This window comes from Lactuca serriola, chromosome 5 (genome assembly GCF_051521515.1).
Source record: "Lactuca serriola cultivar US96UC23 chromosome 5, Lser_US96UC23_V15, whole genome shotgun sequence".
Classification (NCBI taxonomy): Eukaryota; Viridiplantae; Streptophyta; class Magnoliopsida; order Asterales; family Asteraceae; genus Lactuca; species Lactuca serriola.
This window is the reverse complement of record NC_136412.1, coordinates 172,788,099-172,858,206: the sequence shown is the minus strand read 5'-3', so window position 1 is coordinate 172,858,206 and position 70,108 is coordinate 172,788,099. Positions and strand designations below refer to the sequence as shown.

Below are 70,108 nucleotides of genomic sequence, written 5' to 3'. Positions count from 1 at the left end.
GGTGTGTCTTATGGAACCTAGTTTGGTTAATGTCAGGTGGTACGTTTCGGGAGAAGTTCTGGAGTAGAGTTGCCGCAGGCTTCGAGGGAAAGCCTAATTTAAGTGGGGGAGAATTGTAACGCCCCGTTCCTAAGAGTACTTAATTGTGAGTCCCCGAGATTTAAGAGGAAGGGTATTTTGGTCATCTTGTGGGAAAAGTGGAAAAAGAGGGCCAAATATGAAATTTGGGGACACGCCGAGTACGCCCAGCATAAGCTGGGATTATGCCCAGCGTAAGGGCGTAAGTGGACGCAGGTGCAAGGTTGAGTACGCCCAGCGTACTCTCAGAGTTCTAAAACCCTAAAATTAGGGTCAACCACTATATAAGGAACATGTTGGTTCATACCCTAGCCTCCATAAGCTCTCTCTTAACCTCAGAAACCCTAGATAGTCGTTCCACCTCCATTGTTGGGTGTGTTTGGCCTTGAAAAGCTTATTTTGGCAAAGGGGAGGCTAGAAGAAGAAAGTGGAAGTTGTCAAACAAGGAGTGGAGTGGCTGGAGCTTGTAGATCTTGAAAGATATCATCATTTGGAGCCTATCTGAGGTATAAAGCTTCTTGCTTGTCATTTATATTGCATAGATCTAAGTGTTGTGAAGTTTTGACATCATTCTTGTCCCAAAAGTCCTCATCTTGATGCATGCTTTGAGTTGGCCGAGATTATCTGTCCTTTCAGACCTTTGGAGAGGTCTTGAGTGAGAAAAATGAGGTCCCAAGGGCAGTGGTTGTTCCATGTGTGAGATAAGTAGGTATTAATGGATTAAGACCTTGGATTAAGAGCTTTATGGACGTCCCAAGTGATAAAGTTTGATACTTTATGAATCTTAGGCATATTTGGCCTAAGGATTTGAAGTTTGGGCTTAAGAGCTTAAGCTATTAAGAAGTTATGAGGACTTAATGAGCAGCGAAGTTGCGCCCGGTGTAGCGGGTCAGTGCCCCGATCCCCAGTTGCAAATCAGTGTGTACACCCAGCGTACCAAGGAGGGTACGCCCAGCGTACTCCCTCTGTTGGGTTTTTCATTTTGGGCCTTAGGGATTGGGTTGTTATTGGGCTGATGGATTTTGGGCCTTGACTGGACATTATGGATGGAGTATCGTGGACCCATTAATTATTATGGACCATGGGTCTAGGCCCATTTGGTGTGGTGGGCCCAATTTAGTAAATTGGGCCAATAGTGGGCTTTGCTTCGGACTTTTGGACTTTGGGCCATTAGTGGGCTTGAGAGCTTATCCAGTGTTGGGCCGAAATGAGTTAAGGGTAAATTGGTCAATTTACCCTTGGAAAGGTATTGTGCTTAGCCTAATGATTATTTGTGCCATGATGGCTAGTTCGGGATTTTCGGTGAGGCGGTGATTCGGGAATTTGCTTCTTCAGTTCAGAGTTTCGGCAGTGCGAGGTGAGTTATCCTCACTATATCAACAGGATCTAAGGCACCAAGGCCGACCCTTTGTCGGATTGAGATCCGAGTATTGGTTGTTATGTTATTGCTTTGATATGTTTGCATCCTGGTAGCTAGGATGGTATATGTTAGAGACCTGGTTAAGGTCGGAATCCTGTTATGTAGGATGATGCTATGCTAGTGACCGGTTAGGTCGGTATCCTGGTTAGGATGATGATATGTTATGTGATATGCTAGATCGGCTTGTTGACTGTGAATTGTTATATGATTGTATGTTTATGTGCACATGGTTGTTGGACTGGAGTTGGGTTGAGGCGGGTCCTAATTTGTGCTGTAGGCCAAGCTACCCAGGGCGGACCGGTTGTCCCGAAGGCCCAACGAGCAGTCTGGATAGGCTGTAGGCCCCAAGTGGGCGGACCAGACGTGCTGAGGCTCGGAGAGTGGACCAGGCCGACTGAAGGCCCGGTGCGGGCGGACCAGTCATACTGTAGACTCAGAGAGTGGACCAGGCCAACTGAAGGCCCGGTGCGGGCGGACCAATCACATTGCAGACTCGATGTATATGGCTAGACTCGGAGGGTGGACCAGGTGGACTGTTGGCCGGTGCGGAGGACCAGTCACACAATATACCCGAAGTGCATGATTGTTCTGTGATTGGATATGATATGGCATGTTATGCGTGTATGGTATATGTGGTTGGTATTTTGGGGATATATCACTAAGATTTCGGGCTTACAGTTGTGGTTTAATGTTTTTTAGGTTCTTCAGGAGACCATGGCAAGGCAAAGGCGTGATCGTACCGGTCCTCATGTTTATGTCGTGATGTGATTCTGGGAATACTGTAAATGAATTGTATTGAAATCCTTGTTGTAATAATTTAATGAAATCAGGTTGTTTTTGAAAAGTTTAAATTGGTTGGAATTTTATGGTCGTTACAACAGGCCCAATCCGGTTAATACAAAATAAGCCCATGACGCAACATCTTTATCTTACAATCTCACTCTTTGTGTCCTTGGAACCGAAAGCTCAGTTCAGTTGAGCAACAGAAGACCTCTTAACAGTCTTGAACAGATTCGTTATGATGGCCAGAAGAGTATGACGAAACGTAATATACCACCGAAGCATGTCCGTGAAGTTCTTCTTATCGGTCTCACTGTTCTTCTTGCACCGATATATGATGTTGATGATGTGCTCCAAGCAGTCGGTCGAGAACATATGCTTGTCTGCAAGAACAAACAAAAATTTTCTATGTTCGGCTCTTGTAAACATAAGCGTTAGATGTGTAGGATCAATTTTACCCATAGTCATTTTATTCACATCTCCCGGTTTTGGAGTTGGCTTCATAATCGGTTTCTTGTTCATGACAGTGGCAATCTCCTGATCCATCTTGTCCACTTCATAAATATATGACCCCAACATCCTCTTCAAATGTTTCATGATCGGTTCGTCCTCCGTCACATTTGTAAGCAAAATGATGTACAACAAAATCCAATCATGAGGATTTAAGTTTGGGAGATCTGCAAGGGAAATGATAGAGACCGAGTTGTTTGAACCTCGAGTAACTCTGAATTGAAGATTGACAAACTTCCCTGCAGGTGCCGGCTTCAGCACTTTGACAGATGTGATCTTTTGTGTACTCCACGTCAAGTACTGAGGTTGACCGAACCTCAAATAGAATTCAATAAGCTCCCGATCAGTCTGAGGATGAGGCGAAGGTACCTCAGCGGTAGAATCAAAACAATGAAATATGAATGCCTTCCTCGTCATAGGCATATCAAACTGAGAATCCCTCGTGTTATCAATGTCAAAAGAATCCACTGGTTCCAACCAGAAAACACTCGAGATTTCTATCGCCTCTTTAATCATCTTTTCCTTAGTCAAAACAGGAAAAAGAGCCTTTTTACACTCAAGCGCGTCACTCTCTTCATTTCTCTTCTTCTCATTCTCCTCTTCTTCCCTCACAATCCTTTGAGTTTCATTTAACTCCTTATCTCTATGATTTCTTTTGAGAATATGAGTTATTGTTTACTAGTCTTCATCACCATCATCAACAGACAGACCCTTCTTTTCTTTTCTGCTGGAACCCGAAGCTTCATTACCCTTCGGTTCCGGTTCGACCAAAACAATCGATTGAACAAAGGGCTTTTGTACCTTAACGCTCCCTTCTCCCCCTTGTTGCGAAACGACCACAGGCTTCGAAACACCCTTCATTTCATTGAGAAGAGCAATGGCCAGAAGGAGTTTGGTGGTGAGATGATTCCTGATAGTCAACGTCAAAACTACATCATGAGCTTTAAGTACATTGTTGGGCACACCCAGAACATCAGCAGAACAACTCTGTAAAATAGCACGTTCAACCTTCATCTGTTCAAGCTCCCTTTCTGCCTTTTCAAGTTGGACTTTCTGAGCCTCCACAATGGCATTCTATTGAGCAAGATCAACTCTCAATTGTCTTTCAACAGCGAAGTCAGCCATAAGTTTAGCTAACCGAGAGTCAATAGAAGAAATGTGGGATTTATTGTAGGCTTGAATATCGGTGCGAATGGCTGCAAATTTGGCTTGTTCTCCTTGAAGCGATTGGGTAAGAGTTTCAACCGAAGCACTGACTTTAGTGGCATTGGAAGTAGCATGATTCTGAAGAGACTCTAAGAAGACTTTAGAATCATCAATCAACTCTTTAACACCCTTAGCAGCCAGTTTGCACTGGGAAGTAGAATCATCCACAGCAGCTGAGCATTTGTCAATAGACTGAGTGTATTGCTCCAAGGTCGTATCCATGAAGGCTTTCATGATGACATCCACAGACTGTTGATAACACTCAAGCAGCTTGTCAAGCTTTTCATGAGCACTATGAAGTTGTTCCTTAGTGGCAGAAGCAGAATTATCATCTTCGGTCAGCAGACAATAGGGACTGTAGTAGGTGGAGTCGTACTTAAAATCATCTCCTCCAAGAATTGGTTTGGAGTCATCTGAAGCAGTAGGGGAACACAAGTTTTGTGGTAACTGGGGGTTTAGTACCAGTAAATGCCCCTGTATCATATACATTGACATTCACCAGTGGATCGGTGATGGTTGAGGTAACGATGGGTATTGAAGTGATAATAGGAATAGAGTTGATAGGTGGAGGTAAACTTGGTGTGGAAAGTGGTGGTGTTGTAGAAACAGTAGTGATGGGAGCAACCGATTGTGCAACAGTAGACAATGGTAAAGATGGAGGAATAGGAGCAACCAAAAGTGGAACAGTGACTTTCGGTGGTGAAGCACATCGAGTAGGTACCTTGGCATGTAGCTCTTCAGTTGGAGTTGGAGATCTAGGAGGTGTGTCTCCTCTCTGTGAGTCCTCAACCGGAATTTCTTCATCTTCATCAGTAAACTTAGACCGTCTCGCCATCTTCTTAATTTTCTTCGGATGAGCCGAAGATCCTCCTTTTTCTGATTTTCGTTTCTTAGATCCCACTTTATCACTTTTCTTTGATTTTTCAACTTTGGAAGATACACCCTCCACTGTATCAGTAGGAGTTTCCTCCTTCTTTTTACCATGTTTTGAAGGTTTTTCCAAGGCTTCCAAAGCTGCCTTCATCTCTGGTGTTAATTGGCGTGGACCAATAGGAGCAATCTTGCGATAAGGCTCCATGACTGTGCTGTTGAGTGCAACACATTGATACATCGTCTCAGGGACGGAGCCAACATAAGTGAATTTGGATGCATCAGCAATAAGCACCTTCTTGGTGTGAAAAGTGGCTATAGAAGATAACAAGACATCCTTCGTTACTGGGATGTTAAGAGAAGTGATCGCTCTTTGTGTAACGATCGTCCAAAATCGGCCACATGAAATTTCTGAGTACTTGGTTGAGGAAGTGAGACTTTGCACCAGTTGAGACCAAATTAATGACCCGTAATCTAAGTTGATGCCATTGTAAAGACCATACAGAATGGTCATCAAGCACTTATTTGAACCATATGATCATGCTACTCTTTCACCTAAACCTTTGTGAAGTAGAGTCAATAACCCATTCCATCGGGGTGGAAGACAAGACTTTTTAAACTTTGTAAAAGAAACAAGGACTTCTGAATAACCCATCTCATAGAACATGGCAAAAAGTTGAGTGGTTGTAATAAAATCAGGATAGATCACCGAGGCATCGACTGCAAGCCCTATCAACGAACATAATCGTACTTTAGAAAGCGAAGTCTTGTGATTGAGGATCTGAAAGTAGATCCTATCCTTGTTCTTTTCATAAGAGGCACTGGAGTAAACATCCAATAATAAAGACATCGGAACAGATTCCATCTGAGATAACGCCAAAACCAGTGGAGAATACTTAAGGCACTCAACCACCTAGAGCATGTAGTGGTCATACACAAACGGATTGAGTTCGATGATTAAGTTCTGGTTGGTTTTGATCACCAGTAGGGAAGACGAAGCAGACTGATCATGGTGAGACGAGGAATCTGCCATTGTTGAAGAAAGAAGATAAACAGTGCAGAATCGTCTGTTCTATTCAATCGACTGTGAAGAAGGTGAGAGAGGACAATGGGTGTGAGAAACCCATTATATAACATTGCCAGGTGAGAGAAAAAAATATATTCTGTTATGATTACACGATCTCTGAACCGTCGCCTAAAAAAGCGGGATTTGACAGCTTGGTTTCCCCAGATAGACGTCATCACGCGTGTGGCTATGAGCCGTTTCAAATTCACGCGCCTATTTCCATCCGTATCTCTTAAATCGGTTCAAATTCTTATCCACATAATGTGTCGTCAACTGAATTTTCTTCTTGCTTCAACACATAAGTCAATCAAAGTACACTTGAAAACGATCATTAGAATTTTGGAAAATTAAAACAAATTTTCGTGTAAGAGTGACAAAGATAAAGAAATAAATCAAATGTATATAGGATGTGAGTGATGTCTTAAACCGACAGAAAGTAGTTGATTCTGGGCACGAATCTCTTCCTTCAAAGTCAAGAGAGACTCGAAGTGCTTGCATGGTTCCTCGTGAGATTACGATCGAATGTCTGTTAATAAACATCAAAAGGCTTCTTTTCAACTATCGGCTCTAAAAGATGGTTGATCTCCAACCGAACCTCGATACTTGATATAAGACCGAAAGTAAGGCGAAGTACTTGTGAGATCGATGTGGTCTGTTGAACAAGTAGGAGTGATATGTTGATAAGTGGATGGGAATTGAAATCTCAAAAATAAAACAAAAACTAGACCTTTTGGGAAGAAATGCCTTGGTGTTAGACAAGTTCATAAAGATCTCGCATAAAAATGAAAAAGAGATTTCAACTGTTAACAAGTTAGATCTTGAATACTAAAATTCATCGTTAATTCCTTATTGATATTGGATGGTGGGTTTCACTCAGTATGTGGTAAACACAGCTATATCGTCAACATAGAGTTTGTGTAACCATAAACCTTAGTGGTAAAAACCAAGAGTCTCAAGGGTTACCTTTGTGAACCGAAAGGAGATGAAGAGTATTAATGAGGTGGTTAAAGAACAAAAAGTACCGTTGTTATTAAAGATTGACAAAGTAGTAAACTCTTAACTACTTTGAGAAGAGTAAGATAGCTCGTGGCGTGAGAGAATTTGGCCTGATTGGGTAGAAACGATAGATATAGGTCGAATCATTAAGGCTTCAATCAGAGTCTTTGAGGCTTTGGTCTACATGCAACAACATGCTTCTAGGGACGCCTAACTAGTCGCAAAATGAGAAACTTCAAGCCTTCCCTTGATTAATTTTTTTTTGTAAAATAATAAAAAAAATGAAAAAAAAATATATTTGAACTAATTATACAAACGAAACAAACCTCCAAAGAAATAAAGCAAAATAGACCGATAGATCAACAAATGTCGATTCCATAAAATTATGGAGCCGAAATAGACCGAGCGGTCGGCTTATATCAGTTCCCTAAAATTATGGAGCCGAAATAGACCGAGCGGTGGGTTCATTTCGGTTCCTTAATTTTCATGGAACCAAAATAGACCGAATCACGTTCTATTTTACTTAGCTAATCTTTTATGTGGATGAAAGGTGTTTTGATACCGATTCTGCTTCGATCATGCCTAAGCCATGTAGTATTCTATTGAAGCTCGTTTCAGGCAGAGCCTTAGTGAAAATATCGGCAAGCTGATCTGATGATCGAACAAAGTGAACTTCCACATTTCCATCTTCAACATGGTCTTTGATGAAGTGTTATCTCAGTGCAATGTGTTTGGTCTTGGAGTGCTGCACTGTATTGTGACATATCCTTATAGCACTTTCAGAGTCACAATAAAGTGGAATCTTCTTCATACTTAATCCATAATCCCTGAGCTGACTTTGTATCCATACCACTTGCAATGTACAGGATGCAGCTGCAATGTATTTAGCCTCTGCTGTTGAAAGTGACACACATGTCTGCTTCTTTGACTGCAAGCTGACAAGCTTGCCATCAAGGAATTGGCCACCTACCGTTGTGCTCTTTCGGTCCAGTCCACATCCACAAAGATCGGCGTCAGAAAAAGCTTGAATAAAGAGACCTGAGTTTGCTGGATACCAGAGACCGAGAGATGAGGTTCGCTTTAGATAGTGAAAGATGTTTTTCACGGATATCATATGAGGTTCTCTCTGATTGGCGTGAAATCTAGCACAATAGCAGACCGAGAACATTATATCTGGTATACTAGCCGTTAGATACATGAGTGATCCTATCATTTGACGATAAAGAGTCATGTCCACAGCCTGTTTATCCAGAGATGGCGTCAATTTCGTGCCAAACGCCATAGGAACCCTCACTTTTGAATCTCCCTTCATTCCAAATTTTGATAGCAAGTTCTTGGTGTAAGCCTCCAGATTTATGAATATCACTTCTGGTCCCTGTCTTATGTTCAGTCCAAGAAAAAACTTAATCGGACCCATAACGCTCATTTCAAATTTAGTCTCCATCAACTTCCTAAATTCAGCTGTTAGGCTAGAATTCGTGGAGCCGAAGATGATGTCATCGACATAGATTTGAACAATCATCAAGTGTTTGCCCTCTTTCTTACGAAAGAAGGTTGGGTCAACTGAACCTTGTTTATACTTAGACATCTTAAGGAAACGAGTTAAGGTTTCATACCATGCTCTTGGTGCTTGCTTTAGACCATGCACCGCTTTGTCTAGAACAAAGAAATGATCAGGATACTTTTCATTTACGAGACCAGGTGGTTGTTCTACGTACACAGTCTCTTCCAGTTCTCCATTTAAGAAGGCGCACTTCACATCCATTTGAAAGACTTCAAAGTTTTTGTGAGTTGCATATGCAAGGAATATTCTTACCGACTCCAATCTAGCTACTAGAGCGAACGTCTCTTCATAGTCTATCCCCTCTTCTTGGCAGTATCCTTTCACTCCTAGCCGAGCTTTGTTTCGGATGACATTGCCTTCTTTATCCATCTTGTTCTTGAATACCCATTTTAATCCTACCACAAAAGCATCCTTAGGGGTTGGAATCAATCTCCAAACTCGATTTCTTTTGAACTTATGTAGTTCGTCTTGCATTGCCTATACCCAATCGGCATGATCGAGTGCTTTATTGACCGTTTTCGGTTCGATTTTGGAGACAAACGAATTAAAAATGCAGAATTCAACTTGAGAGAATAATGCAGTTTGCTTCGCTTTCAGTTGAGAACATGTGAGAAACTTTTGACACTGTGCTTTCATGAGACTTTAGAATTCCCATAAGTTTTGCTAGGAATAAGCTTTGAACTATTCATGTGTTGTCACAGTAGCAACAACCGTCATCCACTCGGGTCTTAAACCGTTCAGGAAGGTGACCTTCTGTTCAATACCCTTCCTCTCGATACCATGCTTTGTCATCTTGTTGAGTAGATGATTATAGCGATCAAACATCTGAATCAAAATTTCTTCAGGTTTTTGTGCAAACGCACCGAACTCAGATAGAAGCAGTGTTTGTATAGAATGCTCTAAATCTTCTTCGGTTGAATACAGTTCTTTCAATCTGTCCCATATCTCCGTAGTTGTTGTGCATGAACTCACCGACCGCAATGTGTTAGCTTGTAAAGCGAATCTGATCATTCTCAACACCTTGACATTGCACAATAGTTTATCCTTCTCATCCTGAGGAATTTTATCCTCATCTGCTATCAGTTTCTTATACTCCTTTTGAGTTTTATCCATTGTATTCGTTCCAGAGTGAACAAACAGACCCAACATGATTTCTTCCCAAATCAAATATCCGTTGTCTTCAGATCCAATCACATAATCTTCAAAGTGATTCGCCCATACTTCATAATCCTGCGTGTAAAGAATGGGTACTCTTGTAGTAGATCCAATGCTGTTGGATATGTTAATTGGATTAGATTGTACGTCGTCTTGAGACATGTTGAGCCTTCCTTAAAACTTTTTAGAGTCTGACATGTTAACTTGAGAATAGGGTTTTATCAGAAACACGAGTTTCCGTCGATAAGAAAACGACGGCTCCTATGTAATCGATAAAAGCGGAAACCCTATAGTATTCTTCAAACAGAAGGAATGCGTATTTGTTACACAGTCTCCTCCTCTGATACCAATTGATAGAGTAAAATTTTAGTAGGATCGATATACTCTAAGCAGTAAATAAAATAATAAGAACAGACACAAGAATGGCTTAAACGATGCTTAATGATTAAACTCAAACACCCCATAAGAGATCGATGAAGAACTTCGACTGTAGTGGTGTTTTAGGGCTACAAAAGATATTTAGAATAAATAGAATCGATGACGTATCTAATGCATTCATGCATGCAATCTATATGTAATACATAACCCTAATAAAACACGGATGGACAGGCCTAATCCGGTTAATACAAAATAAGCCCATGACGCAACATCTTTATCTTACAGCCCCTTTTGTAGATGAATAAGGAAGTGTCGCTTTTACTGTAAAGAAACCCAATAGTCAGAAGATATGTAGCAAACCGTTGATACCAAGCCCGAGGTTCTTGCTTAAGTTCGTGCTGAGACTTCTTTAGCTTGCAAACATACTGTTGGTAATTAGAGCCTGAGAACCCTAGACGTTGGTGCATGTATACTGTTTCATTCAAGTGGACATGTAGGAAGGAACTTTTAACATCCAACTGATGGACGTCCCAATTTCAACTCAAAGAAAAGGAGAAAACAGTACGTATGGTGGCAGGTTTGACAAGAGCACTGAATGTTTCATTGCAGTCAATACCGATCTCTTGTGTTTTTCCATTTACAATTAATCATGCTTTATAGCGTTTTAGAGTACCGTCAGCCTTAAATTTATGCCAAAAATCCGGTGGCAACAGATTATGTTTTCATCCCTTGGTCGTAGGACAAGATCCCATGTTTCTTGTTTCAATAAAGCATTATATTATGTGGTCATAGCATCGAGCCAATTTTTATGAAGGAGAGAATCTTTTGGATTTGGTGGAACAAGAGAAATGTTTTGGGTGTGAAGAGAGAAGATGGTCTTTGGTTTGGTGATCTCGCTTTTTAAGCGAGTTTGCATGGGGTGAGATGAAGGAGGGTGAGAGGGTGGTGGAGGTTATGGGAGAGTTTTGGTTTAGAACCTAAGGGGATGGGGTATGGGATGAATCGGAATTGGAGGGAGGAGGGTTGGATGGAATGAGGTGGGGGTGAGTAATGTAGGGAGAATGTTCCACTTTATTGATTCGTAAAGTCCATAAGTACTGTGAAAAATCATGAAGAAGGACTAGGTAGTATTTATTGCCAAGTTTGCTTCGTAAAGGTGATGTCCAAATGTCATTATGAATAAATCAAATGGAGAATAAGTAATGGGAAATGAATCATAAAAAGGTAATTGACAATGTTTTGCTAAAGAACAAGATTCAATGAACTATTATTATTATTGGTAGAAGGTAAAAAAGAACTAGTAACATAATCAAAATGCAAAACGGTAGGGTGACCGAGACGGTTGGTCCAGGTGGTTGAGGAGATAAATGCAGTTGGGTAATGCTTGAAGGGATTTGTGGGAGTGACAGGATAAAGCTCGCCGGAGTTGTCACATCTGGTTATAACCTTCTTCGTGTTGAGATCCTTCACAGTAAAACCGAAGGGGTCAAATTCAAAAGAAGTATTATTGACGTGAGTAAATTTTCTGATAGAAATAGGATTTTTGATGATATTTGGTACATGAAAAACTTTGTTAAGTTGGAGTGGAACATTAGAGAAAGAGGTGACCACATTTCCTTGATCAAGAATGAGAAGTCGAGTACCACTACCGACAAGAATATAATTTGCATTATTAAAACGAGAGAAACCAGAAAGTATACCTTCATCACTAGTCAAGTGGGATGTAGAGCCTGTATTCATATACCATGAATTATCTGGAGGTTGCATCGGCATGGTGTGAAAGGCAACATCAAGCTTTATAGGTGTCATGGGGTTACTGTAAGTTGATTCCTGATTAGTAGTGAGGTGTGCCCGATCTCCTCCAAATTGAGTCGATTGTGAACAAGGTGCCGGGCAAGAGTTGGTTTGAGGACCCATGATACCAGCTTGAGGAGTTTTTATGGGATGTGGGCGCATGTGTCGATGTGAAACAATACCCACGAAGCATATTGATCGTCGGTTTGATTCAGAATGAGAGGGACGCCATTCTTAATGTTAGTGACAATGAATGCAGGGTGGAATGTTGTCTTGCAAGAATCAGAAGATTCGCCTAGTGCTACAATGTTTTAGGAGACGGATGTTGGAGAAGAAGAGGGCAACGACGTCTAGGGCTAGGCAAGGCTCTGATACCATAAAGAATGGTATTCTCAATTGATTCTTCTCATTTTACAAAATCAATTATAAATAGAGAACCGTTCTTGTAAATAAGGAAAGGATATACAGTATAAGGATAAAATCAAATACAAAAATATAGAATGTATATATATCGTCTAAGAACATAGACCGTTGACTTTTTGACCCTGTTGACTTTTCGTCAAATTGCTAGTTCTAAAGTGTAGACTAAGGTGTGACCTTGTGTGATTCGATAGGTGGGTTGTAACACCTGTTTCGTGAGGTTGAACTGAGATTTGTATGACTTTGGGACAGAGGTGGGTCTTCTCACTATACTGTGTAGGGTGCTAGCTGTCTTTGTGACTCTTGAATGTATGTTGGACGGGCTCTTTTGTAGGTTGGGTAGGACCCGTTTGTATGCTACGCGGAGCTCGTTATGATAGGTGGGGCCAAATATGTGGGCAGGACGGATGTTACGTATGGTATATGGTATTTTGATGAACTCACTAGACTTTATGCTTACAGTTGTGTGGTTAAAACATTTCAGGTTCTTCTAGTTCCAAAGGGAAGGGTCCGCGTGATCGCACAACATCCCCTTGAGTTGTATTCCTCATTGTTATTTGGATTTACTCTGATGTTGAGAATATTTATATTGTGGTTGGTTTTGGAACATTTGGTTGTATCTTTTTGGGTGTTTTGAAAATGAAATTTTAGCGGTATTTTTGGCTCCTTACAACCAAATTGAAAATGAAATGAAAGTAAGTTTGTATTTATCTGACTTTGTCCTTTCTAGCTGTGGAATTTACGAGCAGATGCTTAGGAGAGAAGTTTATGATTATGATATGTTATGAATAAGTTATTATATGTTTAATTTTTATTTTGTATTGTGTTTATATCTTTGTTATAATTATTTAATAACTTTAGTCAGCTATTTTATAAAAAATAATACTTAAAAAATAAGGGAATTTTCATTTTTATCATTCTACACAACAATTCAGATGTTTCAACTAAACAACATTTTAAAATTGAGATCTTCAAAATTCAAACTTTTAGAAATTCAGACCTTTTATAAATTCATATCTAAAAAATTTAGAATTCGTCAATGAGCCCTAACTCCGATGTAAGTTATTTTCAAAGATCATTACTAGTTGGTTACTCAAAAACAATGTAACCATTATTAGTTTTAAAAGTCTAATAATCACTATGGAACCAGCTAATTAATTCTTTCGATCAACATTAACCAAGAAATTGTAAAAGTCAATCGGTTAAATGGCATAATTAATGAACAAACATTCACTACTAGAAAACATGGTGTTTTCCTACGAAAAATAGCTACGGAAAATTTCTGTAGCTAATTAGCTACGGAATTGCTACGGATCAGCTACATAATGGGATGCCCTAGTTTGGTAACGGAATAGCTACGGAATAGCTTCGGAATAGCTACGGAAGCGGGTCCGTAGCTATTCCGTACTAATTAGCTACGGAATAGCTACGGATTCACATATGTAGCTATTCCGTAGCTATTCCATAGCTAATTAGCTACGCAATAGCTACGGAATAGCTACAGATGTGAATCCGTAGCTATTCTGTAGGTAATTAGCTACGGAATAGCTACATATGCAAATTTGTAGCTATTCCGTAGCTATTTAGCTACGAAATGGCTACGGAATACCTACGAATACTAATTACCTACAGATTAGCTACGGATTTTTCTTATTTTCATTTTTTTGGGCACCAAACGTTGTTTTTTTCGCTTCGTTTTTTTCACACCTCTACTATACATGATTATCTTTATTTTCACCAACATGTAGCTATTAATATCGTTCACAAAGTTGTGTGCCCTTCGGGATCAAGTACTCGTTTCACAGTTTAACATTGTAATGCATATACTTTTCATCAACTTGTGATGAATTATGTTTTTATATGTATATTTATACACATGAATGAGTTATGGTATATGTGTACGTGTATATGTGTATGTATACGTGTTTGTGAGATGTATGTGAACATATTCATACGCATTATAGTGTTAAACCATTAAACGAACAATGGATCATGTATGTGCACGCGACTTTATCAATGATATTAATAGCTATAAGTTGGTGAAAATATAGATAATCGTATATAATAGAGGTGTGAAAAAAACGGAGCGAAAAAAACGACGTTTGGTGCCCGAAAAATCGAAAATAAGAAAAATTCGTAGCTAATCCGTAACTAATTAGCTACGGATTAGCTACGGAATTCTAATGGAATGCATACTCCGTCGCTAATCCGTAGGTAATTACCTACGGAATAGCTACGGAATATGCTTTCCGTTACAATTCCGTAGCTAATCCGTAGCTAATTAGCTACGGATTAGCTACGGATTTTTCTTATTTTCGATTTTTCGGGCACCAAACGTCATTTTTTTCGTTCCGTTTTTTTCACACCTCTACTATACATGGCTATCTATATTTTCACCAACTTGTAGCTATTAATATCGTTCATAAAGTCGTGTGCCCCTTCGGGATCAAGTACTCGTTTCATTGTTTAACATTGTAATCTTTATACTTTTCACCAACTTGTGATGGATTATGTTTGTATATGTATATTTATATACATGAATGAGTTGTGGTATATGTGTACATGTATATGTGTATGTATACGTGTTTGTGAGATGTATGTGTACGTATTCATAAACATTATAGTGTTAAACCATTAAACGAACAATGGATCATGTATGTGCACGCGACTTTATCAATGATATTAATAGCTATAAGTTGGTGAAAATATAGATAATCGTATATAATAGAGGTGTGAAAAAAATGGAGCGAAAAAAACGACGTTTGGTGCCCGAAAAAATGAAAATAAGAAAAATTCGTAGCTAATCTGTAGCTAATCAGCTACGGACTAGCTACAGAATTCTAACGGAAAGCATATTCCGTAGGTAAATACCTACGGATTAGCTACGGAGTACGCATTCCGTTAGAATTCCGTAGCTAATTAGCTACGGATTTTTCTTATTTTCGATTTTTCGGGCACCAAACGTCGTTTTTTTCGCTCCGTTTTTTTCACACCTCTATTATATATGATTATCTATATTTTCACTAACTTATAGCTATTAATATCATTCATAAAGCCATGTGCACATACGAGATCCATTACTTGTTTTTTGGTTTAACACTATAATCCATTGCTCATTGTTTAACGTTGTAATGCTTACATATACATATACACACATACATATACATAAGCACACACATACATACTTATACAAATATACATATTTCCCATAATTATGATATTTTTTCATTATTTAATTTATACATTAAACGTATATTATTTTAATTGTTTATTTGTGTGTTAACCACATTTTTAATTTTTTTTTTTTGAATATTATTATTATTGAAAAAAAAATAATAATAATAATAGTGAAAAAAAAGTTTTAAGACTTGAATATTGAAAAGAAAATAATAATAATAATAATAATAATAATAATAATAATAATAATAATAAGCAAACACATACATACGATTATAAAAAAAAAGTTTCAAGACTTGATTAATAATAATAATAATAATAATAATAATAATAATAATAATAATAATAATTAGATACGATCATAAAAAAAAATTTTAAGACTTTATTAATAATAATAATAATAATAATAATAATATCGAAAAAAGAAAGTGTATAAAATTAATAGGAGACAAGCTTAGCAAGGATGTGGCATGCCCGACCAGATGGTAACTGTGTTGGTTAGTTATGCAGGAGACTTGAGTTTGATTCTTACCCCACCCGTTTTTTCTTTATTTTCCAGAAACAAAATAAAATCAATTGGAGTCTAAACAGTTAAGGAAGTGGCGTACCCGGCCGGTTGGTAAGACTATTGGCTTAATACTTGTGAGACTGGAGTTCGATTCCTCTGCAACAAATTTTTTTTATTTGCTGGCCGGTCTCTCTAATTTATATTCCCCTTTTCTCCCATTTTCTGTCTTCCCCCTTCTCGCAGCTTACAAGAACAAAAAAAAAAAAAAAACACGCTACAGCATCGCAGCTCTCTCTCTCTCTCTGGTCGACGCACTCTTCCCCCTGGTGGCGGCGCCCCTTCCTCCTCCTGCACTTTTCCGACCGACGGCACTGCCACTGCCGGTGCTTCTTCCTGCTGCATTTTCCCGTCACCGAGCCAAAGGTAAACACTAGTTTTTTTTTTCTTTTTTGTTTCTTTTTAAAAATTACTTTGTTTTAGGTGTAATTTTGTTGAATGTGAGCTAGTAAGGTTGATTTTTTTGTTGAATATGAGGTTTTAGGTAGATTTTTTTTGTTGAATGTGATGTTTTAGGTTGATTTTGGTGTTTAAGATTTGCTAAAATTACTTCCTCCTGCACTTTGTTGAATGTGTGGTTATAGATTTGTTAAATATGAAATATAGGTTGAATTTGAGGTTTTAGATTTGTTAAATATGATATATATGTTATATAAAAAATGTTAAGTTAATTTGTTAAATTTGTTAAAAATGTTAGTTAAATGTTTATATATGGAATTTTAGTTAATTTAAAATGCATATTATGATATTGATTATTTGTTGAAATGTTATGTATCGTTAGTCATACATATTAGATTAAATGGGATGTTACACTATTATATTGAAATGTTATGATTCTAATTAACATTTTTAAATGGAAATGTAGTTTTAGATCAAAATGTTGTCTAATAGAGAATGGATGTACACGAAGAGACTTGATAGTCGTCGTTTGTTTAATCCGCAATGGCCACATTATGTCAATTTGTTTTTGTTATAACACTAACTACATTAATTGTACGTTGACTTTTATGTAGGAAAAATTGATGGGTAAACCACCCACACAATATGATGTTTTCGTGAAGACGCATGGCACTGCCGAGTCAAAGAAAAAAATATTTTGAGGGAAATCATGAAAATATTGAATATTGCTCGCAGACGGCCAAAGAAGCACTAGTAACTTATCTTTATCATTTATGTATATTGATTGTCTCATTTTTGTATATGACAATCAAGTTTTTTGTAATTTGTAGGAGGGGTATCTGCATGGTTTGGTCAACAAATTTGGTGAAGATTCTTCAAATCGTAAGGATGATGTAGATGTATGGGAGGAAAGCCAACTTAGAAGAAAAGGAAAGAAGAAGGGTGCTATCTATGGGATAGGAGCATCGGATATACATTTTTTGGTTTTAGGGACTCCATCTTCCCAATCCACCCAGTCCACCCAGTCGGATAGCACGCAACAAGAGGTATGTTGATAATACTAATTAAATTGATAATAAACAAAAATATGTTGCTATTATGGTTAAAAGTTAGGTAGTTTGGTGAGAATATTGATTAAATTGATAATAAACAAAAGTATGTTGCTATTATGGTTAAAGGTTATGTAGTTTGTTGATAATATTGATTAAATTGATAAAAATAAATATATGTTGCTATTATGGTTTAAAAGTTAAGTGTATTGCTATAATTATAAACTAAAATGCATTGTTACAATAAACTAAAATAAATTGCTATTATTGTTTAAGTATTGAATTGTGTCACCATTTTTTAGGTTGATAGGTTGCGTGCGCAAGTTTCTGTCATGGAACAACAACAACAACAAATGAAATAACAAATGGAGATGGTTATGAGGATGATAAATATGTCTGGAAATCAACCCCGTGGTCCCCCAGATAATCCACCAGAGGACAATTGATAAGTATTTTGGAACAATTGAATTTGTAAACACTTGTATTGTTTGCTTGTTTTGTTATGCCTAATTTGTATGGTACTTGAGACATTTGTATGGTATTTAAGACAATGGAATTGAATGTGTCAAAGTTGGTATTAGGGACATTTTTTGGTGTATTTTGGACAAATAGAATTGATATGGTATTCGACAAAAAATGGAAATTTTTAAATTTTTAAAATTTATTTTTTTTGATAAAATGAAATTAGCTACGGACTAGCTACGGAAATCCGTCGCTAAATAGGTCCGTAGGTATTCCGTAGGAAGAAAGTCAATTTTAGTCAAACTTGAGTTCTGTCGTTAATCCGTAAGAAATCCGTAGCTAAACAGTTCCGTAGCTATTCCGTAGAAAAATAATTGCGTGGGTAATCCGTAGGAAATCCGTAGCCATGCTATTCCGTAGCTATTCAGTAGGAACATACACCCGTTGGCAATCCGTAGGTATTCCGTAGCAATTACCGGCCGTAGCTATTCCGTAGGTATTATACCTACGGAAATATCTGTAGCTATTCAGTAGCTAGTCCGTAGCAATTCCGTAGGTAAAAATTTCCCACGGGCATTTATGCTACATGGCATTTTCCGTAGCAAATCCGTAGGTATCGCCTTATACCTACCGAATAGCTACGGATTGTGCCGTAGCTATTGCCCTAGTTTTCTAGTTGTGAGTTGTCGGATTTTATTATAAATGCATAGTTTTGTCTATTCTCTTGAAGCATAAGTCAGCTTCACACAGAAGTTCTCGGCAGAACTTCCTATCGTGGTTATTTTCCTCTCTGAATCAACAATAGCCATCAACTGCTTCACCACATCAAGTAGCTTCATTTCCGGGGCAAGAAGTTTCCCATTCAAGAAGATACCAACCTGTTCAGATTATTAAAATATAAGTCATTACAGAAAATATTTTTGTGATACAAAAACATGAAAAAGAAGAACAAACATATCTATGAGACTATGACGTCCTTGTTCTATTAGTAAAGTCTATATTTGTTGAATCTCCATGGAAAAAGAACAAATAACGGATAACTGAACTCTAACGAAAACTGAAGTTTTTTAGGCATACAAAAATCAAGTTATTGTATGTAGTTAAGAGTTGCATGGTTCAATGTTTATGCAAAAACACATAAGAAAAGCAAAATATACCCTCTAACAGTTTCATGTTTTTTAGTTATTAGATTTACATGGGGACAATTTCCGTCTGCCTATGAAATATTGTTCATTATAGCAATTTGTGCATGATGCATTGAAATGCACTTTGTCCCCTCAGCACTTCAAAAGGAGTTTACATTTACTAAATTATATATGTTTAAAAACCTATAACTAAAATCCACTCGGTGGAGATCATGAGAAAAGAACGATACTTCTTTGATGAATGGAACCAAAGTTATATGCAATTAATTGAATCAGAAAAATTACAAGATACCTCCTGTTGGCGGACATGCTTAAGTTGCAATGCGATATACTTCATGAGAATAGACACATCTGGATTACAGTTCCCCTCGATGCTAGAATAATTTGTTTTTATTCAGTACATGCAAGTTACAATGACCAATGTCAAAAATTTATCTCCTAATGAACTGGTGAATTATATGAACATTAAACAACATTATACTGAAAAGGCCGATGTACTTACATTATCTGTAAGTATGGTTCCACTAGAAGCTGCAGAGTGTTCTTTCTGTTCCTACAAAATCAAAGATAAGAAAATAAAAAAGATAAGATGGTGAAGATACTATTAGCTATATGATTAAATTTAAAAGGGATCTTTATAGCTCACTGATCAAAGGAAGGAGTTAAACTGAACCAAGCAGAATGCTTCTTTTTTGCTGGATTCAGATGCATTCCAGCGTCAACCACATCTTGTGGACAGATCCTGTTCCAAGAAGAAGGTTCAAGTACAACAATATTTTGCTGCTTATTTCTCCTCTTTCGTTTTTTGATTTCTGTCCTCACATCCGTAGATGATTGATCTTTAGATTTGGAAATCATGGCATTTTCATGGACTTGAGCTGCGGGTCTTGGTGGGGAGGCGATAGTAACCCCCTTACTATGGTATCTCAATGGCAACTCCCACATATCGGTCCCTTTAGCTGGTAAATCAATCATTTTCTACTTCCCCTTGTTGCTGGTTACAGCCTGCTTGGACGGCTGAAACTGCCATATACATATTTAAGCCAACATAAAAAGAATTTTGGATTAGGTCTACAGGTCTAGACTTTACCAATCTGAATGCCAAAAATGACTTATGATTATATAATCAGATATATCAATGACAATTTACCTTCTTTCCTTGATTATCCGGTGAGTTTAATTTGATCTTCCAGAAGAATCTCCAACTTATAATTGCTATTTATTTGTTCCTCTTCTTTGGCGCTTGGGTGTAAACATACGGAGAGCCGGCGATAAAAATAGCAATCATCAACGACAGAAGGTAAAACGTTCTATAATCGACAAGACGATGGAGAGCTGCAGAGATGGAACATAGAAATAAAAATCGGATAGCAGCGTTTCAGCAGACAGTCAGGTGCGTGATCTGACGGCGGCAGAAGATATGTTTGGCACGCCTAGGGTAAATGACCAGAAATCTTATATATATCGCTTGTAGTCTTGACTCTTGAGAGAAGCAGCCTGTTATCTTTTGGGCATTCATTTTCTATTGATATTGTCCAAACCGATACCAATCTTGGGGTCGTGGGCATTGCTTAGGAATAGAACGCAGGAAAGAAACATTAATTTGCAGCCCAATAAACCTACAGCCTTTCACACGTCCAGGGACATGTTTTTTTTTTCACCGGATTGACATGCATAACTCCAGGCCCAACCTTTCCTTTCTCCAATATGCAGACGAAGATATCTTCATGGGGCTATGCAGGTCCAAGGATAATCCAGGAAAGTAGAAACAGCATAAGGATTTTAACTTGTTTCCATCTCGAGTGTCATCTTAAGTTTAAATACCTTCAGAAGAATCTGGATGAACATACACAACGAATGATGTATGGTCGTTTATAAAACCACCTATCATGACCAGGTGTTATAAATTATGGATGATTGGAACTTATGGACTTTAAGTAAGTGGTGGCAGTGAAAGCTACATCAAAAACAATAAAAGAAAGTATTACATGTGATTATGATTTTTATCTTGAAAATGGTGTTCAAGTAAGGCTACCCAGTTATCCATGGGTATCTCGTTTGGGTAGAGGCCCGCTCATGATCTGGTGGTACTGATATAAAGTAGATGGGTTACCAACACTACATAGTGATCCAAAAATGCAAGCTAAAACGTGTGATTATCTAGTGACCCAAGGTAAGTTCACCCAAAAGTATGGTGGGGACAAGCCCAAATGTATAGTTATAAATTGTTATTCTACACATGTTTCTTTAACAATATGATGATCGTATTTTTATTACGTATATGATGACTTTATGATGTAGACAATTTTAGATTGTCGAATAAACTTATTGCAGCTTATGGTTGCTTGTATATTTCACTATTACATATGTGTACTAGTAGCAAAGGCAAGGACTTTCCTTATACACTATATGACATATGTGGATCTAGAAAGTATTTTCTTTTATGGGTGTTCTATGTATTAATATTGTGGTGTTACATTATTGTATCACCCAAGGATTCATGATTGAAAGAAACCGTTGTCTTTCAATTTCTTAAAATTTGACCATAAATGGGGCAACAATAATTTAATGAGTGTATATAAAAAATTATGTCTAGATGAATAGCCGCTACTATAACCATAATAAGTATCAAAATTCTGAAACCTACACTGCATTTATGTCTGTGATAGATACTTGAAATTGTTTTGTCATGATTTCATGAAAAAATTCCATCTTAAAAATACATACGCTATTTTTAAGACCAAACTTTGAATAACGAAGAACATGATGATAAAGCACAAATGGTTAGATCATCTATAAGTCATAATTTAGAGATTTAAATTTCTTCTAGCAAGACTATATAAACTTAGTTAATGTATGGTTTGCAACCTTTGAGCAACGGTGAACTTTTAGTACCAAGCGATCTAACACAATATATTTTCCAAAGCTTATGACAAGAATTTATTTGAAATATAATAAGAATTATAACCATAAAAATGGAGTGGAAATTATACTTTCTAAAAAAGCAACGATACACAAAAGGCGCCATTTGGAAACTAGAATCCTTGGATTGTCATGGACTCATACACAAGAAAATTATTTACCATATTCATTGTAAAGCTAATCAAGGAAGATGTAGGAAACCGATGAGTGGGATGGAATTATAACATTGATCGTGGCACTAATCGATGAATTCAAGTGTGTGTTTATGTAACAGTCTCATAATAGGTTTCAATTCTTCATAATGTTGTATGACATATATTTATTCTTCCTAGGAAAATAGAATTCATGTATTATTAGAGTTGTGAAATGATTCTACAGTAAAAGAAAAGATGTTATATGCCTTGAAAATAATAAATGAATGTTCCAATGAGATAAATCTTTCTAACTTTAATGTATCAAGGTAATCATCAAATGAATAGGTACAATACGTCATTTCTACTACAATGATTGTAACCATATAAGATATTTTAGTTATGAGCAACGTGAATAGTTTTATATTTTTGTGGATCCCTAAATTATGACTCAAATTGAATAAACTTGCCCATTGACAGCATTGCATCACACACCATACACCTCGACATCCCTTAGCATCTCTTTAGATTCGAATTACTTGGGTCTCTATGACATGTAACTTAAAATGCCATACTATATCTTACTAGGTGACCTATTAACGAGTGGTTTAACATACTTGGTTTTTAACAATTTATGTATCATTTCAAAGAATTGTTTGATCTAGAGGTTATACTTAGTCATGAAGATATTCTCTCCATCTATATAACACGCTGAAAATGTCTATTGATATAAACTAGAGTAAGTATTCTATTTTTTAATAAGTTAATTATTTAGGGATTATTCATTTTATTTATTCGAGGCACTAGATTAAATTGTTTTTGTTACTGATCTTGTTTGTTATAATTTTGAAAAATCATTGCTCTAAATTTGTTAGTTCTCATGCACTACTTCATGAGAAATTTTAAATTTAAGCCTTATAATTTTCAGGCATATAAAAGTTGGTGCCCTAAAAGTGGTAAAATATAATGTTATATTTGGTTAGTAATTAAGTAGTTCCGGGTTACAAATGAACTCACATGACATATTAATAAAAAATTCTATACTAATTTTATAAATTTATATATTTTAAAACATAATTAAAGATCATGGTGATTCCTAATCAAACATGGATGAACCCAAAATTCATAGTATAGACTAACACTAAAACAAAATACTTCTATTTGTTCTTAAAATAATAATAATAATAATAATAATAATAATAATAATAATAATAATAATAAAGAACGATAAAAGATTTGTTTAAAATGGTTATGAATATACCTCACTGTAAAGTTATTCGTAAGCTTATTCAACTCATTATACACCAATTAATGTATTAATGAAAATCCACATGCACTTATATATTGAAAAAAAATGTCTTAAAATATTATGTTAAGTATTAGTTATTTGTATGGTAAAAAGCAATTTGTATGGTAAAAAGGAGGTTGTGCATAATATAATGGCTTGTATCATCGAAATGATATTCCAATAGTATTAACAAAATAATAGTGTTTGTAAAACTTTCTATATCATATAAATTTGAATTCATAATTCTCTATTATAATGGAATTGTATTTTCTACAACCCCTTTTAATTCGTTTTTCATATTTTTGTTAGGGCATAAATTATTTCATCACAAGTTTTATTAATTTCATGATATTGTTTCCATTCACACTTAAAATCAAATTAAAAATCATTATGGTAATCAATGTTTTAGCGATTAAGAAACTAGAAGATACACACATTTATATATATCTTTCATTTTTGAATCGTTACGAACTTCAAATTAGATATGTAATAGAACTTACCAAATTTTACATTGATATTTGTGAAAATCAATTACATTACTCCTTCCTGGAATTCTCTTTCCCAATCTAAATGATTTTTCTTCTAATTCTCTCGGTTGCGTACAATGAAATGAGAGTGATTAGGGTTTCTTCTTGTTATTGTTTGTAGAACCTATACATTGCAAATGGGCCTAATCTTTAATTTTTAATCATGGTTCATGGTTCATATATTACTGACATTTTAATTTCAACCAAAGTTGAAAGTGCACGTTTTGGGTATATTAATGATTGACCATTGGCCATGGTACTGCTAAAAGGAAAAAGGTTTCTCCTCCTAAAGGCAAGTGAAATACCTTGGTTGGACAGTCCAATCAAGGTCTCAAGAGAAAGGTCGATTTCGAGATAGCTCTTACTAGTTACCCAAAGGAGGCTTTTGTTTCTACTGCCAGTCAAATGGACATTGGAAATGTAGTCGCCCTAAATACTTGGAGGATCTAATGAAGAACAAAGTCAAGGAGTGTAGCGCCTCAGGTATATTTATGATTGAATTTCATAGTACATCAACTTCTAATTCTTGGGTTCTTGATATATGATGTGGTACTCATAAGAAACAAACACACTGCACCTGTTATATGGGACTGGGGATTACGATCTCGTGATTAGTAGTGGTGTTAATTTTCTATTATTAAATTGTTGTTACTCGCCTGATATGGCACGAAACATTATTTCTTTTTATGCATTGTACAAGGATGGTTTTCATTTCTCTTTTGATGATGAAAAGTGTGATATTTTGGTTTATAAGAATGGTTATTTTTGCTTTAAAGCTAGCGTTTGCAATGGTACATATGGAAATGTTATTTGTGTTAGTAAATCTAATAATCTAATCATAAACATTGATTCTTCCGGAAATGTTTAAGATAAATCATGTATGTGGCATCGTCGTCTTGGCCATATAAAAAAGAAACATATCACCAAGCTTCAATTGAACGATATCTTGGAATCGTTTGACATGTATGTGAATCATGCTTACTTTGCAAGATGACACAAGCACCATTCATATGTAACTATGAAAGAGGCAAGGATTTGTTGGACCTTATACACACATATATGTTTAGACCGTTAAGATCCACAACAAGGCATGGTGAACGATACTTTGTGACTTTTGTTGATTATTTTTGTAGATAATGTTATATCTATTTAATCAAATATAAGCCAGAAACCTTTGAAGTGTTATTCCTCACAATCAATCCCAATTAATTTTTTAAAAAATTGTAACATACATATTTATAGTCGATATAATCATATTTTACTACATTATTTACTTCCTTATTTATACGTTTTGACTTTAAATAAATAAATTATCTAATTAATATTTTCATTTAAAGTAATCTATAAATCAGCAAAAAAAAAAGGTACATTCATTTTGAATTTTGAAAACCAAAGTTTTAACTTTATTCCAAATTAAAATACTGATAATCAATTAATTGATTTTAAATGTCAAAAAATTACTTCCTTATTTACATCGTTTTTTATAGGGGTTGACATTAAATAAATAAAATAGCTAACAAACATTTTCATTTAATGTACTCTATAAATCATCAAAAGAAATATATATTCATTTTTAATTTTGAAAACGGGAATTTTAGGTTCATTCAAAATTAAAATACAGATAATCCGTATTTAATCTATATCAACCGATAATTCAATAAAAAAAATAAACTTAGCTATTAATTTTGAAATTTGAAATAACTTAATTAATATATTACCTTTAATATAGCCTATAATTATTCTATTTATTGATTAGGATCCAAATTAATTTGATATCAATTTTTTACTATATTCTATTTATTCTATAAATACCATTGTTCTTATTCTTTTGACTCACATGATTTTTGATACTCACGATTTTGATTTCAAGCATCGAAGTTGCTTCTCCTCCAATCTTTCTTCCAAATTCCATATTTATTCTCTTATTCTTAAGTTTATAAATATGTATTTGCAATATCAATTATGTATTATATGGAAATAAATAAATAAATTTCAACATTATACTACCAATTTATAGTATTTTAGCATTGTACTTTTAAAGTCTCATTTATTAAAGTACAATAACATTCTACATTGAAAGTCATACTTCATACCTATTCACCATTATAGTTTTATAAACTTTAATATTTTCTATATTTCACCATATTTTAGTATTAAATTTTAAAATTTTCTTATTATATCAATGTAGTTTGATTTTTTAATTTACAAACCCATATAATACACAAGTCTCTAATCTAGTTTAATGTTATACAAATTTGTAAAATAAGATTTTATATATACATGTGTGTGTTTATATATACATATTTGTATATGAATGTGTGTGTCCATACATACATACATACGTATATATGGATACATACACATACACACACACACACACATATATATATATATATATATATATATATATATATATATATATATATATATATATATATATATATGAAAAGACACGAAGACAGACATGCGGATCTTTGGATGATGAAACCCTCTATAGCCCGTAAATATTGCAAGTTAAGTGGTTTATTACTTTATATAGTTTATTTTTTCTGATACAATCAACAGGACATCCTGGATGGACTAGTACTATTGATAAAATCTGCTAGGAGCACAAAATTAATGGAGTGATTAGTCCTATTTACAATTTCTTAGTTGCGAAAAAGAATATTTTATTGGTGCAACAACAACCGAAGGCTTTCAGCCAATTTTCTTTTGAATTTGTTTTCCTTCCATTGAGCTTGTCGTATTCTTCTTCTGCAGCTTACTCCAAGTTCTGCAGCTTACTCCAAGTTCTGGCAGACACTACTGACATCGTAGATAAAGTAATTAAACATTTGGATGCACGTATTTCTGGAAGAGTTACCTTTGGACAACACAACTTTTAAAGAACGTACATCAAGCATCGAAGGTCATGACACATCTTTTAAAGCTATTAAAGTATCTCCCTGAGTAGAATCAAGTATTGTCTTAGGTTCTCGATTAGCAATTTCTCATGATTCTTACACAAAAGTCATGAAGAGATCATATGTTCTCGTGTGCTCAAGAGTTGTGCACTTAGAAACCCAGAGTTAGATATATGTCATGTACTTTGTTAAACACCATACCTTCACTTTGATTATGTTACAAAAACTTTATTTAGAGCCAAAAGGCCTAGCATTCAGAGTAAAGCTTCCCCTCTAAGATAGATTTTTTTTAGCCTACCCAAGAAAGCAAAGACATGGTGCATTTACCATTATAAATTTCGTAAATAGTTGGCATCGTAAAGCATATATTCACTTCCATGGTTTAAGCTCAACAAATGTCTCATGTTCTACTACTTTATGAGAACTAGGTTATAATGTTGACAAAAAGTTTATGTTATTATATAATGTAGAATTTAATATATTATAGTATCCTTGTTGTAGTTCCTAAATTATTAGTGACCTTTTATTTAGTTCCTAAATTATTAGTGACTTTTTATTTAGTGGAGCAAGCTTGAGAAGTGGAACTACATATATATTATGGTTTGTGTTGCTTATATTTTATTGGCTATTGTTGTGTTGGTATCCGTTAAGACAACTCAAACTTAGCCTATGCTATTGTGTTGTTTACACTAAGTGTAAACAAAAAGAAAAAAAGCAAGCAAGGCAACTTTCATGTCGTGCCGTGTTTTAATTGATTTTTTTTCATGAATAAACTCGACATTTTGTCTTGTCATATTCATGTTATATAAATCATTTTCATGTTGTGTCAGAAATATTTGATACCCCTAAAAACCATTATGTTATTTTTTTGTATGATGAGACATTTTTATGTTATGTTTTGTACAATAAAATTATCTTCCCCTTTATTCCCCGTATTTATCGGTAAATATAATATTTATAGCATATTCATCATTTATGCATTTGCAGTACGCTTAGCAACACAATAATAGCTGACTGAACAAGCCAAAAATCTTGAGATATGCCTAGGCCTATCCCATGCTATTATGCTTCACAATTATAAAAATATATGAGATCAGGATAGAGTTTGTAATGGAAACTTTACGATGAACTATTAACGGAAACTTCATGATGGATCAACAACAGACATATAGTGACAGTTAGTGATAGAGTATGGAAAACTATTTCAAATGATGAGCAACATGGGTAAATTCATAGCTATTCTCTATCAAATTTGTCGCTGATTTCAAACAAAGTAATTATAGCACGTTATATAGTTCTTGCGAATTCATCACTAAATTTGTAAAACATATTGTGACCATTCATCAATAATGGTTATTTTTTTTACCGTGGGCGGCAACCAGGATGAAAACTGATTTCCTAATAGTGTATGAATGTGAAATTGCCAGAAAAATCAATAGTCTCATGAAAAAAAGATCAAGATCAGTCATATAAAGATAAATATGTAGCATTTTTCAAAACCCTTATGAAGTTTATTGGACTGATAGGAAGCATTAGAATCAAATGTCAATTGGGATGTTTTCCTGGTGATTCCAAAAATAGTTGTCCACTGCTTGTCTACTCTCTTCGAGCGAAAGTGAGCTTCACACAGAAGTTCTCGGAAGAACATCCTTCGGTTATTTTTCTCTCTGAACAAACAATAGCCATCCATTGCTTCACCACATCAAGGAGCTTCATTTCCGGGGCAAGAAGTTTACCATTCATGAATATACCAACCTGTTCAGATTATTAAAAATATAAGTCATTAAAGGAAATATTTTTTTAAAACAAAATAAAAAAAACAAAGAACAAATACATACGCATGGCCACTAGATGTACTTGTTCTATTGGCAAAGTCTAACCAAAACTGTAGTTTTTTTAGTGAACCAAAACTCATAGTTGCGGTATGTAGTTAAAGGTTGCATGGTTTAATGTTTATGCAAGAACAATTAAGAAAAGCAAGACATAATCTCTTAACAGTGTAATGCTTTTTAGTTATTAAATTTACATTGGGACAATATCCATCTGCCTATGCAATAGTGTTTAGTATCCCAATTTCTGCATCATGCACTGAAAGCTCCATGTTTCAATGGATTTTTTCCTCACAGCACTTCAAAAGGGGTTTACATTTACTACATTATATATGTTTAAACCTCTCTAACTAAAATCAACTCAGTGGAGATCACGAGAAAAGAACGACACTTCTTTCATGAACAAAATCAATAGTTATATCCAGTTAACTGAATCATAGAAAAAAGAACATACATCCTGTTGGCAAACATGCTTAACTTGCAACACGATATACTTCATGAGAACAGACACATATGGATGAAAATTCCTATCCACGCAAGAATAACTTGTTAATCAGTATATGCAATTACAAATACCAGAAAAAAGATTGTCAATAATTTATATCCTACTGAACAGACATTGTATAAACAATCGTTATACTGAAAATGCAGATGTACTTACGTATGGTTGCACTAGTAGTTGCAGAATGTTCTTTCTGTTCCTAGAGAGTCAAAGACAATAAAATATAAAGATAAGATAGTAAAGATAGTACTAGCTATACATTTAAATTTAAAAGGAAGCTTTATAGCTCAATAATCAATAATCATGGAAGGAGTTAAACTGAACCAAACAGAAAGGTTCAAACATAAGAAAATAGAAAAGATAAGATAGTGAAGATACTATTAGCTATATGATTAAATTTAAAAGGAAGCTTTATAGCACAATGATCACATGAAGGAGTTAAACTGAACCAAGGAGAATGCTCCTTTTTTGCTGGATTCAAATGTATTCCAGAGTCAACCACATCTTGTGGACAAATCATTTTCCCACAAGAAAATAAAGTTCAACAACATTTTCTGTTTATTTCTCATGTTTGGTTTCTTGTTTTCTATCCTATATTTAGATTTCATATATATCATGGCATTTTAATGAACAGGAAATGGGACTTTGGTGGTGAACAAATAGTAATCCCTTTCGTATGGTATCTCAATGACATAGACACACAAATCGTTGAGTTCCGCTGGTAACGGATTAACTTTCTTCTTCCCCTTGTTGGTGTTTATAGATTGTGTGGACGAATGAAGCTATTATATAATTAGATTCAGGGATCTAGTCATTGTATTCTGAATAATATATACTATCTCAAAATTATACCAATGACAATTTCATTAAATATTCCAGTAACCAACAACAAGAGAAAGGAGGAATGAGAAAATTAATGATTTACCAGTTAAACGATTTGTGGGAGTCTATGCCATTAAAGATTAATATCAGTTCACCATCAAAATCATACTTCATGTCCATGAAAATGTCATGATATTCACCAAATCCAAAAATAAAACACCTATGGAAGTGAGGACAGAAATCAAGAAATCAAAAAGGAGAAATAAACAGAAAAAAGGGACTTAACATTCTTGTGGGAAAACGATTTGTCTACATGAAGTGGTTGACCCTCTGAATCAGACCAACAATTTGCAATCATAATGGAAAAACCGAAATTTGAGATTCTTCAACCATCTGGAAGATCCAGATAATCAGAAAAGAAGGCAAAATCTTCGGTAATCAACAAGACTATGGGGGCAGAGATGGAATATATATAGAAATAAGAGAAAATTACACGAATGGTCCCTGTGGTTTGTGGTCACTTGCACGCTTGGTCCCTAGAAAGATTTTTTAACTCGGACCGTCCCCAAAACTTTAATTTGTTACCCGCCCAGTCCTTCTTTTAACTTTTCCGTCTGTTTAGGTGTTAGTAACTCCCATACCAGGGGCATTTTTGTCCTTTCGCCATTGCAAGGCCTCTAAAACCCACCTTGTTCATTCTTTTTCTCAATTTCTTCTTCTCACTTCTTCCTTTCGTGTTCTTCTCTTGGGCTTGCAATCCAAACGAAGGGAAAAAGGTGCACGTTCCCACTTTCCGGCAGCACATGCTGCTCAGGTATGTCTGTGAGTTGTAATTTTAAGAGACATAAAAGCAGCCGGCAACAGATGTCTGCAGCCGGAGCTTCTCGAAGAAGACAACCCTGAACTATGAAACGGAGCGGCAGTCTCTCATTCTGTGCGGCGTGTGTGCTGGCTTCTAGTGACAGTTTCTGGTAGGCCATCAATCGACAGAGTAGCTCCCAATCGGAATCTATCAGCCATGGATGTGCCTGTAAAATTACGATTACAAGGTTTCGCCATTTGAGTTCGAACTTCTGCTTCAACATTTTAGAAATTTCTATGAATAAATTGAAAAATATTTTGTCCCTCTTTATATGATTGCAAATATTACGTATAAGAAAATCTTTATCCTGAATTTCTAACAATTTCGGTCTCAATTTTGACTTTAAAAGTCAACTGTACCTTGAGATATATATATCTATTGCTCGATACATTCCTTCATCGATTGACCTTGCAAAATCAGTGACAGTAGCAACCAAAGATTGAAACTTTTTGAGCTTTAAGTTAACATCGGATGCCACCTCAGCAAGATAGTTGTCGATGAGATTAGCCACCATCGTCACGGGTGTAAGCGAGTAAGAATTCCTGATTAAATCATCATCATTGTCTTCTAAGCAATCCGAATCAGTAATTTCACTTCCATCTTAATCGTGATCTCGATCTGCAACCATGAAATGATCAAGCAACCCGACCCATCTTTCCAAATTCTGAAGGCACAAAGGGCTACATGACCACAAATAATGAAGGGGGTGGGTTTTAGAGGTCTTGCAATGGCGAAAGGACAAAAATGCCCCCGGTATGGGAGTTACTAACAGCTAAACAGACGGGAAAGTTAAGAGAGGGACTGGGCGGGTAACAAATTAAAGTTTCAGAGACGGTCCGAGTTAAAAAAACTTTCTAGGGATCAAGTGTGCAAGTAACCACAAACCATAGGGACCATTCGTGTAATTTTCTCTAGAAATAAAAAAGCGATGGCGAGATTTCAGCAGACTGTCAGATGTGTGATCCGACGGAAAAGATAGGATAGGGTTTTCATGTAAACGACTAGGGTTAAATACTAACAGATCCCTAGACCAATACTCTCTTAAGGCTGGAGGGAGTGGTGCCACCGAAACCGCACTCCCTCCCCCGCCACATAAGCGTCATGTCACTTTTTACCACTCAAGTGTTATTTTATTATTGGTAGACTTTTAAAATGACAATTATAATGCACTTGTTTGTTAATTTACATGTTAGTTTAAATCCAATAAGTAAATCAAAATTTTAAATAAACTTAGGAAGTATTTCAAATATTATTTTTAAAATATTTAAGAATGTTTACATATTAAATGTAAAACGAAAATAGAAATTAAATAAAAAATATAAAAAAAATTACTTTTTATTATAATTTTTTTTTTCAAAATAAGTGGTTTTTAAATAACTAACACAAAAAGTTACGTTGTGGTAACTTACAAATGATGAAAAACTTATATTGTATTAACTTACAGAGGTTAGATATCAATTAACCATGATCATGATTGAAATAAAAAAATAAAAATAGTAGATAATACATTAAAATCAATTATTATTCTAACTATAATATTACTTTTCCAATTTCAAAGCTAATATGTTTAATTTAATAATTTCAATTGGATGTAAACTTATCTTTTAACGATAACATTTTAAAGTTATTAATCAAATATAATTAACTTCTTAATTTAAATATAATTTCAATTTCAAAATACAAATGGGAACTTTAATAAATTAGAGAAAATTATTAAAAGATATATTTTAAATTATTACTTTTGTTAAATATAAAGTTAAATATAAAATATAAACAAAAATTGGTTGGTTTTTTGAACTATTAGCATAATATAATTAACATATGGATATAAATATACATATTAAACAAAATACTTAAATAAAAAGATCGAATATACTTAAAAAATGAATTATTGTTTTTAAAAAAGAATTAAAAACAATTTAAATATGTCAAGTGAAAAAGCTAAATTAAAATATCAAATAAACTTAAGTTTATTGAAATTCTTTTTCTTTTTACATAGTTAAAAAAATAAATTCTTTAAATATAAAAAGGATTAATGAACTAGAAAGGTAACGAACTTTGGTCTTTGTTTACATTAAGGTAACTATGTTTCTTCCGTACACATTTGAACATTAAACTTGTTTGACCTGTTCAAAATATGGTAATATGACTGGTAATTAGCTGTAATATTACCCTATTATGAACAAGTTAAACAAGTTTACTGGTCAAATCTGTACGAAAAAAACATAGTTACCTAAATATGGACAAAAACCAAAGTTCCTTACCCATTTTGATAATATTGGGTTCTTTATGTTAAGTGCAAGTAATCATAATATCCATTGATGTTACATGAAATTGGGTTGTACGATCTTTGTGTATTAGGAGATGGTCAAGTCTTGGGCCAACCCAGTTTAAGCTCAGGTAGTTAGGGTTAGGTTGTATACGCTTAAGGGGATAGGTTGTATGTGCTTTAAAGACCTAGCAAGACATCCTAGCCTATGACTAGTCAGGACTGTACTGGGTTAGAACAAGCCTAATCTAATTGTTCATTGACTGTAGGAGCCTAATCCTAGGGCACAGTCATTGAGACGGTTCTTGTCCAATATTACCAAAACAGTAAGAAACTTTGGTTTTTGTCAATGTTTAGGTAACCATGTTTTTTCGTATACATTTGACCAATAAACTTGTTTGACCTGTTCATATTGTGTAATATTACTGTAATTACTGGTCATATTACCCTATTTTGAACAGGTCAAACAAGTTCAATAGTCAAATGTGAACGAAAAAGAACACAATTACCTAAATCTGGACAAAGACCAAAGTTTGTTACCTTTCTAGGTCATTAACCCATATAAAAAACCTAAATCGAAATGTCAAATTAACTAAAAATATCAAATAAAAGTATTATTATTTTAATTAAAAATTCTCCAGATAAGTATTGTAGATAAATAACCATTAATAATAGGTAAGGATAACAAAAAGTTATAGATAAATTTATGTTATCTTACAAATAATAATTAATATTCTAAGTGGTCATCATAATTGAATTAAACAAAATGACAAATAACTTTTTTTCTTAAGTGATAAAACTAACAGTAAATTGAGAAATATAAGTAATTTATTCATAGGCAAGTTGCGGGCACATGCGACTAACTAATATGATTCTAATAGATGTTTATCGTTCAAATTAGTTACAATTTAATGTATCAATTTTGTATAAGAATTATCAAATTACTGTCAGTGTCAATAACATTATTATTTTTAGTAGCATATATTTACCAAAAGTGTAACTACATACTTTTATTATATGCAACATGTAGATATCCACCTAGTTTATTGTAAACTTGTATAAAGAATACACACACAAGTTTTGAGTTTGAGGAAATTAATGACTTAGTGGTGGTGCTAATTGATGAATTCTATAGTGCATTTATCCAAGAGTTATGTGATAAGTATCGATCCATCACAACGATGTTATTGGCCTTGAAACAGAATGAAAGTTCGTATAAGATAAGTATTTCCCACTTCGACTTATCAAGGTAATCAATAAAGCAAATGGTGCAAGAGATCATTTTTTTATAAGGATTGTCAACATTGTACAAGCCTATCATAGAAATAAATTCAACCACAAATAACTTTAAGCTACAAATGTAATTTGGCCTAAACATATTGAATTTCATTGTCGAATACGCTTGGTCAATCACTTCACATATTTTTTGAGATGAGAAATCTAAGCTACTCATAAACTGCTTCTTAAATCCACATATGTCCACGACGGGACTTGAACTCTCAACCTCAAAGAGGGAAGACAATACCGGATACCGTTGGACTACAAGCCCTTTGGTTCTTCACATATTGAAATCAGTTCTAAGTAGTATTGGGGTTGATTAATTGGTATTCGATACTGATTAATCAACCTCTTATATTTTAGTCGACGATGCCCATTTTTCTTGTAATGACTATATAGACATTTTAGCAATGATCAGGGGAATAATTTTATGACAAGGCAACTTTTGTTGCTCCCTACCATATGACACAACTTGATTTATATTTTTTTCAACCATCTCAAAGTGTTGTTTGATATAGAGGTTATACTCATTCATGAAGGTATTCTATACTCCATCTATATATCATACTAAAAATTACTACATAGCATAACTAAAATAAGTATTAACCTTTTAATAAAGTAATGATCTACAGATTTTTATGTTTATGTGTTCTACGAATTAAATTAAATGATTTTATTATTTTCTTGTTTGTTAGCATTTTGAGAAATTATCAATCTATGCTTTTTGTTATTGTGTACCATTTCATGAGACATTCCAAATTGAAACTTTATCATTTTCAAGTACATAAAAGCTAGTATCCTAAAGTGGTACACTAGAAGGTAATATCCAGTTAGTATCTAATAAGTTATCCTAATAAGTTATTAGTTACAAACCCATTAGCAAATTTTTATGCTGATATATTTCAATAAAGTAAGTAATGTTCATTGTGATTCCTACTTAAATGTGTATGGACCTAAAATTCATAGCCAATCCACACATAAAACCCACACTACTTATTTTAATATCAAACAAAGTAAATGTGAAAGACATATAACATCACTATGAAATTGGACATAATATGCCTTGATTTGTTACAACAAACAATGCATCAATGAAATGCCTACATACTCTTAAATGTTAACGAAAACTTAAATCTCAAAATATCATACTAAGTATCAGTTATTTGTGTGTATCGTAAAGGTATCTTGTTCACAACATAATAATTAGTATTCCTTATCTCAACTAATCATCTAATTGCTAATCTAGTGGTATTTAACAAAACAATAGAATTAGTAAACCTTTATATATAATCTAAACCTAAGTTATAATGTAATCAAATTTTATACAAATCCCTATCGATCCATCATTCATGTTTTTGTGAGCGCATTATTTTTTTAAATACAAGTTTAACTTCTTAATATTGTTTCCGATCACACTTAATATCAAATTAAAAATAATTAGTGGTAATCAAATTCGTATTGATTGAGAAATTAGAAAATACATATATCTATCTCTATATACATGATTGAGTCGTTACAAACATCAAAGTAAACATGTAATAGATCTTACCAAAATTGACATCTGTAGTCGCACAAATCGATTTTGCTACTCCATCATTGACTTATCTTTTCCGATGTAAAAGATTTTTCTTATGATTCTCTCAACTTCTTATAAAAAACTCGAACGACTAGGGTTTCTTTTTGTTGTTGTTGTTTATGGTACTTGTGTATCACAAAGAGGGTAATGGGCCGGCCTTTAATTTTAATCATGGACCATGTTCCATATATTATTATTATATTTTATAGTTAAGCTAATTAAAGTTGAAAGTATGCATTGGGTCGATGTATTTATGGAACTATTTATAAGTTAATACATTACCCTAGATTTAGATCATTATAAACTCCAACATTACTAATGAATAAACAATTAAATAGAGAGAGTTAAAATATTTGAAAGGGTTAAGGTTGATATTGTAACACTCTAAAAATTTCAACCAATTTAAACTTTTCAAAACAACCCAGTTTCATTAAGTATTTACAAAAAGGTTTTCAATACAATTATTTATCAGGGTCTTCCCAGAACCATATCATAAAACATAATCATGAGGAGCGGTACGATCACGCCTTTGCCTTGCCACGGTCTCCTGAAGTACATGAAACATTTAAACCATAACTGTAAGCCCGGAAGCCTAGTGAAATACCCCCAAAATACCAACCACACAAACCATACACATAACATGCCATATCATAACAGAACACAGAACAACCATGCACTTCGGGTCTACTGTGTGACTGGTCTGCCGTACCGAGCCTTCAGTCCACCTGGTCCACCCTCCGAGTCTAGCCATATCCGTCGAGTCTACAGTGTGATTGGTCCGCCCGCACCGGGCCTTCAATCCACCTGGTCCACTCTCTGAGTCTACAGTATGACTGGTCCGCCCACACCGGGCCTTCAGTCGGCCTGGTCCACTCTCCGAGCCTCGGCACGTCTGGTCCGCCCTCTTGGGGCCTACAGCCTATCCGGACCGCTCATTGGGCCTTCGAGATAACCGGTCCGCCCTGGGTATGTTGGCCTACAACACAAAGCAGGACCCGCCTCAACTCAACCCCAGTCCAACAACCATGTGCACATAAACATTCAATCATATAACAATATACATCCAATCAAACCGATCTAGCAGATCGCATAACATAATATCATTCTAACCAGGATACCGACCTAACCGGTCACTAACATATCATCATCTTATATACCAGGATACCGACCTTAACCAGGTCTCTAACATATACCATCCTAACTACCAGGATGTAAACAATAACATAACAACGATACCCAGATTACAATCCGATAAAGGCCCGGCCTTAGTGCCGTAGACCCTGTCGATATAGTGAGGATAACTCACCTCGTAATTGCTGACTAAAAAGATAAGATCACGCTGCTCCAACCTCTGACATGAACTCCTCCACTGATCCATACCAAAAGACTGAACTCAATAAATACCAATAATTACCAAAATACCCTTGGAAGTCAACTGGTCAACTCTTGGTCAAAGTCAACCCTCCTGACTGACTCTACTCGCCGAGTTAACCCGCTGAGTCGTCAAGTCCCCATGCTCTAAAACTCCCATTACACGACTCAACTCGCCGAGTCGCCCCAAGACTCGCCGAGTCCCACAACTCTAAGTCTAACCGCACTCAACCCACTGAGTCATCCCTTGACTCACCGATTCACGGCTTAACCAGGAAAGGTTAGGACCTCACGACCAGACTCGCCGAATCCAAGAACAGACTCACGGAGTCCAAGGCTATCTTCAACCAACTCGTCGAGTTGTTCTTACAACTCCCCGAGTTGCTGCCTATCTTCATGTAACTCGCCGAGTGCACCCATGTGACTCGCCGAGTACCACTAGCTCTTAACCCATACAGAGGCTTTCCAAGCCGTGCAGGGTCTCCAATCCATAGATCTACTCTTATACAAGCCATCCATCATGGAAAGTGGCAAACTTTACGTGAATCCAAGGAGATCCAAGCATAATACACTCTAGGGCTAGGGTTTGGGACTAAAAGGCTTCATCAACAACTCTTGAACAGGGACTTTATGCTCTTTTGGATCATCACTACTCTAGATCTGAGGTAGCAACCTCAGATCCAACCTCCAAACTCAAGATAGCACTAGATATACTCCCAAAAATCCCACAATTGATAGATCTAGATGAATAACAGCCCAAGCAACGAATCATTACCTCAAGAGGAGACCCCAACAGAAGAATAAGCCAAAACCTTGCAAAGCCCCTTGCTCCAAGCCTCTCAATCTTCAAAGATCTCTTCAACAAACACTCCTTCAAGGTCCAAATGCTCTCTATTCCTCTCACAAACGAATATTAGGGTTTATGAACTTCAAGGGAGAGTAAAGAGGCTGGGGAGAGGGTATTATGTTCTTTATACAGGGATCAACCCCTGGGATTAGGGTTTTCTCCACACAGCACTAACTCGCCGAGTTGGCCACTTAACACGCGACAAGAATCGCGACCCTACTCGCTGAGTCTACCCATGGACTCGACGAGTTGACCATTCACATTTTCACTTTGAACCCTGAACTTGCGCTCCTGAACTTGGGATGTTACAAATCTGCCCCACTTAAATTAGGCTTCGTCCTCGAAGCCTGCGGCAACATAACTCCAGATACTACTCTTGCAATGCACCACCTGGCATTAACCAAACCATGTTCCTCAAAACACTACCACCGAAACCCAAAACCCAACTCTTCCCCTGTGATGTCCTGACCACCGCCTCAAGCCGGCCACCAGCCTTATCCTCTGATAACCTCACTTATCAACCGAGTACCACTCTGTGATACTTCACTCGATCCAGATCACAACAATCACTTGCCCCTTACGAGCTACATAACCCTAAACCACCGGGATCCCGACCCGGTACCACACTGCTATCATTTCCCTCGTTAGACATATCTTTCACCGAATTCACTGTCGAGACTTAACCTGTTCCCTGTCTGAGTCCAACTCTGTCCCTTCCATGCTGACAGAATGACACATCCTTCAGCTTTAGAGCATCTCCCATGAGTTCTCCTTTGCAATCACATACACAAGCTGAACTGGCTCTAGCATCCTCGGGTTGGGAAGACCCGACACACTGACGACACCTCCAAACATCCCCCAGGATGAATTACCACCACATACATAATCTCTTGTTCACACCAAACTGGGAATCCAAGGCTCCCTCCTTGCATCCCTTTCGAGCCTCTTCGGCTCTACACCCTCGGAATTCCTTCCGTGACCTCAGCAGACATCCAACCCGGATGTGCTCCATACCACTGGCGCAAACACTCTGCTCAAAACCATAATTGGAATACCTCAATCATACCTTCGTGCTACTGCTTTCACTTCCATGAACTTACACTCCCTCTCGGAGCTACATACCTTTCCCCTTTCCTTATCCAAGGAAATCTACTTGGCCGCCTTGTCACTACAACAAGTGCCATGATGCTCACCCAACACTATGTCATTCCCTTATAGCATAACCGCTATCCCATGCACCACACATGCTATGAATCTTCTCGCAAGGACTCTTGAGTCCATGCACTATCTTCCACTAATCATGATCATTACCCAGGGCGAGACCATCTGATGCTATCACGTCGCAACATACTCATTCCATCTCCTCATACAGATCTATCAACACATGCAGAATCTTCAGCATGACTGGACCGCCTTACCAGGCCTTCAGCCAATCTGGACCACTCTCAGAACCTTCATCATGTCTGGACCGCCCTCTAGGGCCTTCAGCCTGTCTGGATCGTCCTCCGAGCCTTCGGCCTGACTGGTACGCCCACCGACCTTCAGTCTATCCGGACCGCTCTACTAGCATTCATCATCCCGAATTATCCCTCCTGGAAAACTCTCCCATGCATACTGTTCTAGCCCTCTAGGGGCTTCGAACTCTAACTCCATCCTACATTTTCAATCCCGACCTGATCCTAGGCCTTCCACAATCAATCACTCTTTTTCCAAAACCCATGGTCTGTATCCCGCCCCATTTTCTTGTCACTTACTCATACCAGCCTACGCTCTTAGCTGACAGAACCGCTGCTGAATCCCAAACAGCTAACCAACCTCTCATGCTTGTTGATTTTCCAGAGAATTTTCTAATTCTCCCCACTTAGAGCACTGACTGTCCACCACCGGTCGCCATAACTGACCTCCCTTAACAACCCTTCACAACACATTCCCTTACACGCGAACTGATTCCCACTAGAACGAGCAACCTTCACGAAATCACATATCAAGACTGATCATCTCGGACTCGAAAGAAGCCCGACCTTCAGCTAACCGTTCCTCAAACTGCAGACACTACCCGACATTCAGACCAAAAGCCATATTTCCCACTAACAATTCCCATGGATGATAACCAACGAAACTCCCAATACCAAAACCCTTAACCATACCATAACCCTCAAGGAACAAACAAATACAATACCAAAAAAATACACAGCGAGACTAGCAGATATACAATACTCCATAACAATCACAAGATAACAAAATATCAAGAAGGAGACATACCCGTAGTTGCATCAGACACTGCCCTGACCTCCTCTGTTGTAAGCTGAAAAGCACGACCCTGAGCCCTTGGGGGCTCCGCTCCACCCTGACCTCCACCTGTAATCCTCATAGTGGCCGGTGCTGGAGCCTGCACCGGTCCTGCAGCAAGCTGTGGACAGTTGACCCTCAAGTGTCCAACCTGATGGCAGTGATAAAAAATCCTCAAATCCTGAACCCGGGCTGTCTGCCGACAATCCCTCGCATAATGCCCCTCCTTTCCGCACTTGCGGCATGCACCACCGGACCTACACACTCCGGTGTGACCCTTCCCACACTTCCCACAAGTGTGGCTGCTCTGATCTCCAAATATAGAATCAACAATCTTGGACCGTTTCGGCACTGGCTGCGACTGTGTCGGGGCCTGCCTCTGCTCTCTCATCTGTAACTCAATCTCCAACTCACGCCACCGAGCGGCCTCCTACAACTCCAGCAAGGTCTCGCACCTCTGCATAGACACAAACTGCCTGGTATCCCTCTTGAGCATACCCAAATATCAGGACATCTGAGCCTGCTCCAAAGCAAACTCCAGGAAAAACATCGCCCTCTCCGTCAACATCCTGGTGATCTCCGTCACCGAATCTGAATCCTGCTTCAGCTCCAGGAACTCCTTAGCCAACCTCTCCCTCTCAACCCGTGGGACATAACAGGTACTGAACATCTCCCGGAACTGATCCCACGAAACCGTAGCCCTCTGCGCATCTGAATATGACCCCGTAGTCAATCTCCACCAATCCTTTGCCCCGAGCCTCAACAGGTTCAGACCACACCTCACTATCTGATCAACAGGACATGAACACGTGAAGAAACACCCCTCCATCTTTGACAACCATCTCATAGAAACAATCGGGTCCTTAACTGTTGGATTAGTGTCTAAGTCCATAACTAATTTGGTATGTACTTGACCCGATGATGCATGGTCCTTTTGGGTTGCCTTCACCAAAGCAACTTGATAGGATGAATTATGGAGAGAAAGGATTAAATATGATTTATTAATATATTATGAGAATAATATATTAAAGGAGAAATCATATTGTTAAATTAATATTAGTCAAGAATTAATTGGTAATTAGTTTTGTGACTAAAAGAGATTAATTAAACTTAAGGGAATGGAATTGTAATTATAAGATAATTGCAATTTGGGCTATGGATTGCCATATATTAAGGAGTGGACGAATTCTATGGGGAAACCCATGAGAAATCGTCCAAGGCCTTAAGGAAAGGAGTCCATGGGTTGCTTAGGGCTTAAGCATCCAAATTAGGGTTTCCTTGTTAGATAACCCTAATAGCCTCACTATATATAGTACCCTTATGACCCAAAAACGTGGCTAAGACTTCTCTAGGGTTTGTAGACGTTTTTGGGCAGCCTCCTTCATCTCTCCTCTTCATCCTTTTGCTCTTGGTGTTTGTGAACCATTAGAGGAGTGACATTTGTGACTCTAAGCTTTCTAAAGTCAATACAAGAAGGATTTGGGATTGTTATTGCTACATAACAATCAAGGTATGATCTAAACCCTAATTATATGTTATATTGATTGTCATATGCTAGATCTAGGGTTTATAGTCTTGGATAACTTGCATGTACAATAGAGAAACCTAGATCCAAGCATTAGGGTTTGTATGAGCACATAGGATGTTCTTATAGCTAAAACCCATCAGTGGTATCAGAGCCTAGATTGGTTTCTATTGTATTGATGCCTTGTATGTTGAAAAATTTTGATTTTTGTGGTTCTGCATGATGGACTCGGCGAGTCCCACTGTGGACTCGGCGAGTTCGAGCGTCAGATGGAGATATTTTCGGGATTTATTGCTGTTTATCTTTGAGATACTTGCCTTTATCATATTAGATCAATATAAATCCGATTTTATGATATATATGACTACATTCTTCATCTAATTGAAGATATTTATCAATTAATAAAATATTTGTTTCCTTATGTGATAATTGATTAATTATTTTGATTAAATTGGTAAATTGTTTTGCAAGAAATCATTAAATAAATCAAATATGGATAATTATGTGATTAAATGTTGATTTTAGATTATTTGTTATTTGATCCTTGTGTTATGAAAAGTTTCATATTTTCCCCTTTAGGTTTTATAGTTTAAATTTAAACTCAAAAAGTTTAGTTTTGAAATTTAAATAGTTGAAACCCTAATGTTTTGAAAAAGGTTTCAAAACTTTCCCTCAAGTTTTGGAATTTAAATTTTGATTAATAGTTTAGTGTATATTTAAATTCTAAACCCTAATGTTTTGAAATGTTTCAAAACTTGCCCTCATGTTTTGGAATTTAAAAGTTGATTAAAAAGTTTAATTTAGGAATGTTAAATTCTAAAACCCTAGTACTGTTTTGAAAAAGTTCAAATCACACCCTTATGGTTTTATTAATTAATTAAGGTGTATAATTAAAAGAGGTTTAATAAATCCATAAAAGTTTTTGTTTACAATGTAATTGAATTAAAAGTATAATTGTTAAATTTGACCACATAGTGTTTTAAAAGTGTAAAATACACCCTATACTATATATAACATTAAAAATCTAACATTATATATATATTTATGAGTAAAAGTCAGTCTTACCGTTAGTAGGCCTAATTCACGAAGCTGGTCTATAAGGGGTGTTTAAGGAAATTGCCTATAAAATGGCGATTGAATGGGTATCCACTCTTACCCACCGCACTCTTGACTAGTGGAGGGTCGTTAGCCGAACGGGTAGGATAGGACAAAAGCTTCCATTATAAGTATAATGAAGTACAAAAGTAACTAAATGTTTTTCAAATTCCCAATCTTAGTTACTTAGGCAAAGTGAATTGATGCAATTCCATGAAATTACACTTTGTGCCCTTGCGAAGACGTTAGTGGAGCGTGTGTGATTTACCGGCACACTAAATGGTTCTAAGCAAAGGTAGCAAAGGGTGACTCAATGTTTGTCATACTTTGGTGGAGCGTGTGTGGTTTACTGGCACATCAAATAAGTGACTGTTACATGTGAGGGCACCATGTAAGTTTGCATGGTTATTCACACCCGCTTTGTGATCCTCGGCATCCCAGTCACAAACTAGAGGGGCATATCGAGATTTAAACATGCCATTGAAATGTTCAATGAATCTCAAAGGATCTAGGAGTTTTCATAGATTTAAAACTTAAATTTCTTTTTTGTTTTTTAATGGTGGAAATTAGTGAATCGTCATTCACTTACCTTCAAATATTCTGCAACTAGATTACGACATCCCTTTTCTAGGTTGTAGCGTATTGTGTTGTGTCCTAGCCTTAGTATCTCATTTGGGTGATTTACTAAGGACTCAATAAATCAACTAACTTGAATTCGTTTTCTCCCGTTTTTGTAGATGTCAAAGTTCGACAACTATGGTCTTCCCAAATCCCGTGGAACAAGCATTCCACATGAAGATGGTATTCCACGATTCGATCGAGGAACAAGAAATCATGCTTCACTTCCTCCACCTCCTCCAATTATTCTCCTTAACTCACAAGTTCGAAGGCTTGAAAAGTTCAAACTCACTCAAGCCATTTTGACAAGTAAACATAGAGAAGGAAAGTCGGTGTGTGCACACGTCCTAGGGATGAAGTCACACATTGATAGGTTAAGAATGTTAGGATCCGTTGTCTGTGAGGAGATGGCTGTTGATTGGGTTCTTCAGTCACTTCCTAACTCGTATAGTGAGTTCTTAAGAGAGTACTATATGATGAACTGCGACGTGACCCTTATAGATCTCACCTATATGCTTATTGCTGCTGAATTAGCAATGGTTTGGCGCAATAGAAAAGCAAAGTTGATTGGTGCATCTGCCTTCAAGACCTTTATGGATATAGAAAATAGAAACGAAGGACATGCTATGATCGAAATGTTTGATCATAAGAGAAAGGCAATGTCTGAAGTAGTTCCATGTCCTGTTCCAAAAGAGTCGATTTGCTTTTATTGCCAAGAGAAGGGGCATTGGAGACGAAACTGCCCTATTTACCTAAGAGATCTAAGAGATGGGAGAGTCAAAACATATGGCTCTGATTTAGGTAAGATCCATTGACTAACTCTTTTAAGCTTCTATTATGGATTCTTAATACATAATGTGATAAGATTACAATTGATGTTTTGTAGGATCGAAGAAAAGAAAGGAAGCTTAAGGGAAGAAGTGAGCAGAATCTAACCGTGAAGGAATGGATTTTGATCGCATTACTTGAAGATTAGATTCTTGAGCTGCTACTTAGAGTTAGAATTAGATTGCTAAGAAAGATGTATTAGCATAGTTTTTCAATGAATTGCATTGTAAGGACAAAATTTTTCCGCAATAAAATAAATTTTGATTTTATATTATTTATTTATCCTTGCAATGGCATATATGAAAAAAATTGATGTTTGAATGTTTCTATTATTAGCAATAATGGATTTGATTCTTAATTATGTTATTTGTGGAAATGTCAAAGAATTTACCGAATAAGGAAAGTTTCTCATCGCCCAAGTTTCAATTAGACAGAAATTTGGAATCACGCAACTTGGTTGCATGATGAATGAGAAATTTCATATTTGGAAATTAGACTAATTCATTGACAAAGTGTCAAGTGAAGGACTAGGAGATCGAGTACACAAAGTTGCATGTTGATCAAGTCCACCACAAGAGTAACAAAGATATTCGTCATGATTTACTAAAGGTTTATACTTATAAGATTAAGTGTAATTCTAAATTGATTGAAAAGGTTTAAATCAATAGCAAAACGAGTAAAAAGAATCAAATAGGCAGAAAGATAAAAGTTTCTCCATTCTAAGAAGAAGGGAGAGTACCTTTTATGCTTTATGATATGTCTTAATGATCAAGAACCATATCTCAATTGATCCTCTAAGTGAGTCTTAGTACAATTGTATGTCTAAGAAGAGGAATCAAGAATTGAAGAAATGGTTAAATCAAGAAGTCAATCATACTTCGTTCCAATAACAAGTCTTAGAGTTAAGATTGTAACAATTGAGTGATAAGTATTAAGAAGGTTTATAACATTCATCAAATGTGGAAAATTGTGATGTCTTGGATAAGACAAAGACCAACTAGGACCAATTTATGAAGTGTTTTGATAAAAGCTACACTAACTCTTGAATATCTGTTTGTCAAGAAATGTTTATTGACAAGAGAATCTTATATGTCAAGGAGTCAGTGGGAGTCTTAATAGTCTTGAAAGGTTTCAAGAACAAATCAAAATAGACCTTATCGATCATCACTAGCACACGAGTTGAGGTTTACAACCTATCGTGTTGACATTATTTTGTTTCTGTGCTGCTCCAATGGAGTTAATTATGCATGTGAGTCCTATGAGTTCTCATTTGAATGCATAAAAGGCAAGGACCTTGATCAATGAAAGGTACATTGATAGGAAAAGGTGAGCTGCTTAACTACTTGGAAGACATGGTGGGCAGCTGTGCTACCATAAGGAAAGAAATCAAGACTAAGAAAGTTCGGTCCATATGAGTTTGAATTTGTCGTGAACTTTGGTTTTGACAAATTCACATGGATAGGAACACATACACCATTAAAATCTAAGTGTCATAAGATTCCCTCCTTCATGAAAATGACTGTGAGGAAATGCTTTCACTAAGAGAGACTTTAAAAGGATAGTGATTGTGAAAATTGTATTCTCGAATTCGATTATGATTATGATATCCCTTTCCATAATTTGAATTGTGAGGTTTGGCAATTAGTCTGAATTGTTTAGACACACATATGAGCTATCTAAGACAAAGGTGTATAAATTCAAGAAGCCTTGATAAAAGATTATCAAAGCACTAAGTATTAGAAACATGAACTTATGAAATTCAATAAGTATTGTTTTTTCTAGAAGTTAAGCTGGTTTCTGAATACATGTCAAAGCTAGTGGGAGCATATGTGTTATGTTTATAATAATCATCATGATAGTGGGAGCATAAATGTTATGATTGTATGATTATTAAGGGAAGTATTACAAGATTAGCAATATTAATTATAGAAAACAAGAGTTATACTTTGCAAAGTCGCAAGAGTTGTAAAGTTGTTTTGCTATAATTAAGGGAGAGAATATTATGCTTCATTTCAAATTTAAAGGCTTAGATTGTGGAATGTTAATAAATTTAGTCAAAGGTACATAGTGTGTTCTCAAATTTCGATTATGATTACGGCATTCCTCTTCATAGTTCGAATTTTGAGTACATAGCACTTAAAATATTATGGCAGAAGATTGATAAAGTATCAAATCTTTATGCATCGTGTCCCATATGCTTCGGGTATAGGATCGATTACAAATGCTGTAATATTTGACCATTCTAAAATTTTCCAAATGTCTATCGCATTTAGAGGGAAAAAGGACAAGAATCGGTTTTGACTAACATAATTAAACAACTATCAAAGGACAATCCAAAGTTCGCCGAGGATTGGTCGCTTGTGAGTAGTTGGAAGTATAGTATTGAAAAATATGGAAATGTTTCCATATTGGATGGACCATATCGACATTATTATAGAAAAGATTCTATTAAGAATGAGTTGTCATATAGAAAATATGGAAACGTTTTCTATATTAGGAATTGAATATTGAAAATCTATGTCTAGATTAGAAATTTTTATGCAAAAGGATGTTCAAAGGAATGTGCTTTGAGTGAGAGACATAATATCTAAGGAATTGTATTGTAACAATCTCCGATAGAGGACTTTGTAATATCATTGGCAATAGTCTTTGTGACTTTTGTGCTATGACATTATGAAAGGATCATTGCATAAAATATTAGAATCTAGCATATTCAATAAGTGGCAAGAATTTGATATTCTTTCACTTATGAAAAAGGATTTGGAGTTGTGAAATGAGTATGGTTGGAAATGTGTTCATTTGATCTATTTCACAAAGTAAGAACCATAGGTAAACATTGTGTGCATGATAAGAGCATGGGAAAAGTGTAATAATTCAAGTAAGAAGTTGATTACCCGAAACAACAAATAATGAGTAATCGATATGGTGAAAAATGAAAGGTGTTTTATTTATGCTCAAAGGTTTGAGGCCATATGGGATTAGTATTATTCTTGTGTTTCACTTTGCATGTTTTGACTTCCTGAATAATTTAATTGGTTAAGAACAGTCAAATTATTCGAACGGGCCACAGTCGTTCATATGTTGGAAGTAGGTATGAATAAAGACTGTCGTGAATTGGTGTGTGGATTGTCTAAAGAGCATTAGACATGAGCAAATGTTTGCTGCAACGTTCATGAGTGCTTATGAATGTGATTTGAGCATTGGATTAAACCCACGCTCACTTGGATCACTCCATGAATTGTATCAGGAGTGATTGGTGAGACGATAACATCTTATATTCTCGAAACCGAGATGTGTGAGTTGTATCTTGCAAATCGGTTGCAGATTGATAATATGTAAACGCACTAGTAACTTGGTGTCATAAAACATATTGTTGTGTGTGATTCGGTGCGTGAGTGCAAGCGAGCATTGAATCAAAGTTTATCCGTTCCTTTTATTCAAAGTAGAATAAAAGCGATATCTTTGGGCCCCTCGATGATTTAGTGATGACAAACGTAAATGCTCGGCCGGGCTAGGGCTAATTTGATTTGTTCAATTAGTCAGTCGTCATAAATCGGAAGTCGAGAAATAGTACAAAGAGAATGATTTGAAATCATGTCTTACACGATATCTAGAATGAAGGAATATATGATCCCTTATCTAAAGGACACGCGTATATGATAGGATCAGAGTTGACAGCGGCTTTGGAAAGCTACGATTGCAGATCAGGATCTGAAGTCATACGCATAATAGTTATTAGACTTATCCAAGTGGGAGACTGTTGGATTAGTGTCTAAGTCCATAACTATTTTGGTATGTACTTGACCCGATGGTGCATGGTCCTTTTGGGTTGCCTTCACCAAAGCAACTTGATAGGATGAATTATGGAGAGAAAGGATTAAATATGATTTATTAATATATTATGAGAATAATATATTAAAGGAGAAATCATATTGTTAAATTAATATTAGTCAAGAATTAATTGGTAATTAGTTTTGTGACTAAAAGAGATTAATTAAACTTAAGGGAATGGAATTGTAATTATAAGATAATTGCAATTTGGGCTATGGATTGCCATATATTAAGGAGTGGACGAATTCTATGGGGAAACCCATGAGAAATCGTCCAAGGCCTTAAGGAAAGGAGTCCATGGGTTGCTTAGGGCTTAAGCATCCAAATTAGGGTTTCCTTGTTAGATAACCCTAATAGCCTCACTATATATAGTACCCTTATGACCCAAAAACGTGGCTAAGACTTCTCTAGGGTTTGTAGACGTTTTTGGGCAGCCTCCTTCATCTCTCCTCTTCATCCTTTTGCTCTTGGTGTTTGTGAACCATTAGAGGAGTGACATTTGTGACTCTAAGCTTTCTAAAGTCAATACAAGAAGGATTTGGGATTGTTATTGCTACATAACAATCAAGGTATGATCTAAACCCTAATTATATGTTATATTGATTGTCATATGCTAGATCTAGGGTTTATAGTCTTGGATAACTTGCATGTACAATAGAGAAACCTAGATCCAAGCATTAGGGTTTGTATGAGCACATAGGATGTTCTTATAGCTAAAACCCATCAGCTCCATTGAAGGTAGGGGGCTTCGTATTATTGAAGTCCCGATACTGAAAACCTCTACTGGCTCCTACCCCTACCGCTGCTACAGCCGTTGTACCGCCACGAAAGCTGTCTCTGTAAGAGCTACATAGCGCTCATCAAAATACTCGACCTTGGCGGTCTTGATCGACCCAAACAGTTCCGACAACTCGGCCCGGAATAACGCAGCAACCTCATCATGCAGGATCTCACGAATCCTAGCATCCAACTCGCCTGTGCTCATCTGACCAACAACCTCAAGTGGTACTGACTCATCCTGACCTCCCTCTCCTGCTCCCGATCTTGATCCGGTTCCGCTCCCAACATGCCTCGTAACCACCATACTGAAATACCGCAAAACATCAGACGCTCTACTAGAACCGCGGGAACCTACTCCCAACCCCACCCTAGAGGTTATGGCTTCCTTGATACGCATATGGGTCCCGTGATTTCAGTAGTACGGTCCCATACTACCTTCCACACCTACCCATATTTATATCAAGTATCACCACAACACCCTAGTGATGATCATACATAACAAGCACTCAACCCTCACTCCTAGAGGAACACTGGAAATCTTATACAGAAGAAACCCTAGGCTAGCAGGCATCATAAATCAGGCAACTCTATCATGGAAATCCTGAAGATCCCTAGCCTAGTACTAGCATGCTGTTCTATCATATCTCAAAAACAAATATCTTGTATGGTATTTTGGGGTTACTTACTGGCTCCGGCTGATCGTACCTCCGCGTCCTCTTTTACTCTTTTTGAAAACCATTTTAAATTCTCTTTTGAAAACTCTCCTTGATTTGAGACTGGATTCACATGAATGTTCCTCCAATTCACTCAAACCAAGACTATGATACCAACTTGTAACACTCTAAAAATTTCATCCAATTTAAACTTTTCAAAACAACCTAGTTTCATTAAGTATTTACAAAAAGGTTTTCAATACAATTATTTATCAGAGTCATCCAAGAACCATATCATAAAACATAATCATGAGGAGCGATACGATCACGCCTTTGCCTTGCCACGGTCTCCTGAAGTACCTGAAACATTTAAACCACAACTGTAAGCCCGAAAGCTTAGTGAGATACCCCTAAAATACCAACCAGACAAACCATACACATAACACGCCATATCATAACAGAACACAGAACAACCATGCACTTCGGGTCTACTGTGTGACTGGTCCGCCGTACCGGGCCTTCATTCCACCTGGTCTGTGACAACCTGAAATTTATTCCGTCACCATAACCCGTTTTCCGTTAATAAAACTCGTTCTTATCAAACTTTTCCGTTAACATTGGGATCCGACAAATAAAAATTTGGACTTTTATTATGACTCCATAAGGATCGGAATAAATTAGGAACAGGGAAACACCCTCAATATTTTGTTAAAAAGTTTTTAGTTACAAAAACATTAAATTACGACAATTTAATCGGGTACGAACATAAGCCCCGTTTAATGTTGGTATCGGGTAGATTTCCACCTGGCCACAAACCCAACCCCTATATAAGGGTTGAGTGGGCACTAAATGAAACTTTTACCACTCTAGTCACTCTCTCTACTCTCTCTCTCTCTCTCTCTCTCTCTCTCTCTCTCTGCAAGGCTCAATTTCTTCCAAAATACGCAAGTTTTAGCTTCCAAACTGTAAGTACTCATGCCCTAGATTGTTCTACAACTCGATACATGTCATTATAGCTTGAAAATCATCCAAGAAGGCCAAGAGTAAGGAGTTTACGACCCAAGAAAAATCTAGGGCCTTAAACCCCTAAAAGTGTGCCAAAATGCCCCAAAATCTCTTCCTTAGGCTTAGAGGCTAACTTAGAACATACCCTAGAAGTGTTTTAGACATTTAATCATATGTTTAGAGGCTTAAAAGAGGGTTTATAGACCAAGAACACCCTTAGACTGTAAATCCCCTTAAACTATGCAAATTGAGCCTTTAATCCCTATTTAGCCTTGGACCTTCACATAGAAACTTGTAGGAGTAAGCTAAGGACCTCAAAAACGAAGTATAAGGGGGTGTCCAAGAGTTCACGGCCTTAAAACATGGGATTCATGACCCTAAACTCCCAAGGAGTGGTCCTAGGACCGCAAACTCCAAGGGAGTGTCCCTTTTGAACCCTAAACACCCCTCAAGCCTTGGAATTTGCCTTGGAACCCTTTCCTAGAGACACAAGAGACTTGAAAACACACAAATACACTCCTCCCATGAGTTTACTGTTGGAATAGTGTCTACGGCTGCAACTATATTAGGCAAGTATTTGACCCGGTTGTGCATGGTCCTTTTGGGTTGCCTTCACCATAGCAACTTGACAGGATGATTTATAATGAGAGAAGAAATATTATTAATATATTATGAGAATAATATAAGGAATAATAATATTATTATTTGATTAATATAAGTCATAAATTAATTAGGAATTAATTTGGTGACTTAAAGAGATTAATTAAATAGAAGGGCATAAACTGTCAATTGTATGATAGTTGTACTTTGGGCTATAATCTCTTAAGGATAAGGGGTGGACGAATTTAGGGTTTAGAAGAGCCTAGAATTCGTCCAAGGGCTTATCATAAAGGGATTGGATTGCTTAGGGCCTAAGTTATCCAATTAGGGTTTTAAGGGTGAAACCCTAGGAGCCTTTCAAGTATACATAGACCCAAGGGTTAATGAAATCGGTACTCTTGTCTTTAGAAGAACCCCGGCCAATTTCTAGCTCCCTCCCCTCTCTCTCTAATCATCCTCTTGCTAAGTTGGTATTTGTAAGCCATTAGAGGAGTGACAATTGTGACTCTAAAGCTCCAAGGACAAGAAGATTCAAGCAACTTAAGGTAATCTTCTAGATCTGTTTTTTTTATGTTATTACCTACATCTATTGTTCAAAAGTCTTGGATACAATGCATGTTCAATTAGAGAAACCTAGATCCAAGCATTAGGGTTTGTATGTGCACATAGGAATGTTCATATGGCTAAAACCCATCAGTGGTATCAGAGACTTGATTGGTTTCTATTGAATTGATGCATTGGTTGCTTGTTTGTTGCTTGCAAAATTCGAATTTTGTCATTCTGCCTGATGAACTCGGTGAGTTCCATAGTGGACATGGCGAGTCCATTGTGGTACTCAGCGAGTTCGAGCGTCAGAAAGAGCTAATTTCAGGATTTCTTGTTGTTTATCTTTCGGATACTTAGCTTAATCTTAATAGGTCAATATAAATCCGATTTTAAGATATATTTGAGTTTATTCTTGACCTAATTGAAGATATTTATCAATTAATTGAATATTAATTTCCTTATGTGATAATTGATTAATTATTTTAATTAAATTGGTAAATTGTTTTGCAAGAAATAATTAAATAAATCAAATATGGATAATTATGTGATTAAATGTTAATTTGGATTATTTGTTATTTGATCCCCTATGTTTTGAAAAGTTTAAAACTTGCCCTCAAGTTTTGAAATTTATGTTTTGTGATTGAAAGTTTAATTTAGACAATTTAAATTTCAAACCCTAGAATTTTACAAGTTTAAAATTCAACCCTATACTAATATAATATTACAAGATTAATATATATATATATATATATATATATATATATATACACACACATATATATATATATATATATATATATGTATGTATAATTAAAATGCTAGTCATACCGTTAGTAGGCCTCATTCACGAAGCCGGTCTATAAGGTGGGTATAAGGTTGCGGCCTATAAAATGGCGCTTAATGGGTGTACACTCACACCCACCACTTGCTTGATCGGTGGAGGATCGTCAGCCGAACGGGTAGGATAGGGCAACCTCATCTCCTCATTAAAAGTATAATATGAAATACAAAGTAACTACATGTTTTTTCAAAATTCCCAATCCTAGTTACTTTAGGAAAAGTGAATTGATGCAATCCCATGAAATTACACTTTGCACCCTTGCTAAGAATTTAGTGGAGCGTGTGTGGTTTACCGGCACACTAATTGGTTCTAATCGAAGGTGGCAAAGTGTGATTCATTGTTTATCATAGTTCGATGGAGTGTGTGTGGTTTACCGGCACATCAAATAGGTGATTGTTACAATGAAGGCACCGTGTGAATATGCATGGTAATTCACACCCACTTTGTGATCCTCGGTATCCCATTCACAAACGAGAGGGGCATATCGAGATTTAAACATGCCATTGAAAAGTTCAATGAATCTCATCAAAACCTAGGAATTCTCAATACATTTAGAACTTACAATTAGGTTTTCATGGTGGAGAATTAGTGAATCGTCATTCACTTACCTTCAAATTGTTTGCATGTTAGATTACGACATCCCTTTTCTAATATGTAAATATTGTTGTTGGATCCTAGCCCTAATTTTTCTTATTGGGTGATAATTAGGGATTCAAATTCTAATCTATCTTTGTCTTTTCTATTTGTAGATGTCGAACGCGAAAAACGCTGCTGCTAGCTCACTCACATTGATGAGCCTTTGCCAAAAGGTGACTTTCAATGGGACGAACTTTAGCGAATGGATAAGATACATTCGCACAATTGCTCGCTACGAGGACAACGAGTATGTCCTCGATGAGAAGCTCGAGAAGATTAACCCGGAAATCGTTACTCTGGCTGAAATGACTGCTTTTGAGACTCATGAACGTGATGCAACGAAGGTTTATTGCATCATGATAGCCACAATGAACGCTGAATTCGAAAAGTCCTACGAGGACATGTATCCGTATGAAATGCACCAAGACTTGTTGGAGAGATACCACCAAAACGCAAGGCAGGAACGTTACGAGATCTTCACTAACATGATCTCCGCCAAAATGGGTCATGGTGAATCTCTAACCGTACACTTGCAAAAGATGCAAAGGTATGTCGATCATCTTCGCAAGTTGAATGTTGACTTTGGGGAAGACTTGGCCATCGACATGGTCCTTCATTCCTTGCCTCCGTGTTACAACCAATTTAGGATGACCTACCACATGAACAAGGAAAAGGTCACCCTAAGTCAGCTCCAAGGTCTCCTTAGGGTTGCTGAGAGCAACCTCAAGGACAAGTCTGTTGCACCCACTCCCAATCCACCAGCTGCTCCTATTTTGGAAATTGGGCAAGGTAGGGGTAAGAAGAGGAAGGCTCCGTCTAAGAGCCACCGTAAGGGAAAGTCCCGAGATGGTTCCTCTTCTAGTGGGACCAAAGTTAATCCCGCTAAGCCTAACCCTAACCCAAAGGAGGCAGAGTGCCACCATTGCCACAAAATAGGGCATTGGAAGAGAAGCTGCCCAGACTACCTGCAAGCCATCAGGGAAGGAAAGATCAAGCCGTCTTTTGTAGGTATATACACAATTAAATCTAATGATTCATCTCATGCTATTTCTTGGGTCCTCGATACCGGGTGTGGTTACCACATTTGTTCTGAATTGCAGGGACTAAGAAGAAATAGGGATGTGGAGCGTGGAAGAATAAATCTAATCATGGGGAACAAAAGATCGTCGCCTGTGACCAAGATTGGAGTGTGTTCTCTAGTGCTTAGGAATGGTTTATGTTTAGATTTGAGTAATAGTTGCCATTCGCCAGAAATGGCAAGAAACATCATTTCATTTCATGGTTTGTTTAGACAAGGATTTAGATTTTCTTTTAATAATGAGAATGGTTCTATTTATGCTTATCTAAATGGTGTCTTATATTTTGAAGCAATACCATGTAATGGAATTTATGAAACAATTATGATTGTAGGTAACCTAGGAAATGATGTTTTATGCATGGATTCTTCCAATAGTATGGATAGAGCATCCTTGTGGCATTGTCGTCTTGGACATGTCAACAATAAGCGCATAGACCAACTCCAAAAGGATGGAGTGTTGGAGTCATTCGACCTTAGGGAAGATGACACATGCGAGTCTTGTTTGCTTGGAAAGATGACCAAGTCACCCTTCACTAGCACATGTGAAAGGGGTGAGGGTATATTGGACCTCATACATACCGATGTATGTGGACCGTTTAGATCAACCACAAAGGATGGGAACCACTTCTATGTGACTTTTACCGATGACTATAGTAGATATGGGTATATCTACTTAATCAAGCAAAAGTCAAAAACGTTTGAAAAGTTCAAAGAGTTCAAGAATGAAGTGGAGAATCAATTGGGCAAGAAAATCAAGATGCTTCGATTCGATCGAGGAGGAGAGTACCTAAGTCTTGAATTCCACGACTATCTCAAGGAGTGTGGAATAGTTTCACAATTGACGCCAACTAGGACACCACAGTTGAATGATGTGGCAGAAAGGTGTAATCGAACCTTGTTAGACATGATCCACTCTATGATGAGTCGTGCTTCACTACCTATCTCATTCTGGGGGTATGCCTTAGAGACTGCAGCCCATATCCTTAACCGAGTCCCTACTAGGAAGGTTGCCAAAACACCTCATGAAATGTGGATAGGGAAGGCTCCCTCGTTAGCACATATCAAGGTTTGGGGTTTTGAGGCTTTCGTAAGACGAGATACTCACGACAAGCTCGAACCTCGTAGTGAGAGATGTATTTTCATCGGCTACCCGCAGAAATCCTTTGGATATCTCTTCTATAGACCGAAGGACAATGTTGTCTTTGTTGCGAGGAGAGGAGCTTTCCGAGAGCGAGAACTCATAAGCCAAGGAGATAGTGGGACGCAAATCGAGCTTGAAGAGATTCAAGAGTCGATTGATGAAGGAACCTCTACCACTGGCACTCAACCCGAGGAGGAAACTCCGATTGAACCGATTGTTGAGTCCTTACCTCTTAGACGTTCCGAAAGAGTTAGAGTTCAACCCCAGTTTTATGGTTTTCATTTTACTACCAAAGGGGACACGTATATTAATGACGGTACACTAATAAATCTAGATGATCCTAATAGCTATAAGGAAGCCATGGCAGGCCCGTAGTCTGCAAAATGGAAAGAGGCAATGGATAGTGAGATCCAGTCCATGTATGACAACCAAGTTTGGAATTTGGTTGATAATGTGCCCGGACGTAAGACCGTTGGGTGCAAGTGGATCTTCAAGAAGAAGACCGACGTGGATGGAAACGTACACACATATAAGGTGCGATTGGTTGCGAAGGGATTTACTCAAATTCCCGGAGTTGACTATGATGAGACCTTCTCACTAGTTGCGAAGATAAAATCTATTAGAGTGATGCTAGCAATTGCCGCATTTCATGATTATGAGATTTGGCAAATGGATGTCAAGACCTCTTTCCTTAATGGGAAGTTGGCTGAGGATGTTTACATGGCTCAGCCAGAGGGTTTTGTTGATCCGAAGCATCCGAATAGAGTGTGTAAGCTTGAGAAGTCCATTTATGGACTTAAGTAAGCATCTTGTAGATGGAATCTTTGCTTCGATGAGAAAGTCAAAGAGTTTGGATTTGTACGAAGCGAAGATGAATCATGTGTATATGTCAAAGCCTATGGGAGTATAGTAAGCTACCTCGTTTTGTATGTCGATGACATACTACTCATAGGAAATGACGTCCCGACACTGCAGGAGGTCAAGTCCTGGCTCGGGAAGTGCTTCGCTATGAAGGACCTCGGAGAGGCTTCCTATATTCTGGGAATAAGGATAGTGAGGGAACGAAGTAAGACACTAATAGGACTTAGTGAGAATACTTACTTAGATAAAGTACTAAAACGTTTTAGTATGGAAAACTCGAAGAAGGGAGAATTACCGATACAAAGTAATGCCAAGTCGAGTAAGACTCAAAGTCCGAGTACTGAAGCTGAAATAGCAGAAATGAGCCGAGTACCATATGCTTTCGCAGTTGGCTCAATCATGTACGCTATGACTTGTACTCACCCTGATGTAGCCTTTGCTTTGAGCATGGTTAGTAGATATCAAGGGAACCCTGGCAGAGCCCATTGGATTGCGGTCAAGAATATCTTTAAGTACCTTCGGAGGACCAAAGAATAGTTTTTAGTCCTCGGAGGGAGTGATGACTTGAAGGTGCGAGGGTATAGTGACGCCAGCTTTCAGACCGACAGGGACAACTACCGTTCGCAGTCGGGCTGGGTATTTACCCTGAATGGAGGAGCAGTAACTTGGAAAAGTTCCAAGTAGGAAACCGTAGCTGATTCAACGTGCGAATCAGAGTACATTGAAGCAAGAGAAGCGTCGAAAGAGGCAATATGGTTGAAGAACTTCATCGGTGATCTTGGAGTTGTAACTGCCATAAAGGAGCCCATGGAGATTTTCTGTGATAATGAAGTAGTGGTTGCCTTGATAATGCGAAACCGCGTCAGTAAATTGATGTTATAAAACACATTGTTGTCTATAGTTGATTAATGAATAAGTAAATGCATATAAGTCGAAGTTTATCTGTTAGTTTTATCCTAAGAGGGTAAAAGCGATATCTCGGCCGCTCAATTATTTGATTTGACTTATGTGTCGGGCCCGGTCAGAACTGAATTGATGTGTTAGATTAAGTTCTATGTCGAATAAATCTGAGATCGAGAAACCAAATGCTAGACAATTGGTTCCATAAGAATTTTCCGCATGATATCTAAACAGAGGACTGTACGATCCCTTATCTAAAGGACAAGATTGATAAGATTAGAGTTTGACAGCGTCTTTGAGAGCTACGATTGCTAATCAGATTATACTTGTATATAGTTACTAGACTTATCCAAGTGGGAGACTGTTGGAATAGTGTCTAAGGCTACAACTATATTAGGCAGGTATTTGGCCCGGTTGTGCATGGTCCTTTTGGGTTGCCTTCACCATAGCAACTTGACATGATGATTTATAATGAGAGAAGAAATATTATTAATATATTATGAGAATAATATAAGGAATAATAATATTATTATTTGATTAATATAAGTCATAAATTAATTAGGAATTAATTTGGTGACTTAAAGAGATTAATTAAATAGAAGGGCATAAACTGTCAATTGTATGATAGTTGTACCTTGTGCTATAATCTCTTAAGGATACGGGGTGGACGAATTTAGGGTTTAGAAGAGCCTAGAATTCGTCCAAGGGCTTATCATAAAGGGATTGGATTGCTTAGGGCCTAAGTTATCCAATTAGGGTTTTAAGGGTGAAACCCTAGGAGCCTTACAAGTATAAATAGACCCAAGGGGTTAATGAAATCGGTACTCTTGTCTTTAGAAGAACCCTGGCCGATTTCTAGCTCCCTCCCCTCTCTCTCTAATCATCCTCTTGCTAAGTTGGTGTTTGTAAGCCATTAGAGGAGTGAAAATTGTGACTATAAAGCTCCAAGGACAAGAAGATTCAAGCAACTCAAGGTAATCTTCTAGATCTGTTTTTTTTTATGTTATTACCTAGATCTATTGTTCAAAAGTCTTGGATACAATGCATGTTCAATTAGAGAAACCTAGATCCAAGCATTAGGGTTTGTATGTGCACATAGGAATGTTCATATGGCTAAAACCCAACATTTACGGCCATAAACTCATGGGGGGAGGTGGTCCCTCCGCCGTAAACTCACCTAAGGTGAGTATGTGAGGAGTAAACTCCATAGTGAGGCCTAAAACTCCTTCCTTGCAACCCTATAGCCTTCTAGCACTTGACCAAGGGGTTTTTCTTTGCATTAGGATGTCTATATGTGTTTAGTTAGTTTCTTAATCACTAATTACTTGTAAACATATGTCTTCATATGTTACTAGGGTCATAGAGTGTGTACAAGTCTTTATTTGACACCAAACGCTCATCCGACACTTCCACCCGATCTACTCGCTACAGGTGAGTTCATACCCCTTAATTAACCTTTTCAAATGTTTTTACATGTTTTAGGGGGGGGGGGGATACAAGTTAAATGCAACCAGTTTTAGTATCAAATCATATGTGATTCATAACTTACAACCAAAAAGGGATTTTCTATACTTTTAACAATTTGTCAATAAAACTGTTTTAAATAATTATCAAACGCATTTTCTAGGTTAAATTGTTGTTAAACTATTTTCAAACTATGTTTAAATCTACTTTTCTTTTAAACTATATCTACACCAATATATTTATATAAGTAAGACTTGAAGGACTTAGGACCGATAGCTCGCCTTATTTCCTGTTCTTGTTTGATTGTGGTCTTAGGGCATATTGTTATCTGTCCGACTGTCGTTGATTTCTTAGTTATATATCATATATACGTGTTAGATATGAAAGTATTCATCTTATTCAATACCTTTCTAAATCAAAGGCATGCAATCCCACACTCTAATTAACTATAATAGGTATAGTTAAGACTACTACTCGTTACCTCTACTACTATGATACTCACTACCATTACTACTACTACAAGATAATGCACATTAAAGAGAACACTCTATGTACTATACTAAAAGTTTACTATGCTATAATACAAGAGAATACACTAATCTAGAACATGACACACTATCACTCTATACGGCACTCTACTACGCAAATACCATGTAACCAGGGCTTCCTGGAAGGAACACAACACTACATGTATAGATCTATACAGGACGGACGCTATTACACACCGAATGTTAACTACAGTCCGAGCCGACTAGGCCCAGGGGTGGCACTACATCACTACACTACATATGACTGGGAAGGTCATCGGGCTCTCTATTATCACTCAGTTTGGTTACATGAGGTATTACATCCATATCCAAATTAATACACTAAGATTTAAAGTCTAAGCTAACATCCCGAAGTAAATAAATACCTATTACTAATTGAAGTTTGCAACACTACTACATCCAGCCGGCATAACTTTTCCTCATCTATGTTACTTGAATGAGATTTATTACCTTATTTTTATAACTGAAAGTTTCAATGAAAATACTTTTACACACTCGAAGGACTTAACTTACAAATGTAAAATTCCGGAAAATATAGGATTTTCAAGGGATTTCTACTACTCACAAACATTAATTTCAACTTTTATATTACATGTTTGTAAACACTTTTATACAAGCAATGACATTAAAATATTATGAACTCACGAGCTTTATGCTGATACTCGTTTTCAAAATAACTTGTATCCTCAGGTCAAAGATAGATAGGTACTGGTGCAACTTTTGAGAAGATGGAGCATATACAAGACTCATATTTTGTTTTTATTTATACTTTTGGTGTCTATTAACTGTGTAGAACACATTGTATTTATAATCACTATATTAATGAAATGGTTGTTGTTGCTTGGTTTTACTATTATGCAATTGTTATAATACTATACATGACGTCCTCCACCCCATAACGTATTCCGCCGTTCTCGGTTTTGGGGTGTGACAGATTGGTATCAGAGCATTGTTTATAGTGAATCAAGTATATCAACCCATAAAAGATATACGAACTATAAACACTTCGGGACTAAAACATTCTGACCAAGAATATATACTTTTAAATACTAAAATATTTAATGAAGTATATATATACATTCACCAATACAAAGGGTCAGTATCATTCTAGAATAGAACAAAAGTATTAAAGATTGTTGAACAACACAATTAAGCTTAGAGACATATAGTCACATCTGGGTGGATGTAGCCTGATCAACTACATCTTTCTAGGAGTGACTAGCATGTGCTTAAGAGTGATTGTGGTGTTGCAACAAGTCTAAAAACTTACCAACACTACCACAATAACGTTAGAACAAGAATACTATAGGAGTATTCTGTATACTACTAACTGCATATGTGATAACAAAAAGGGTCGTTACTAGTAGGGCAATAGTTGCTAAGTGGATACATCACAGTTACATGTGACTAGGGCGCTATAGACTTAGAATCTGTGACCTTTGCTTCATTTCCTGTTCTTGTTTGATTGGGGACCTGGAGTTAGGGCCGCTTATTCGAAGGGCTATCTTGCTTCGGTTACATGTAATTGGTATGAACTATGCAAGTATTAGGTCGACTAATAACGATCATCTTATAAGTATCTTAGATTAGTATGTCTATTAACCTTTCTTTCCCCATTCTCGCGTAGATAGCATGGCTGGCTTCCACCATCCAGACGATTCGTACTATCCGAACCAAGGCAATGGAGGATGGCTCGATGAGGAGCCAGAAGATGATCACCCGATCCCTTTGGATGATCACCGTGCTGAAGGCTTTTCGGATAGCTCCGACTCCGAGCCAGAAGTCAACAACCTGCCCCCAGTAGCTCCAAACCCTAACCCCCATCCGGTATTTCAATGCCCCACCCCCATGTGGGCAATAACCTTGAACCGATGGAGCGATGAGTAGGGTCAGCCTGTACCTTTCGACGGAGACCGAAGCTTCTACAACATAAGCGAAGGAGGATCCGCAGACGGAGTCTTGCCCATCATGGTCCGTAGGATTGTCAGGAACACCGAACAAGGTCAAGCAGCCATCAGCAGAGTCGTGGAAATTGATGCCAACTCCAGCTTTAACGCTGCCCGCATCCGCCAACTGGAAGAAGCCATGGATAGGACTAGGAGGACCAATGAGGCTCTGCAGCAACAACTAACTGCATCCCGAGTCGAAGTTAGGGAACTCCAAGCGCGTCAGAGGGTTCAGGAGAGACACCTTCAGGAAGTTATTTGCCAACTAGCTAATCTTAGGGTTCGCCCGACGAGTACCCGTCGTCAGTAGAAGATATCTACTTATCTTTCCCTTTTGTTTAAGGAATAGCCTTTCTTTTTCTATGCTCGATAGGGCCCTTGTTTGTAAACATTCCTAACTTTGAAAGTACTCTAATTAGGCCTCTAGGCTACCAACATTTTCCTTATGGTTTGATGTAAGACCTACTGTTAGGTCACTTTTCCCGAACTCATATTACATCATTAATACTAGTAATATTGGCAGTTACCTACTCTGTTACTATGACTCTATCTGATAGTTGTACTATGGTTTAGCCCATGAAATGCTCTCATCATATATGCAATTGATTCTCACTACTGTCATTATCCCTATAAACTTTCAGTAAAAGATGCCTCCCCGCAAGCGCCCGAACAAAGGCAGACCTACAACTCAAACTCCACCTCCACCACCTCCTCCTCCGCAGTTCGATCCAGTGCTGTTTCAGACAGCTATGACGGCAGCCATGGCTCAAATGAATTCCGGTGATGCAAGCGGAGCTGGAATGGGCATCAACTCCAGACATGGAGAAATTCCCCCACATGCGCAGGGGTGTACTTATAAGGACTTCATGAACTGCAAACTGATGTTTTTCAATGGGACTGGAGGAATCCTTGCTTTGTCCCAATGGATCGAGAGGACTGAAGCTGTCTTCGAAATGTGCTCATGCCCTGAGGAAAGCAAAATAAAGTTTGCTGCTGCCACTTTCACTGAGAGGGCCTTGACATGGTGGAATGGCCATATCAAATCACTCTCCTTGGTAGCAGCCAACGCCATGGGCTGGGACACACTGAAGGACCTACTGATGAATGAGTACTGCCCTAGGGGCGAAGTTCAGAAACTCGAAGAAGAACTTTGGAATCTCAAGATGAGGGGGACTGACATAGTAGCTTATACTGCCAGGTTCTACGACCTGGTAGCTATGTGTCCCAACATGATCCCTTCTGAAAGCAAGAAGATAGAACGATACATTTGGGGTTTAGTGCCCCCGTATCGAGGGAACGCATTAGCATCACGTCCTAGAACCTTTGACAGTGCCAAGGAATTGGCCTACAGGTTGATCGATCGTGAAACTCCTCTCACTCCATCAACATCAACAACAACTGCCACTGCACAGCCCAAGGCATACGACAACAAGAGGAAGTGGTGGGACAAAAAGAAGGATAAGAAAGCTCACCCCTCTTCCAAAAACCAACAGATAGTGGCTGTCCATGCTGCCACCACTCCTGCTACCCCTGTACCAGCAAAAACCTATGTTGGAAACCTGCCCAAGTGCCCTTTCCATCACAACGGTCCCTGCCGTGAGTTGCACTGCACCAACTGCGACCAGAAGGGCCATACCGTCCGGTTTTGTAGATCCCAACCCAAACCTATCTCCCAAGTCTCTGGTTTGGGAGTGAGCCAGGCCTGCTATGACTGCGGTGAAGGTGGCCATTTCAAGAAAACTGTCCGAAGGCCAGGAATACGGGAGGAACAGGAAGACTACTTGCTATTGGCCACAACGAAGCAGTAGAGGACCCCACAGTAGTCACGGGTACATTCCTTCTCAACAACTCTTATGCTTGTGTCTTATTCGATAGTGGTGCAGAAAGAAGCTTCATAAACCAAAACTTTAAACACTTACTTAAGCAATCCCCACAACCACTAAAAGAAACATTTGTCGTTGCAATGGCTAACGGAAAGACAGAGAGCTCTAACGAAATCTACTTAGGTTGCACTGTCACACCCCGAAACCGATGGCGGAAACGTTCCGGGGCAGAGGACGTCATGTATATCGCAACCAATGTACATAGTAAGCGTAGTAAACACAAAACATTACATTACATTGAATCATTACATTTGTTTGAAATCAAAGTGTTACAAGTGCTATACATATATATTATATGAACAAAAGTTAAGACGAGTCTTCTATACGCTCCGTCTTCTCCAAAAGATCGCTGTGTACCTGTCTAATGTGGACCTGAGAATACAAGCAGTTTGAAAATCAGCATAAAGTTTGTGAGTTCATAAGCGGTTTAGTTTTTTTTTTTTTTTTTTTTTTTTTTTTTTTTTTTTTTTTGTAAAAGAACAGGTTTCTTGTGTTTCTAACAGGTTTGGACACTCACGAGGTCATTATAAAAGTCTCAAATTAAATGACCTAACCCAAAATGTTAACGGAAAATTTGAAAGATAGACGGGTTTCGCTGACGAGAACGGGTTATCGCGACGGAAAAATTTTGGGTTGTCACATTATCCCCCCGTTAGAGGGAATTTCGTCCCGAAATTTAGATTTAAGACACAAGCATGGGTTTGGAATGAGACGCAGTTACTTCTGTTTCATCGAGTCTTCGTGCTCCCAAGTGAACTCGGGTTCTCGCACAGTATTCCAACGAACCTTCACTTATTGGGATATGGATTGGTTTCGTACATTTTAAGTCTCTCGATTTATGATTCCGATTGGTTCTTCCATGAGGCTTAGACTTTCGTTGATCTTCGTTTCATCAAAGGATTTCCAGGGTCTCGTCGGATAGGCACTTCTCAAGAACAGAGACGTGAGAGATAGAGTGAATGCTACTAAGTTCTGAAGGTAGTCGGAGATTGTAAGCTACGGGATCGATCCTAACGAGGATTTTGAAAGGTTCTATGTTCCTCGGGTTAAGTTTCACACGCTTTCCAAAGCGTATCGTGCTTTTTCGAGGTAAGTCCTTCAACAGGACACAAACTCCAACAAAAGGGGTACACCTTTCTTGTGTCGAAGTGGTTTAGGGTTTAGACGATCTTGGAAAAGTTTTGAGTGAATCTACGATAGTAGTTGACGAGATCTAAGAATTGACAAATTTCTGTGGGTGTCTGCGGTGCCGACTAACTCTCTATCAACTGGATTTTGGACAGGTCCACGTGTATGTCTTCCTCGCCTACCACTAAAGGGCAGCACTACGATCTTGTAGTGACCATATCGAGTTCGGAATGCTGTCTTGGAAACATCATTCTCAAGAACTCTAAGCTAACGGTACCCTGACCTAAGGTCTATCTTCGAAAAGTAACTGGCTCCAAGAATTAGGTCGACGTGAAACTTGACTTGACGTTCAAGAGAAATTTCCGGGAGATCTTCGGAAAGGACATCATGAAAATTGAGGACTTCGGGGATGCTCTCGAGGTCTTTAACTTCCTGTTTCTCGTTGATCACATGGGTTGGGAATTCATTGCACTCCTTACGCAGAAGCTTTTGGGCTTTGATGCACGAAACGATGCGAGGGCTAAAACTAAGTTTATCGCTAATGCTCTCTTTCTCACCGTTAGCTATCACGACAGTAAACGTTTCGGTTACTAGTTGAGGACTATGTTTATGAAGATGTTAGAATGAATAGCTAACAGATTATCTTTCAGTACTAGAATTGAAAAGGATTGCAAGCATAAGGGTTGTCGAAGAGGAATATACCTGTGGCAACGGTGGGATCGGCGGCTGCCTCATCTTGTCCCATGGCTAGGACTCTCCCAGTGTTGCCAGTTGTTGCTGCCTTGGGGCAGTTTCTCTTGTAATGCATGAATTTGCCGCAACCATAGCAGGCCTGACTGATGCCCGCTCCGGAAGCTTGATTGGTTGGTGTTTTGTAGCTTCGTGCAAGGTGACCCTCTTGGCCACAGTTTTTGCAAAATTTCACACGACAGGGATCGGGGAAGTGGTGGTGGTAACTGCACCGGTTACACCACGGGAGAATACCAGCATATCCGGTGATAGGTGCTTGGGCTGAAGAACCGACGACAGAAAGAACAGCAGGGGTAGTGGCAGTGTGCACTGCCACTATCTGCTGTTTCTTCAAGGACCCCTGTGAAGGCTGCCTTTTCTTCTTCGTCTTCCAAAACTTTCTTTTCTCACCACTTCTCTCTGTCGGCTCAGGAGTGGTGGCTGCTTCCTCTATGTCATCACTATGGTCGATCAGGATTTGCGCTAGGCATGTGGCGCTGTTGTATGTATCTGGATTTGCAGCCAAGACATTTCCCTTAGTTGGCTGGATCAACCCCTATATGAACTTCTCAATCTTTTTGCTTTCCGGGGTAACCATTCCCGGACAAAGAAGCGCTAGGTCGTCAAACCTTGAAGTGTAAGCGGCGATATCGGAACCTTTCATCTTCAGGTTCCAGAGTTCATGCTCCAGCTTTTGCATTTCGCCCCGAGGGCAGTGCTCTACGAGAAGAAGTTCCTTCATGACTTCCCAACCCATAGCATTGGCTATAGGTAGGGTTAATGATTTCACTCGGCCGTTCCACCAAGTCAGAGCTTTATCGATGAACGTGCAGGCAGCGAATTTCACCTTGTCGGATTTTGAACAGGCACAGATCTCGAAGACAGATTCGATTTTCTCTAACCACCTATTTAGGGTAATGACACCTCCTATGCCATTGAAGAGTGTAGGTTTCACGTTCATAAATTCTTTATAGGAACACTCCTTCCGGTGTCCCTGACTACCTTCCTGGTTTTGGGATTGGGTACCACCTCCTGGACCACCGGGGCCACCGGGGTTCATTTGAGACATGGCGGCTGCCACTGCGGCAGCAACAGCTACCTGGAACATTATGAGATCGAATTGGGGAGGAGGTGGTGGTGGAGGATTGTTGTTCTTTGAGCTGGGTCTTTTCCTCGGAGGCATCTTGATCTAAAATAGCCAGGAAAGAGAGGATCATAAGTCGTCTGAATTGAATCAAGAGATATGGAACATAGGATATCTCATTATGACAGATAAAGGATTCTATAAGCGATAAGCAGGAAAGAGTTATCAAAGCAACTAAACTATCGCTAAAGGGATGATTGTGGAGCAACGCTGGAATGAGGATTTCTATAACGGATTTGGCTTGAGAAATATTCCCATAGTATTTCATGATTCGCTGTGACGATGACTCGTTATTTGGGTATTGAGTAAGTTTTAGGCATGCCGCATATCACAGTCACTCCCAAGCACATGTTGGCCGTGTCTCGAATGAATATAGTTGATCAGGCTATATTGATCCTAGACACGACTACATAACTGCCCAGGTTTAACCGCAACGTACAACACCCATTTACTTATGTTTTGTTCTACTTGTAGTTACGGATCTCTACGGTTAGGTATACTTGTATACTTTTGAAAATACTTATATTTTAAAGTATACTTTTAAGTTTAGAGCACTTAGGCCCCTTAGTGTTTATAGTCTTATACCATGTAAGGTTTGGTATACTAGTTCACTATAAACAAGGGCTCTGATACCAATCTGTCACACCCCGAAACCGATGGCGGAAACGTTCTGGGGCGGAGGATGTCATGTATATCGCAACCAATGTACATAGTAAGCGTAGTAAACACAAAACATTACATTACATATAATCATTACATTTGTTTGAAATCAAAGTGTTACAAGTGTTATACATATATATTATATGAACAAAAGTTAAGACAAGTCTTCTATATGCTCCGTCTTCTCCAAAAGATCGCCGTGTACCTGTCTAATGTGGACCTGAGAATACAAGCAGTTTGAAAATCAGCATAAAGCTTGTGAGTTTATAAGTGGTTTAGTTTTTTTTTTTTTTTTTTTTTTTTTTTTTTTTTTTGTAAAAGAACAGGTTTCCTTTGGTTTTTCTGAAAAGTCGTTATCCAAGAAAATCGCATATTTTCTTATATGTAAGTTTAGTTATTCGTTTATTCTAAAGTTTGGTTAGGAATAGTTTGCTATCCCAGGAAAACCCTTATTTTCCTATATGTGAGTTAGTTATTCGTTTATTCTACAGTTTGAGTAGGAACAATTCGTTATCTCAGGAAAAACCCTTATTTTCCTAAAAGTTGTGGTTAGTTCTTGGTTCGGAATGCTATGCCCTAGTATCTATCATACTTGTTGTATTAGTTAGGTATTCTGATATCCTGATTATCCTACACTCGAATGTCGAATATCTACTTTAGTTATCTGTATTTTCGAATGTTTGGAGATACTTAGAGACGTACATTAACTGTATATTCGATGTTCTGGTGACTTCCAAAGGCGTACTTTAGTCGTATTTCCAAAGCTTAGTCGACATCCAAAGGTGTATGTTTTCGAAACTCTGTCGATATCCAAAGGCGTACTTTCGAATTCGTTCTATTACTTTCGTATTCGTTCTGTTACTTTAGTATTCGTTTTGTTACTTTCGAGGGCGTATCTTATTAGTATTAATCCTAATTTATGATTAGTATGAATCTTTCGTAAGATTACAAAATGAAACATAGATTATAACATTTTATAAAGAAATCTACTATTAGTTTGAAGGCTAACTCTGCAATTCGAACTATTGGTTAATACGGTTTTCGATATTAAAAACATATAGAATATGAACATTTGAACTGAAATAAAAAGTTTGAGTACAAGATTTCCTTGTACTTTTGCTTGTATTCCCCCTGAAAACATTTGAAAAACATGAAAAAAGGAGTAGGGGTATGAACTCACCAGTTGCGGAATGTGTCGGTTTGGATGCTAAACGTCAGTTCGGGGCTTAAACGCGTGCGAGGTTCCTATGTAATATGAAAATATACACATTTGTATCTAATTAGGTTTTGTACTACTAATTAGTTGAGGATATACACTTCTAGTCGCGAAAACACTTCATTACAAGTGTTTGGAGTGACCCGGGTGGCATCTATGGATGTGTATGGCTTGGATATGGAGTTTACTCTTTAAGAGTAAACTCTTAGAGGAGTTTACGTCCCTAATGACCAACTCCCCATGAGTTTACGGCTGTAAACTCATGGTGGGGTGTTCTAGGGTGCTAAATGGTCTTACAACTCTTGTGGGTTATTGCTAGGCTTGGTTTTAAGGCATTGGAAGGAAATTTGGACATCCTAAGGACCATTTGAGGAGTTTACGGCAGTAAACTAGGAGTTTAAGGCCGTAAAATCTTATGTGCCCATTCAAAGTGTGCTTTGGTGGTCCTAGGTCAATCACAAGAGTTTCTGGCTCAATATAGAAGTCATAGGATGAAGTTAAGGCACCATTTGACCCATTTATAGGAGTTTACGGCCCAGGAACCCATTCTTGGGGGGTTTACGGCCGTGAACTCCTAAGGGAGGGGTTTTTAGCAAGTTTAAGGCCCCTAACTTGATTGTGGTTGCTTCTAGACTTTATTCCAAGGCTTAGGAGGTGTTTCAGGGGCATCTTAACACCTTAGAAGGTGTTTACGGCCTAAGAATTGGTGTTTACGGCCCAAGCATGTTATTGGGTAGTAAACTCATGGTTACTCCTCAAATGTTAAGGTTTAGGTCTTCTAAGTCCAGTATGGTAAGCCCCTAAGTCATATGTAAGCTCTAAAGGTGGGTTGGAAGGGTTTTAAGGCTCAAAAACCCCATTTGCATGTGTTCACGGCCTAAGGCTGTTCCAGGGCCGTAAACACATGATGTTGGTCCTATTCCATGATTTAAACACGAATTTGAAGGCTAAAGATGTTATACTATGAGCTAGGATTGTTATCTTACCGATTTGGAGCTTGATTTGGATGATTTTTGGATCAAACTTGGCTTTCTAGTGAGAGAGTAGAGAGAGAGAGTGGAAAGGCTTCAAATGAGGCTCACTCTACTTTAAATTTGGATTAAGTTTGAGACACGGTGGAATTCTACCCGATACTTACGTTAGACGGGGCTTTTGGTCGTACCCGATTTAATTGTTTATAACCCGACGGAATAAAACTAAATTTTTTCCAAATAATAATTTGGGGCGTTTTCATGTGTTTCTAACAGGTTTGGACACTCAAGAGGTCATTATAAATGTCTCAAATTAAATGACCTAACCCAAAATGTTAATTTGGGGCGTTTTCATGTGTTTCTAATAGGTTTCGCTGACGGAAAAAATTTAGGTTGTCACATGCACCCTCACACTAGATGATCATTCTTTCCCAATCGACCTCATACCAGTGTCGATTAATAGTTTTGATGTCATTGTGGGCATGGACTAGTTGAGTCTCGATCGTGCTAATATTCTGTGCTTCGATAAATCAATCCGTCTAAATCTACTGAATAACAAAACCCTGTTAATCTACGAAGACAAACCCATTACGAGCCTTCATATCATCTCGAGTATTCTAGCCCAGAAGTACTTACGGAAGGAATATCGTGCATTCCTTGCCCATGTTGTCGATTCGAGCCAGAAAACGAAAGATCTAAAGGACTTCCTTGTCATATGCGACTTCCCCGACGTCTTTCCAGAGGAACTCCTAGGTTTACCTCCCAAACGTCAGGTTGAGTTCAGAATGGACCTAATCCCAGGGGCTACCCCCGTAGCTAAATCGCCCTATCGTCTAGCTCCTGCTGAGATGCAAGAACTGTCCGGTCAACTTAATGAGCTCCTCAGCAAGGGCTTCCTAAGACCAAGCTTCTCACCTTGGGGAGCACCGGTCTTGTTCGTGAAGAAGAAGGATGGATCATTCCGTATATGCATCGACAATAGAGAACTCAACAAGATGACGGTCAAAAATCGCTACCCTCTTCCCCGTATA

At 37.4% G+C, this 70,108-nt stretch overlaps 2 protein-coding genes and 1 long non-coding RNA gene across 3 annotated transcripts; 1 reads left to right on the top strand and 2 right to left on the bottom strand.

Moving 5' to 3' along the window:
- Positions 1-16,984: 16,984 nt before the first annotated feature.
- LOC145053284 (uncharacterized) lies at positions 16,985-18,013 on the top strand. Its single transcript, XM_079001299.1, has 3 exons — positions 16,985-17,131; positions 17,209-17,424; positions 17,730-18,013. Exons 1-3 carry the CDS (start codon positions 17,045-17,047, stop codon positions 17,787-17,789), a joined length of 363 nt encoding a protein of 120 aa, XP_078857425.1. The 5' UTR covers positions 16,985-17,044; the 3' UTR covers positions 17,790-18,013.
- Positions 18,014-18,052: 39 nt separating this feature from the next.
- Positions 18,053-20,486, bottom strand: LOC145053283 (uncharacterized). The gene is made up of 5 exons (XM_079001298.1): positions 20,185-20,486; positions 19,681-20,057; positions 19,537-19,587; positions 19,327-19,408; positions 18,053-18,767 (listed from the first exon to the last, which is right to left on the bottom strand). Exons 2-5 carry the CDS (start codon positions 20,007-20,009, stop codon positions 18,606-18,608), a joined length of 624 nt encoding a protein of 207 aa, XP_078857424.1. The 5' UTR covers positions 20,010-20,057; positions 20,185-20,486; the 3' UTR covers positions 18,053-18,605.
- A 7,662-nt stretch (positions 20,487-28,148) lies between these two features.
- On the bottom strand, positions 28,149-30,620 carry LOC145053282 (uncharacterized). The gene is made up of 3 exons (XR_013684421.1): positions 29,296-30,620; positions 29,089-29,161; positions 28,149-28,560 (listed from the first exon to the last, which is right to left on the bottom strand). It is a non-coding gene; the product is annotated as an uncharacterized LOC145053282 (long non-coding RNA).
- Positions 30,621-70,108: the final 39,488 nt, after the last annotated feature.

What these genes read in the sequence shown, in the direction of transcription:
- LOC145053284 (XM_079001299.1), top strand. Translation starts at nt 17,045, where the DNA reads ATGGCACTGCCGAGTCAAAGAAAAAAATATTTTGAGGGAAATCATGAA. An exon ending in AGACGGCCAAAGAAGCACTA is followed by an intron (nt 17,132 to 17,208) that starts GTAACTTATCTT and finishes TGTAATTTGTAG; the next exon opens with GAGGGGTATCTGCATGGTTT. An exon ending in CGGATAGCACGCAACAAGAG is followed by an intron (nt 17,425 to 17,729) that starts GTATGTTGATAA and finishes ACCATTTTTTAG; the next exon opens with GTTGATAGGTTGCGTGCGCA.
- LOC145053283 (XM_079001298.1), bottom strand. Translation starts at nt 20,009, where the DNA reads ATGATTGATTTACCAGCTAAAGGGACCGATATGTGGGAGTTGCCATTG. An exon ending in GAACCATACTTACAGATAAT is followed by an intron (nt 19,409 to 19,536) that starts GTAAGTACATCG and finishes AAATTATTCTAG; the next exon opens with CATCGAGGGGAACTGTAATC. An exon ending in AGCATGTCCGCCAACAGGAG is followed by an intron (nt 18,768 to 19,326) that starts GTATCTTGTAAT and finishes TAATCTGAACAG; the next exon opens with GTTGGTATCTTCTTGAATGG.